At 45.6% G+C, this 71,712-nt stretch overlaps 3 protein-coding genes and 2 long non-coding RNA genes across 6 annotated transcripts; 4 read left to right on the forward strand and 1 right to left on the reverse strand.

Annotated features, from left to right (window-relative positions):
• Positions 1-15,663: 15,663 nt before the first annotated feature.
• On the forward strand, positions 15,664-33,289 carry LOC149337047 (uncharacterized). 2 transcript variants are annotated; one of them, XM_089553289.1, is made up of 7 exons: positions 15,664-15,904; positions 20,707-20,791; positions 22,026-22,180; positions 22,720-22,913; positions 23,244-23,277; positions 32,775-32,911; positions 33,105-33,289. In XM_089553289.1, exons 3-6 carry the CDS (start codon positions 22,038-22,040, stop codon positions 32,902-32,904), a joined length of 501 nt encoding a protein of 166 aa, XP_089409415.1. In that variant the 5' UTR covers positions 15,664-15,904; positions 20,707-20,791; positions 22,026-22,037; the 3' UTR covers positions 32,905-32,911; positions 33,105-33,289. The 2 variants fall into 2 exon arrangements, with proteins under 2 accessions (XP_089409415.1, XP_089409416.1); XM_089553290.1 differs by lacking the exon at positions 22,026-22,180 and having other exon boundaries at positions 15,677-15,904.
• Positions 33,290-48,648: 15,359 nt separating this feature from the next.
• On the forward strand, positions 48,649-50,037 carry LOC149337048 (uncharacterized). Its single transcript, XR_016284528.1, has 3 exons — positions 48,649-48,758; positions 49,454-49,616; positions 49,990-50,037. It is a non-coding gene; the product is annotated as an uncharacterized LOC149337048 (long non-coding RNA).
• A 1,262-nt stretch (positions 50,038-51,299) lies between these two features.
• On the forward strand, positions 51,300-52,525 carry LOC149337049 (uncharacterized). Its single transcript, XR_016284595.1, has 2 exons — positions 51,300-51,375; positions 52,278-52,525. It is a non-coding gene; the product is annotated as an uncharacterized LOC149337049 (long non-coding RNA).
• A 13,930-nt stretch (positions 52,526-66,455) lies between these two features.
• On the forward strand, positions 66,456-67,084 carry LOC149337050 (uncharacterized). Its single transcript, XM_089554810.1, has 2 exons — positions 66,456-66,567; positions 66,672-67,084. The coding sequence occupies exons 1-2, from the start codon at positions 66,456-66,458 to the stop codon at positions 67,082-67,084; spliced, it is 525 nt and encodes a 174-aa protein (XP_089410936.1).
• Positions 67,085-70,480: 3,396 nt separating this feature from the next.
• On the reverse strand, positions 70,481-71,197 carry LOC149337051 (uncharacterized). Its single transcript, XM_089554309.1, has one exon. It carries the CDS (start codon positions 71,195-71,197, stop codon positions 70,481-70,483), a length of 717 nt encoding a protein of 238 aa, XP_089410435.1.
• Between the last annotated feature and the right edge of the window lie 515 nt (positions 71,198-71,712).

The following is a 71,712-nucleotide window of genomic DNA, read 5'->3' on the forward strand; positions in this document are numbered from 1 at the left end:
AAGAAAAGAGGACAACAGGAATTAAACTAGATCCTGTACAAGCACAAAGATAAACTAACACGGGAAATTAGTGAAGCCTTTCATATCCAAAGAAACAGTGACTCGTGCGTGAGCATCCCCTCTGTAACAGCTCATGACTGTGAATTAAAGTATCTTGATCCAGGCGATTGATGTATCATTGTAGCTTTTGATGTTCCCATGCGCTCTGTGTTGTCGATGGAGTATACCAGGTGTCCCAGCTAAATGCAACCAAGCTTTTAAAAAACACGGGGTGTCCTAGCCGCCTGAAACCAATTGAGGGTTGTTTAAAGTCGCGTGACCTAGTCTGCAGTATGTTGTTCGTTCTTCAAGGTTGAATAATTAGTTAAGCTTAATTCACTAACTTTTTAATTATTGACTTGAGGAACAAAGTGTCAATGGAAAAGTTGTAGTGCGCTTTGAGAAACAGCTTACTGAGACATTTGCAGAAAAGTAATATTTACGTAAAGTACATTTTTTACCGGCCTTTAACCATAACCCGCACAATGAGATAAAGCTTCCACATGACAACTGTGCCACTTCAACGTCCCAAGACGCGCCTTAAAGAATAAAATCGATTTTTTTTGAAGTCCTCTCCTCGATGAGACTTTGGGTGCACATTGGGGCAGAGATGTGAGCGAGCAGCTGGTCACGTGACAACTTTCTTTTAAGGCCAATAAATGAAGGTACGAAAATCGTAACTTGACGCAATAGCACTGCTAGCGGTTTTTCGAGGCGATCTAAAACTTTTTCATTGACACTTTCTTCCTGAAGTCAATAATTAAAAAGTTAGATAATTCATCTTACCTAATAAATTAACTTTGAAGAGCGAAAAAAATACTCAAGACTAGGCCACGCGACTATGAGCAACCCTTAGTTTGTTTCAATGGACTAGGACACTTTGCCTTTTTTTTAAATTTTGGTTACCTTTAGCTGGGACACCCGGTATATTGAGTGTTGTTTCTAATAAAGCTTTCAGTTGATAGTCAGCGCCAGTCCTGTTGTCCTCTTTTCTTTCTCCTTCGTCTTAGCGCTGTTTTTTTCCAGCAAGATTCATTGGGACGCGAGACGATTTTTCGATTGGTTTCCAGATGCTTTCCGCAAAACTACCTGAGAATCTCTAAAGGAAGGACAAAGCGGCCATCGAGGAATACAATACCTCCCCATTATGCAGATCCGTAGCCCAAGCTATAATGCCTGCAAGTATTCCGGGGTAGCTGTAACTGTGAAACTACCACAAACCACAGCATGAACAGTGATTTTTCGTTTAGTGCGCCCGTGTCATAACAGAATGCTACAAGCTTAGCTGAAGCTCCGGAGCTGTTGCGCTTTTTTTTTTTAGTTATCGAGAGCAATTGCTGAGTGCGAAATCAATTAAGGAGGCGGTTATGCGAGAATCAGTCAACGCCACGATGGATAAAGAATGCAAGTCCAGTGTCGGCAACCAGGACGTAGGTTTCGCACTTGAAAAGTCTGTGGTGCTCTATTTGGTTCAGGAAAGTGGTGGCCGCCATCGGAGCAAGTGTCAATACTGCCGAGGTAAAATACCTGCTTTCGCTACCAGCCCGCCCACTGCTGATAACGCTTGTGGATAAACGGGCATTTTTTACGGTAATTCTGATCCTGTCGTTTACCAACTCCGCATTTTGACCAAATGATGCTCCAGCTGAGGGCGACTTAAGATAAAATTGGCTTTTTGACGTAATAGTTTCCGTTGTTGATGAGTCCTTTCTTAGCCGCTCATTGAACTTTGTTGATTGTGTTTAGTTGTGTACATGTTGCGTTGTTTGTTCTGTTTTCAGTTATGTTCTGCCCCCCAGTGTGGCTGCTGTGTATATAATCTCTGCATACAGATACTTCCTACACATTAACGCTTGGAATAAATATCATATAAAAAAATCTGTGTGCGAGGGTGGATGGCGCGCCTAATTTACAACCGACGAGAAGTTGCTTCGAAGCGTATCGCATGCCAGGAATTGTTTCTTGTTAGCCGTTACTCTCTTTGGATTGGTTTGGTTTGGCTTCTTGGGGTTTAACGTCCCAAAGCAACTCAGGCTATGAGTGACGCCGTAGTGAACGGTTCCGGAAATTTCTACCATCTGGGGTTTTTTAACGTGCACATCGCACAGCACATCGGCTTCTAGAATCTCGCCTCCATCGAAATTCATCCGCCGCGACCGGGATGGAACCTGCGTCTTTCGGGCCAGCAGCCGAGCGCCGTAACCACTGCGCCACCGTGGCCGGTTCCTCTTTGTATTGACGACTGCACGGTTACAGATGATTTGTCCCGGTCTAGTGTTAATCCCCTCCACATTTCGCCTCCAATTGGAATTACGGTAGTGGGGAATAAGTTCTTCAAGAAAGAACTAGCCCCACAGCAATTTTCATCAAAAAAGATGAAGAATCGCATTGAACATTGGACACAGTAGTTAGCTCGATTTGTAGCAAAACCTTCTCGGCAGGGCCGATTTGTATTTCTTGACCTGAGATTCGCAGTTATTTCACTTTTACTTAATTATTTAACCCCAAGTGGTGCGCAGCAATTTCTGAGAATAAAGTGCAAGAAAAACTGTGAATTAAATAAGAGACCTGTACGCTTGCTTGTGGTGTTTAAAGCCTGCGAGCGATACTTGAGCATAAGAGAACTTCTTGCTGGGCTAGTTGGTAATTCATTGTAAAGGTAAAGGCGCCAAACAACCACACACACACACAAGACAAGAGAACAGGACAGAGTGCCACTCACAACTAGTTGATGTTTCACACCACAGATACATATGTACACAACGCCAGCGCCTGCGCAAAGAACATTGATGCGTTATTTTGTTCCTTGCGCAAGCGCTGGCGTTGTGTATATATGTAAATGTGGTGTGAAAAATAAACTAGTTGTAAGTGGCGCTCTGTCGCGTTCTCTTGCCTTGTGTGTGTGTGTGTGGTTGTTTGGCGCCTTTACCTTTACAATGAATTACCAACTAGCCCAGCATACTTGAGCAATAAGGGACATCGTAGGGGCGGGTTCTGAAATAATTTTGGCCACCTGGACCTCTTTAACTTCAAATGACATCGCACAGAACACCGGCGCATTTTGGAATTCGCCCTATGAAAACACGGAAACCGCCGTCGGGATTTTATCCCGCGGCTGCGGCATCAGGTACCCAACGCCGTACAACACGAGCCAGCGGGCGCGTGTGACAAACAACGCGAAATGTATTAGGAAATTCAGCGAAGATATGATTAGCACATACTAAATTTAGTTGGGAAAATGGCTGCAATTTCAATATTAAGGGCATCGATACTAAAGGCATGTTTGGCCGTCTGTCCTCTGTTGTCACAGGTCGCCGTGTCCTTTGGTGGCTTCCCTCTATCATGTGCCCGACAGGGGACCTTGGCCGTTGGGCGTTGCGCCTCCAAGAGTATACATACACCGTTCAGCAAAAGTCAGGGCACCTTCAGCAAGACGGCCACTGCCTGACTCGGCCCCTGTGGAGCCGCCTGATCTTGGAAACACCGACCATGGTCCGTGCATCTTCGCTATCTTCGATGTGGTACATAACATCGCGGACGAGCAACGGCAAGACTTCCTTCGCCTCAACTGTGCCAGCCCAGAGCCTTCATTGCAAATATTCGTCCATCAGAATGGCATTGTATACCGCCGCAGCTTTCGTCCTGAGGGACCTCCGCTCCTTAGAGCCGTTTCCCAGCGCCTCTGCTCATCTGTCCTAGCGGAACTACACGACCTGCTGACCGCAGGCAATATCGGCGTCGTCTCATGCACGTACGCTGCTTCTTTTGCCCCGGTCTGTGCCCCCTATGTTCGACTATATATTGCTACCTGTCACCTCTGTCTGCGTTGCTCTCGCGTCTAAGAGTAGCTCTTGGAGTTATGAATCAAGAATAATTTCTGGCACGGCGACCATTATGATTCCATGTTTCGAGCCTAAATTTGGCATTCCCGGTCAAGAACTAAAACTTCTTCGAATATTTTCCGGTCCTCAGAGCTGTATCAGGAATAGTGGCTGGCACGGTCAGCCGCGCGAAAACATGCTACGAAGACAAATATAGTATTAAAGGAAAACCTGAACACTGCCGGATGTTTGCTCCCCTCAATGCTGCAGCAGAAGGCACTATTGGTACTGCCAGTTGCCCAAACACCGTTAATGAAGGCAGGTTGCAACATCCCGCATGAACAGGAGGATTAAAACGCAGGTTGAACACTTATATAGGGTGTGCCGTGCATGGCTGGATTGTTCATGATCCTCCATATGCATACACATGCACACTTTCTCTGCATACAGCCGATAGAGTAGTGCTATCCTCCGTACAGTGTGATTAAAGTATGACAATTATGTGAGCCACTTTTACAAAAGCAGAAACACGTAAATAACCGGACATCAGAAATCTTGTTCTGTGATCTTTTGAACGAAGTTCTAAATTCAATAACTGAAAGACACACTCATTTTACAACTTCATGAGCACATATTCAGCTATCCACTGAAAAATCCCTATGCTGTCAAAGTACAACGTGTTGCAGAGGGCCAATTAAATATAATACCCGTGCCCGCAAGATCGTCAGAGAAAGCTTCCAGGTTAACCACGTAAGACGACTGTTCTGGAAGTTGAATTTTAAAAGCAGCACTTCACGCTTTTTAGGCTAGATAGATTGTTCGCAAGCGTCATGCAATATACAGTGTGATCCAAAACACACGTGACAAAAACAAAAGGTGAAACATGTCGCAGCGAAAGGAGTCAAGTTCTATTTCAGTGGGATCATGTGTAACACTCTATATCAGAAAAGAAGACAGCACCCAGATAATGATGATTTCAAAGGATATGCTAGATTTTATTCTCTTCTTTCTCCTATATTTTGGTAGCAGCTGTGCATTTAAACGCAAAATCGCAGAAATAACATTTTTTGCGCCTCACCTCATCTGGTGAAAGTAGCCTTCTAGCCGTCGGATGAACGTGAGAGTACGAGGTTGTAAGTATACCGGTACATTTTGCAATGTGCAACCAGGCAATAACCCCACGAACGCAATGCTCGACCGTAAAAAAACAACGCTTGCAAAAGGGCGAAAGGTATAGCATAATTCAAAGCGAAGGTTCAGCTATCGCGCTTGCCGTTGGCACGAGCGGAAGGGGAGATAAATGTAAACAGGAAAGAGGGAGGAGTGCACCCAGTCACGATGGCACCGAGGTTGTTTCCGCCCACTTTCCATGTTACTCAGAATTGCTGACGCACTTTCAAGCCTATAGGCTCACAGAGACGCCGGCAGCATCGAGACGGTGAGCGCGCATGCTTTGTACCCTAAGAGCGCATTTGGCAGCGCGATGTCTCATGGATGAAATTCCGTGTTTTTATACGTATTTCGCGGGCTTTCTATAAATTGTGGGAAAAAAAAAACATACGAGATATGTTGCTACTGGAAACTGTGTTGGTTGTTTTGTAGCCCATGTCTAGAGCTTAACGAAATGTTCGTGACCCTAAAATAAATATAAAACTGTTGAATATTTACTTCGAGGCTAGTTACAGAGTAAGGCGAATTTTAAAATATCTGAGGAGCGCCACACGCAGGGAACAATATGTAATGGTCTCAACCCGCTCCGCAGCCCCCCTTTGTATATCTTTTAGTTGAAGTTACGTGCAACCACCTTGAGAATGCAATACTATTATTGTTTTTGCTGATACCGCGTATTCAGGGGTACCCAATCGCCATTCAGCTGTGGCAGTCTTTCATTGTGGATTAGGAGGGAGATTTATTTCAATATGCGAGAGCCCTATACGGCTCAATGGCAACGAAACCCGGCCCAGGCAAATGGTCCACAAAATTGCCAGTGGCGTCATTAGAAACAGAAATATTTTCCGAAGGTGCAGGGAGTTGAACCAACGACCTTTAGACGTACAGCGAGGTAAGCACGTAACGCATAGTTCACAAAACCGTGTTCTTTGGTGGTGAATAAAGGTGAACCTAGTGTATGCGTTGTCTTACGACTGCATACTAATGAGCAGGTGTGTAAGTATAAAGGAAGCAGGACAATCTATGCTAAGAAATTAATGATTTCGCCTTGAAAGAATGTCTATAGCCTGTAATGTAATTAGTCCTAAGTGCCCTCGGATGTCTTACAGTAGGGCGGACTCCGATGAATCTTGAGTAGTATTAAAATGCTCTTCTAGTGCTGAGTGCTTTATCGAAGTGTTTTTATTTTTGTCACAGAAAATCAATTTCTAAAGAGAAGCAATATGAGTAGAACAACAGAGCGAAACAGTTTTATTTCAAATGTGAGTCATCTTGCTCTATTTATTCTTGTTTCAACGTGCTGCTGTGATATGAAGAGAGATCTTAGATTTGGATAGCCTGAGCTTTAAACTAAATGCAGCCGTGAAGTGGACCGAGCAGATCGGTGCGCTCAGGTATCCCACTGGAAGCCCTGTTTTTCGCGTCCTGCCTAACGCAGCAGTCCACCGCGTCTTGCCGTAATAGCGCAGTGTAGTCATTCAGAAATATGCGGTGCCGAGACCACGCCACCAATATCATAAGGACTCTCGAGCAAAAACCATTGTCGTGGAAGCAAGGAACGTTTGCAGCATATTTTTACTTTTTCCTTCACACAATAGCCGCTGCCATATGAAGATCTCAGCGAGGAACTCGCGCTATCTGCGTTTCATTGTTTCGGCTGACGTTGCACGACAAAACAAAATCTTATGACGTCAGCGCACATCGCAAGTACAGGAGTAACTCCGAGAAGTACTCGACGCCGAATTCATCGAACTACAACAGTGCAGGCCATTACGTAAAGCACAGATATCTTCACAGTAGTAACTGCCATGTCAGTGTTTTAGGGGGTGTTGAGCGCCTTAGTCTGCAGATGCGACAAGTTGCAGCGCGTGATGCAGATTAAAGCTGGCTGCTTGATTCTATTATCCATAAAACGTGAAAGAGGTGAAGCGCTCCTCCTTGAGGCATACAAGTGCGATTGGGCCTTTTTAGTCCGTCCGTATCAAATATGTCACCGTGGAACCCACGACACCAAAGCCAGTTGTTTCTCTGCGTAGACAGGGAAGCAAATCGGAATTGAGTGCATAATTAAGTATTTTTGCTCTTCTGCTCCTTGCCAGTTTGCACGAAACTAACAAGTTGTAAATAAGATTCGTTGAAAAAAAAAGGAGCTGGCCTGCTAATTTTTTTCTTTTCAGCAATGGTTTGCAGATTTTATATTTCTAAAAAGCATATTAATGCGAACGTATTGAGGTACCATTCACGAGAACAGCCGGTGTCCATCTGTGCATGTCTTGAAAAAGAGGGCAAACTGGCCCCATGGCACGTCGTAATAAAATTATTGCAAATAAACTGAATGCAATTTTCACCAGTACACCGTCACACTGTGCATGAGTTGATTATATTATTTATAACCTTACAAGGAATCTACTTCGCAAAAATGAGCCTTACGGATTCCGAATAGTTCACTCTGGGTCGCACAAGCCCAACTGATGGCAGCAACTAGTGGCGCATCGCTTGACCGCTGCACCACAGCAATAGGAATAGTGCTGTGGTGTAGCGGTGCTCCTGGCGGTACTAGCCGCCATCTGTAGCCATTCCAAGCCAGATGAGGCTTGGAATGGAGAGCTTAACTTAAGTAATTTTTAGTGTTCGGTGATTTTCTGGCAGTTCATGAAACCTCCCTTGTGAGCACCACTGCGCCAAGAGTGCTGTGTGGGTTCGCGGCGACGTATGAACTTATGAAACAGAAAGTTCTGCGCGGTTCAGTGTCGTGAGTGTTTTGTTGTACTCGGCACGAGTGTTCACGTACGCTTTTCATCTTTTGTCCATTGCTATCATTCTATTTCCCATTTGCCATCCTGCGCTCTTTTAGTTTCTTATTATTTTTGTTCTAGGAATAAAATCAACGCTTGTTGATATATCTCGAAGCAACTCATTTAAATCACCCGCCTTGTCTAAAATGACGCAGGGATGGTTGCATGACCTGGCTCATTTCTACTCTACATTACTGCAACGTCTGCCATCCCCTCGTTGATTGTAACTTAGTCTGATGGGCATACAGTGTCAGTGGCCAAATGCTATTGAACGAGGCTTTGAGAGGAATTGATGACTGATGTAAAAAAATTGTATATAAAAGTTAGCTTTGCGAACAGTATCTGTTTCAATGTAACAAATAAAAATTGACATTGTACTATGTCTACGCCGTTCACAAAAAGAATTCAAGGGCTCCAGTAAATTAAAATATTACGGCGTCACAACTGCCGATAATGTTACTGGAAAAGTCCTATTTAAAATATCTGTGGCTCTCTAACCGCCATCTTGATTGTTCTATTTAAGAGAAAGCTAAGAAATTCTTCTGATTTAAAGTTGACAGCACAAAAAACAATCATTAGGTCAACGGCGAGGTATGCAAGCTGTGTCAAGGAGCCTCAAAGTAAAACGAAAAATAACTAGTTAGGTACCTTCCAGTGGCTAGAGGCGAGATTTTTTTTTACATTTTATGAAAGAACACAACCGTTGACAGTGCTCGAAAGGGCAAGTCTACAACCCTTATCCATACGAAGGTAAACATGAACCTTAAAGTATTTTATGAGGCTTATAATAAAAAATGGCAGTTGGGTCCAAAACTGCATTTGCGGTCATCACGAGCATAAGCCTGTAGAAATCATCTTCATGCAATTCAGCCTTTTACTGAAAGAACTGACACGTTTGTACAATTGTACTGTACTGTATTGTATTGTACAGTACTGTATTAAGGTATCGTACAATGGAAGTCTTAAAGCCCAGGCGTTAACGTGGGGCCTATCATCTGAAGCTTTTCAGCAGACGTTGGAAAGGGATCATGTAATATGCGTGAAGTGTTTATTTCCTGCTCTGTAACAGTCCGCAAGGGCTGAACAGCATTGTAAATGAAAAATAATAGTAGTAGCAATATTGATAAGTTTCAGCTGCCGCCCGACGTTTGGTGTTCTTCGATGCCCCCTTCTTTGCACTACGCCAATACTGTAGAAATTTTTCGCGCACATTTGTGGCCGTCTGAAAACAGGTGGTTGTTGTGTTGCGAAGAATTATGATCTGGCACCTGTGGAAACCTTTTTTCCGCAGTGTAACCGGTCGCCACTCGGAGTCACTGGGGATCAAACTCCGCACTTCCCATGTTCCAGGCGTATGCTCACGTTATGAGACAGCCGCTGAGTTGGACATTTGAGTATTTGTTCTTCGCGCTATGTTCATGGTCGTTTTTAGATGGCTGGCTTTCTGGGACTGCACCTTGTTTACTCTTGAAGCTGTGTTTTGAGTCAGTGCTATAGCACACTGAAACAATCGCTGCTAGACATAATATCAGAATGGAGGCTATCTGGAGGCTTTGGAGTTAAGAGCATGTAAAGAATTGAGGAAGTACTTTCTATGCAAGAACCATGACGCAAGCGGCCTGGCTGATTCGCTTTCACTGCGCATTTCAATAGAAGCATTCAAAGCCGGAACTCTACGTGCCGCTCGTTTTATCTGTGTGTTATCGTACTAAGTCCCATAGATAGACTCAACGCAGTCTGCGAACACTATTTGTTTCAATGTAACAAATAAAAATTGACATTACAATATTTCTACGCCATTCGCAAAAAGAATTCAAGGGCTCAAGGCCAGAGGCTGGCCAGCATACTTTCCAATTGTAGCGGGGTTTTTGAAAAGAATGCTCGACGTTCGATTCACGAAATCCTCCGCTGAAATAGTAAGGCTCTACTTGCACAGGGAGCACCTATCAACAGACAAAGGCATTGCAGCGTAACGGCATCTACAAACACGCTGCAAGTGACACCAGAATTCATTCCCGTATTTCAGCAAGCAAGGGTCATAGCCAGAGCAAATGCTAGAAATGAGAGAAAGATATAAGAACCCTTCTTGATTATAAAAACAGAAAACAACTGCGTAAGCAAGAGGCCAGTTTACTTAATGGGCAACAGGGTAGCCTTCTTGGCCAGACCATTCATTTGAGTCATACGAAACACCCATGCGGTCGCACGCTGTCAAGAAAATTCTTCCTTGAGTCTTTGTTCGGTTTTCAAGTACAACAGCGAGCAAGCATTGAGACGTAAATTATATCGCACTCACTTCCATGACCTAGGCCGCTGCACTACGCAGTCCTCCCCCCCCCAACGAGAACCCCGAAGCCCTCTTCGATGGGCATCAACTCTACAAGAACAACGGCCCCAAGCTCCCGCATGCCCACCTTACGAGCGATGCAACCGCTCTTGGGAAGGCGACGAGTGCAGGACTCCCGACAGTCGCCCACTATGTTTTCATTGTGGCCACGCCGGGCACATACTTCGCCACTGCCTGCAAGGCGAATCGGCCTGCGGGATTTCCTCTGGCCAGCGACCACAGCAAATCGACGACTACCTGCGCAGAGGGGAGTACATGTCGTCAAGCCGTCTCTGCCGCTTCCCGTCGCCATCCACCACACGTTTTGTATCACCGGACAGCAGCTATGCAGCAGCTGTCCGAGGGAAGTCCACTATCCATCATAGGGAAAACTGTACAAAGCAACCTGTGGAGGTCAGGTTGCTTGCCGAGGAAGCGACGAAGATCCTCCAGCGTCCACGCCGTGTGAAGACGCCGCACACACTACGCCGACACCGCATACAAAGACAACCTCGACCACGACGCGAAACGCATTCAAAGCGACGCCGCCTTTCTGAAAAGTTTAGACTTCACGCTCCACCCACGATTCGCACACCCGACAAAGCCGCGACCCGACGCCGAAGACGACGTGCCACACCAGAGCAAGGACATCCGACTTTGAAGTGGTTATAGACGGCCGAAAAGTAACCGCTCTTTTCGACACTAGAGCCGATTATTCGGTGATGAATAGAACATTCACTGCGCAGCTCAGGAAAGTAACAACCTTTTGGGACGGCCCCCGAGTTCGCTCCGCTGGGGGCCACCTCATTACACCAACAGGACAATGCAAAACGCGAGTTAGTGTGAAGGGACATACCAATCCCGCGACTTTCGTTGTGCTACGGCAAAGCTCCCGCGAAGTGATCTTGGGCATGGATTTCTTTATTGAGCATCAGGAGACCATCGACCTGCGATCCAAGCTGATCGCGCTATCGACGGACGAGGCCATCCCTGCGATGAGAACTCCGGAACTTCACGTTGGTTGGTTTGGTTGGTTTATTGGGTTTAACGTCGCAAAGCGACTAAGGCTATGAGAGACGCCGTAGGGGAGGGCTCCGGAAATTTCGACCACTTTCTTTAACGTGCACTGACATCGCAAAGTACACGGGCCTCGAATTTCTCCTCCGAAGAAATTCAACCTCCGCGGCCGGGATAAAACCTGCGTATTTCGGGACAGCAGCTGAGCACCACAGCCACTGAGCCGCCGCGGCGGCCCAGGAACTTCACGTTCCGCTTAGTATCCTGGAGGAACAAGTGAGTGTCCCATCCTGCTCAAGCGTCATCGTCATAGTAGGCGCCACTGAAGCGAAAAACACTGAACCCATCTTTGAGGAGAACATGCAATTGCTTCTCGACCAAGTAATCGGCATCGTAAGAGGCATCGTACATTTCCGTAAAGGCCAAACTGAAGTACTCATGACTAACTTCATCGAAGAATACCGGCACGATAACGAAGGAATAGCGATTGCTTTCTTCGACGAAATATCCGACATGCTAGACTCCTCCGCCCTCTTCAACCCATCCGCTGAAGATTCGCCTGACCAGGAGAACATCACCACTTTCGACATCAACCCAGCCCTGCCCCGGAGCACTCAAGACACATCCGCCAGTCTGCTTCGAAACTACAGCGAGTATTTCTTGTCATCGCCGAAAGTCCGACAAACGCCGTTTGACAAGCATCGCACATTAACCGACTACCACTTCCGACCTCTCAGCTAAAACCCCCTGCCGTGTGTCGTGTTGTCACTGCTATAACTACAAGCCATCCTTGGCCGAGTGGAATAAAAATGCCTCGCGACGACGTAATGCAGCCTTCAAAGAGCCCCTGGGCGGCACCGGTTGTTCTAGTTAGAAAGACGGCGCACTTCGATTGTGCGTTGATTAGGGCCGCATGAACAAGATAGCAAAGCAGGGTGTCTGCCTCTTTACCCGCATCGATGACACACTGGATCGGCTCAGCACCGCTAAGTATTTCTCAAAGACGGATCTCAAGAGCGGCTACTGGCAAATTGAGGTCAATGAAAAGAGATCGCGAGAAGGCCACAGCGATGTCTCAGCGAGTAATGAATACAGTGCTTGCAGGCCTGAAGTTTTCAAATTTCTGTGGTATATTTAAATGAGGTCATTGTCTTCGCCTCGAACTTCAAAGAGCACCTAAAAAGGCTTCGAACAGTATTACGACAAGAATATCACGTGCGTCTACTGGCCGTGATGCGAATGCCCGCCAGTGTGTGAGTGTGGACATCACCCATGAAACAATTTGTATTATGCCATCATCAACCTTCATTCGCAATTTCCGTTTCCTCCTCTTCCCTTTCCTGAGTGTGCAAAGAGCCCTTGGGAGCCCCTGGTGGCGTAGCAAGGTATAGCCATGCTGCCACCGGCCAACCTCTCCACTTTTTCCACTCATTAAAATTCCTTTCTCTCTCTCTCTCTCTCTCTAGGCGCAATCAAGTCTCCGGCTCAACCTTGAAATCAGAGAATTGCCACTTTGCCTATGAAGAGCTGCTGTTTCTAGGCCACATCGTTAGCAAGGAAGTAGTACGCCAAGACCCAGAAAAAAACAGCTGCCTGCGCACTATTCCCACTGCCAGCCGATAACAAAGCTTAGCGCATATCATTCGCACTCCGCGCGTATTACTGACAATTTGTTAAGAACTTTTCGCTCATCGCCGAGTCTCTGCCCTCCTTGACAAAGGTAGACTTTCCATTTAAATGGGAAGCGCCGCAAGCAGAAGCCTTCAAGGAACCTCAGCGTCGTTTACAGTCCCCGACGATCCTCGCGCTCTTTGGTGAAAACGCCAAGACTGAAATTAATATCGACGCAAGCATCGTGGGCCTAGGCGCTGTCCTTGTTCAAAAACTGACAGACTAGAGGAGGTAATTGCATGCGCTAGCCGTTACCTATCCAAGGCCGAGGCTAACTATCCGGCAACCGAGAAGGAGTGTCTTGCCATTATCTGGGCTACGCCGAAATTCCGCCCCTACCTGTACGGACAACCATTCAAGGTGGTCAGAGATAACCCCGGACAGTGCTCGCTTGTCAGGTTGAAGGACCCCTCCGGCCGCCTCGCTCGGTGGAGCCTGTGCCTCCAGAAGTTTAACGTCGCCATCGTTTACAAGTCCGGATGGAAGCAATCTGAGGCCCACTGCCAGTCACGAGCCCCTGTAAATACACTGCCACCGGGCGACGTTGAGGACGGCCTTCAAGTACTTATCATCGAGCACTTGAAGGCACGGCTTCTTCACCGCTCGCCTCGTTCAAGCGAGGACTGTCTTCGTTGTGTTTGCAGAATGATATCCTCGTGAAGGAGAACTTTACAGCGAACAAAACAGCCTACCTCCTTATTGTACCTGCAAGTGTGCGCGAAGTTCTTCAGGGTTCACAAGACGAGCCGACAGGTGGACATCTCGGGTGTTCTCGTACCCTCCGCCGCATTCAACCGAGGTATTACTAGCCCCGACTATTTGCTGATCTCGCACATTATGTGGATACCTGCCGAGATTGTCAATGACGAAACACTCCTCCTACCCCACCAGCAGGATTTCTGAACCCCAATGAACCCCCCTCAAGGCCCTTTCAGGAGACCGGCATGGACTTGCTAGGTCCTTTCCCGAAGTCAACGTCTGGAAATAAGTGGGTCATCGTAGCGATGGACTACCTGGCCCGCTACGCCGAGGCAAAACCCCTACCGAACGGAACAGCAGCAGAAGTCGGCAAATGTTTCGTGAAGTGCATTCTGTGACATGGCGCCCCGATGTGCTCATCACGGACAGAGGAACAGCATTCACGGCGGAATGGACGCAAGCCATCCTGCGTTACGGCCAAACCAGCCACTGGAAGGCAACTGAATCTGGAGGGAACTGGAGGTTGGGACGCCCTTTCGCCGTCGCAGATTGAGTGGAGAGCTCTTGCACCCCTATTTCGGCCTGTAGAAGCTTCCTCGAAGGCTAGGTGAACTTGACTATGAAGTTTTTCGTGATGGAATGACTGCATCCCAACGACGCCGCGTGCGACCAGCTATTGTCCATGTCGTCCGTCTAAAGCCCTATTATGCGTGCTAAAGGACGCCGTGCTTCCATACCCGGTATTTATTTTTGCACAATTCGTTTTATTTGTTTGTAATTGTGTTTAAGTATCAGGTCGATGTTTATTTGATACTGAAATAATGCCGTTAAATTTTGTAGTGTTTGTTTGTTCATTCTTCAAAGCTGCCGGCAAGCAGCTTTATCATTTTGTTTTTCATGCAAGACGCGACCAGATTTATCGCGATTGATAGCATCCAGGTAGAGCCGATTCTACGTTTTCCAGAATGTTCTAGTAGCTTTGCGCGCTTTACCTCGCACATTTGCTATAAGCTTTAAATTCATTACGGCCGAAAGCGGCGGACATTCGATTGGACAGCCACCGAGTGCGCTTGCTGCTATGCCGTTGTCGACTCGTTCATTTCTTCGCGGGCGCAGGTCAGCCCAAATAAAGAGTTTTGTTTAGAAGTCATTTCCTGCTCTCCGGATGGCCGTCACCACTACGTGACAATATAAAGGTCCTAACTCGAAACATGCTGCACCTTACACCAGCGCAAGGCGTCGCTTTGATGACGTGCGTGTTGGACGGCCACTTCTGGTAAAACGTATTGTCGGCATTCCATATGTTTTCCTATTTCTTATTTCTGGTCTGTTCGACTTTAGGGTTCCCGCGTTATTTTCATACGAAGGACGAATGTGGTGACACGAAGCCTAGGAGGCGCTCGTCGGTCTCCGCTCCAGCAAAAGCGATGGTTTTTGACGGCCAAGCTGAGTCTGCAGCGCCTCCTCTTTCGCTGTAACCGAGTTTCACAGGGATAGGTGTTCGTAGCCATTGCGCTAAAAAATATTTTGACAGTAACATTGCCCTCGGTCGTAACACGCGAGCGTTCGTTATTACTGCGACCGTTATAAATGTTCCCGACTGTATATTGAAGCCAAGCTGCGCTAAAATTTCACATTAGAGAGCACCGCATTCGTTTGTACTAGCTGTCCCCTATGTGCTGTTTTTAAGTATATTTTTTCTTATATGTGAAGGATTGGCGAATGCCGGAAAGACCGCTGCGGTGTGTGAATTGGAAAGTAGCCTCGGGCAACACAGTGGCTTAAAATAGTATAAATATGATCTCATACCGGAGGGTGGAAATTGAAGCTAAACAAAGCATGGCTATAGTCTACGCTTTGAGCACATATTTTTGTTCGTTGCTCTTTTTTATTTTTCGAAAAATACTTAGTTCTTGCACTTTAGTAGGCTTGGAACATTTCTAATGAACAAACCCGACATAGGTTATCTTGCCTGCACATTAGATCACATGGCCCAGCCCTAGCACTGACGCTCCCTACATTCCCTATCTGCAGCAGTAGAAGAAGGAACTGCCAAAGCACATGCCATGTTGATTGCCGCAGACGGCGGCAAGGAGTATCTAGGAACTGATAGTGACCACCTGGATGACGCCAGGATGACGCGTCATGTTATCGCTGAAAGTAAAAATGGCTACGGTCAAGAGCATCGTTACAGGTGCTTTTCGAGCAGCAAGCTGCAAGAGCCATTCGAACCTGCGCGGCTTTCGTTTTAGGAAAGCATTAAGAAGCTTTTTCGTTCACCTTAGCGAAGATCTTCGCTACGTGGTAGCGTTGGTGACTGACATCATAACTCTCCTGTTTCCTCAGCGGCGGCTTCGTCACACCAGGTGAGGCTCGGTATTTGACTATTTATTTATTTATTTGATATTGATATTTCTTGATATTTCTCTAGAGAAATACCTGATAGCCTCCATCAAGTTGCAGTTTTCTCTTCAGGGTAGTTGAAACGTCGTCTAAGGTCTGTGCCTAAATACGTCGCAAAACTATGCTGCGACTATATTACGCGTTTGAGAATACTGTAAGTGCCGGTAAATTTCTTTCGCATTCCTGTGCTTGATATTACCCATCTGCAGAACATCTGTCTGATTACGGATGTCGCAGTGAAGGAACCAATTAATATGTAAATTAGTCATTTCATTACTTCATCATCTACTGTTCATTTTGTCCTCCAATGCTATTCAAGCACCCTTATCGAGGACAAAACTGCAAGCGCACCTCTGCACTAATGTTAAATGCTGCTTTTTTTGTGTGAAATACGGAAGTTCTGTTCACAAGCATTCAAGAAACTCAGATCTTTATTGCACAGTTTGGGTGAAATATTCTTTAAACGTTTAGATTATGGGCATGTGAACATTCTACCCTAGAGAGCTGTGTAGATGCAATCACGACGATGACTAAGGAAGTGAAAGTGGATCTGCTTGGAAAATGCGGGACATAATGGTTATCTTTTCGTTTCTTCCTCTGTCATTTTCATTCAGCAGCTGTGGTTGATACTAATGCTTATTAATATTAATAATATTATTATTTCCCTAGAAGTACAGTCGCGAGCAAAAAATATTAGCACAGATCACTGGCGATCAGAATTCGTATATCTCACCACGCGGCGCTGCGGTACGCAGACCTGCTTATCGGGCCGTTTCCATGTGTTGCAGCCTAGGGGTGGACGGCAGGAAGTAAGCTTTATCAAGCGTGCACCGCCCGAGCGTTGAGGTGCTGACCCTACGTGACTGTGCATGCGGCATTTATTTTGGCTCGGTTATCAAGCAAAGATGGCTTCTTTCTATTACTGTTTTTTTTATGTCCGCGATGGTTTGTCAAAAGGAACTCGCGGGAACAATAGCTGATAGCGCTGCTTTTAGCCAGTAATTTTGCTGGTCCGTGGCAGTCCACTGAACCCCCCTAATACTGTAGAATGGGAACGGCCCGGCACTCTCGTTATCAGCCTCTTCGCCACCCGCAGCGCCACGCGTTGTTATTCCTGCGCTCTGGTGTTCCGTCTCGTGTGCTAATCTTTTTTACCCGCGACTGTACGAAATGACGGCCATTACGTCAAATTAGGTGCTAGCAAATGGAGAACTCCTAACGGTACCTGTCTCCAATATTTCTTGCTCAGGAATGTCTACTTTGGTATGAAATGTGTATTATCTACTTCGTAGGCACTTCAGTTGCCATCACATATTAACAATTGAAGCCATAGGCATGTTTTCTCGCCTTAAAACAAAGCTGTTGTCTTTTTAAGCTTTACTATACTGCGACAAAATACTCAGCATGTAGTGTATGCCCAGAGAAAAGAGTTGTGCCCTAATTAATCGAAACAAAACCTAGGTACAGGAGCGCTTTTTTCTTGTTACGGGTACCGGCTCTCACCGCATTAGCGGCTTTTAACAAGGCCTTAGTTTTATTCCCATCGCTACGAATGCCTGCTTCTCGTTTTCTAAATCAATAAGTTTCAATCATTTAGCAAATGTCGCGCTGAGGAACACATTACAAGTTCAAGCCTCGCGAAGCCTCATTGGACTGGAACGGCAGAGCCTGGCAGACAGCGAAAAGTTGCGTGGCTTGCTTAATTTGCACAAAAACGTAAACGGCTAAATATCAAAAGACAAACATAAAATTAGCAAAAAACAACAAAATTTAGCTCATGAATGTTCCGCGTTAATTATAAAAAAAAGCCGTATGCATCAAAGCACATCAACACCAAAAATATCTAAGCAGTTACAGACGACTAAAAGAAGTAATATGACCATGAAACGGCTGACGAGACGGGAAAGGCGTGGTGTTTCAGCATAGCATAAATTCCAGCATAAAATAAAATCTTAGACGAAAACAGATGAACGCAAGTTTTTTTGTTTCATAATTTTCATTTAGGATAGAATGTGTTTGACGACAATGCAATTTAGAATGACGGCACAATGAGTACACGAAATCTTTTAGCATAGCGAGTGGAAATAGGGTGGTATGCTATACTCATCTATCCACATGAGACATCTACTCAGAATGTACTCAACTTTGAGCACATTTCACTAAAAACTTTTGAGTACAACTATGTCAAATAGGACAGAACTAAATCCTTCGAAAACTAAAAACCTCACTTTCCTTTGGAAGTTGTGAATCGGGTGCACTGTTTTTATGTTTAAGTGCACGGTATGGATTTGTTTTTCACGGGAAAAAACTGAATTTGAATTTGAAACAGTGTTTTTTTTTTTGGCAACGAAGCGCACAGTACCCTGAAGACTGTTTTATCATATCCTAAAACGCTATAAACCAAAGTATACATTATTGTTTTCGAAACGTAAAATCATATCTAGCATTTAATAGTGAAGATTGGTTTAGTCTGAGTTATTGGGGCTTAACGTCCCAAAACCACTGAGGCTATGAGAGACGCCGTAGTGGAGGGCTCCGGAAATTTCCATCGCCTGGGGTTTATTTACGTGCACTGGCATCCTCAACCTCAGCCTCATCCGGACTGCCAAAGAACTTCAGATTCGTTCCCACACCAAAAGGGTCGTCAAGTTTCTTGGCAACAACCTTCGACTGATTCAGGCTGATAAGGAGGGAGCCTTTCTGGCTATGCCGTCGGGCACATTCAACAAAAAAGTGCTAGAGGCCGCGGCAAAACAATTTCCAGATGACAAAGGTGAAATTAGCCGAGATAAAATCTACATCTATTTCTTTCTGTGAAAAAATAGGGTTAGAGAGGGTGGCGAGGGTATTCGTGAATGCAGAGGTAAAAGTTAAATTATGTTTTTCATTGCAAAAACCATGAAGGAAGCGTTCCCAGTTAGATGCACTGTTATGGAAAGAGATACATGGCAAAGACAAGTTAGTACCTACTGACACAACAGGGAACTTTGAATACTGGTGACGCATTTAGCCTGAAAAATTCTCTTGAATTTGTGAATTTTTCCGACAAAAAAAGTCTGTACGCTATATGATCTAGTTGATTCTATTGACGTTGTTGATCTGTTTTATTCTAACCCGCAGACCGAGTTGTTGATTGCTGCTCAGTTCGGTATTGAATTAAAATAGGGTAATGTTTCATTCAAGAACACTGCCGGTGTTTCAGTAAGGAACTTCATGTGGCTTTTAGAGTTTTACCTATCTTCCACCATTGACTCCGTTTAAGATCAGCTTTCTGGGCAGAAAAACAAGGAAATTGTAATGGGTCTTGCGTGGCCACCGTATTAAGCAGTATTTTCCTAGCTGGTTTTCAGAGAACTCTATTAGCATGCAGTTTTTGATTAAGATAAAGGCCTAAAGTGTTTTAGATACGTTGACGCTTTTTAGTTGTTTTGAAGAAGTAGACAACCTTGAGCTACATGCAAACAATGCAGGAGTGGTTACCTAGCTTTAAAGTACGTGGGAATTGTTCACATTTCACCTAGTAGCTTTCCGAAGATCAGAAGTTGGTTTTTGGACAATAACATAACCCTCAATGACGAAAGCGTTTGCTGGAAGTATTGCCCACGGGCACAGAAGGAACTGTTGCCATTCGGTTCAGCCCACTCTAAGTCAGTTAAACGAGCCAACGCTCTAATGTGCTTTCAAGCTTCCCTGAAAAAACCCTCGAAACCACAAAGCGCAGGAAAGCTTCGAAGGGCAGGTAGTGAGGCTGCAACAAGCTGGCGATCTTAATGTGCTGATAAGCTCAGTTACTGAAGCGTTACTGAAAAAGGTGAAAGATAAAAGTGTAATAACATGGAAGCAAGCGATGTTACCAATCAGAAAAGTAAACCTGTGACAACTCCTCATATTCATAAGGTAGCACACTATCTGATACATGTTGCGCCAAAGTTTATAGCTCTCATAATGTTTTCTGCCCCCAAAAAGCTATCCTCCTTGTGTGGAAAAACGAGCCCCAGCAAACCAAAAAAAAAAGCAGATAGCGAGAAAAAGCATACGACGCCGTTTGTAAAGTGTGCAGCCGGTGCAGTATATAATATCCCCTGACTTATGGGAAATCTTACATTGGCCAAACTGGTCGATGTAATAATAGTTGCCTTGCTAACCATTATCGCGCGTTAAGGAACGGCACGGGTACTCTCCTAACACATCAGTGTAAAGTCTCCGGGGAAAAAGAAGAAAAAATGCCAGGTGAAGCTGAAGGAAACAAAAATCCTAAGCAGGGTTGAGGATACCATAGAACGTGAATTATAAAGGCGTTCCGCAACAAAGGCGGAAGTTATTGTGTTTGCTCACCCTCGCTTACATTTTCCAAAAAGAAAAGTGTCCTTTTAGATATGTGTTGTGACACGTTTTTTCTACAGCCCTTTGCTATCTTTCTTCGGTTCAACTTGTGTAGGTTCTCCTCTCTGTTCTTGCATTTTTACCTAATATTCACTCGATTTCAAGTGAATAAACAGTTGCCAGTTGAACTTCCTTCCTCTGTCTTCCTCCTGTGTGGTGTATTTCGTGCATGTTGTTTTTTTTAAAACGTTGGCTATGAATAGGCTCCTACACGCACTGTTAACCACTATTGAAATGGTGTTACCGTGCTTCTAGAGGCTGTTACTATCAAAAAGAAAGTTTATGAGTTCCACTTACTGCGTGTATGGACACTTCGTTGCTAGATAATTCTGTTTAGTAAAACTGTACGTGAGCACTAATAGCATTGAATTTTTTTTTTCAGCTTTCTAAAGTACAGCTGAGGTTCCAAAAGAATCTATAGGGAAAGACAAGAGGAAAATGCAAGGACAAAAGAAACAGCAGTTCACGTGAGTGAGCATACGCAAAGATGAGCGTTTACCTCTTTAAAGCTGTGTTAGTGTGTTATATTTATAAACTTTATTGTAAAGGAGTATTTTCATCAGTTTTATTTCGGAATATATTGAAACCATTATGAAGAGGCGTGAATGATGGTTACTAAGGCCCATAAGCGTTTTTGCATATAGTGGACATAAGAGAAATGTTTATTGCCGCAACAGATTTTTGAGTTGTACATACTATTGTGAAAGGGGACAGCCGAGCCTTGGACGTGAGACTAAAAGTGAAGTGAATAACGAACGCCTGGCCTTCAGGGTCTTCATTTCGAAGAAGTGCTTCCCGTGCGCTCCGTTCGTGAATCAATCAGCCCAACTTTGCCTGTATTTTAACTACATTGTGGTAATCTTTTCAGAGAATTTTAAGAGCTTTAGCTCTTACCACTCACGTTTCTCAACAACGCGTCTGAATGCACTGAAGGTCAAATTGCTATATTACATAGGAACAGTGGGCGCTAAACCCTCAGTGTATAAGTATACTTTCAGTCTGTTATATAGATATGGGCCAGTATAGCGGCCATCGAAGTGGAAACCGCCGCAACCAACCCTTGCATAAAATTTAGAGGCCACCCGTATGGCACAAAATGTTCGAGTCATGTATGATGATTCGGCGTGTTCCCGAGGATAAAATTACAAATTCAGATGAAGTCCAAAGTTTGTGTAGGATTCGCACCGACGACCTTTCCGGCGCCAAGCCGTGCATTCCGATGACCTTCTGATGGCCATTACGGCCAAGCCGACTGTTGCAGGGGGTTCGGGAGTGTGCCAAACAATCCGTCGGGTTTTGTCGCACATGTTTACTATATTTATTAGTATGTAACAAGAATATATACTGTAGATAGCAAAGCTGGCTGTAAATCGCAATAGTAGTGCACATATTCACGGGGGAGATGGGGCTGCTTGTGCCTCAGACGGAATGTTTCTGGAAAGGAAACAACCGAGGATTTTTTAATTTGGTCTTTTTCACGTTTTCTGAGCACGCCTATGTAATCACCTGAAGCTCCCGTAGCTAACTCTCTTAGTCGAACACTTCCTCTACAAACAGATGACGAGTGTCCATCGAGATATTTGAGACAGTTACTGCCTAATTTACTTTCGTCAAATATAATTTTCAGTTTCTTCATTACGGCCACTCTTTCTCGTTCTTCTTTCACTCCCACTTCCTCCCTTCCTCTACGGTGCGGTTCAGGTATCCACCCAAATGACAAAGAAGCACGGCGTCACTTCCTTCCCTCAAAAAGCGTCTTTCGAAGGGCAAGGCATCACGCCGAACGGGCGGTGGCGTTCCGTGTACTCCCTGGCAGCGCCACAACACGCTGTCGCATTCCACTCCAAAAGGCGAAGGTTAAGCGTCATTAATTAGCAGTTGATTAGTATTTGGTGATGACAGGTATGGTGTTGACAGGGCAGCAGGCGTTAATAGTCCAACAGGAATCCCTGACGATATGGTCGTGAATCAGTCTTGACGGCAAGTGGCTGGCTCGAGGTTGACCTCGAGGTTGAGGCTAGAGGTTGAGGTTGACAGTGCGCTCGAGGTCTACCAGAAGGTGGACCAGCGTCCAGGTTGGCGAGCATATGAAGTGCTTCAACCTGGATAGCCTTAGCGCCATAAATGTATTCTTGAAGACGTAAGAGGACATAGAGGTCGATGTGTGCTATTTGTAGTCAATTAGTTGATGTAGAAACCAATACTTTTTTCGAATGTTCCAAAAATTTTGATAATTATTGCTCTTCAACCCTGCCTACAAACGACGTGCTATATATTGACCTGAATAGCTTACCTTCATAGGTATAGGACATATGTTTTATTCCTAAGATACATATTAAGACGATAATATGTAGCGTGCTAAAATTTAGGTACGCTGCTGCTCTGTTTATTCCAGGAACCTGAAAAACGCCGTCACGGAAGCTCTGAACAAGTTTGGTTCGTATGACGACGAAGAGATTGAGGAGACCATGCGAATCCTCGACGATGTCGGCGTGAAGAGTCCAGAGGGTTTTGCATTCGTTGTGCGCAAAGACATGGAAAACAAGGGAATGAAGATAGCAGTTTACAACATTCTGAGAAAGGCATTTGGTGAGAGCTTGGGCATTCCTTTTGTAATGCTGGACCGAGATTTACACTGCAACAAATGAGAGTCTGAAATCGATATCGGTTCAGCTGCATCGAGATTTTCAGAGGTGTAACGGTTGAGGTAACATACTCCAACGAAAACTGCTGCATTAGCTGTCGTGCTGGAAAGAAATTATTTAGGCTCAATTCATAGTTCCATATCTTTTAGGCTGCATTTATGAAGTGAATAACACTAAAACTAAAGAAAAATGCTTCTCCACGTCACGTTCAAAGCGTCTCCTGCTAAGTATATCGGTGGCCGTAAGTAATTAACGTAATTTTTGTCGATTTCAGTCCGTGAACCTCCAGCGCCAATTGACTATCAGGGGTAAGATCATTTTTCATTTATTTACTGTCCTCTTGCCCTCAAGCACTGAAGTGGTTTCACTCGTAGTGGATGGAAATTTTGAGCCCACAACAAACATGGACAAGAAAGGGGACCTAGACAAGCGTAAACTTCAACTGCATTTTTATTGCAAGTGGAACACACACACACACACGCACGCACACGCACACGCACACGCACACACACACACACACACGCACACGCACACGCACACGCGCACACACACACACACACACACACACACACACATATATATGTATATATATATATCTCAAAAATTATTTCTTGGCAGCTGATTGATTGATATAAGATAAAGTCACCAGAACTTGAAAAACTTAACAAGATTTAATTCACGACGTTTCGGCTGAGGACCAGCCTTTTTCGAGTGTATTACAGTATTTGAAACAAGCAGCTTTTATAGCATCCGCGAGGCACAGAAAAAAGTGTCAAAACAAAAACACAAACAGTGGTGAGGGGAGAGGTTTAGAAAAAAAATAAAAATAAAAATCAAAAATAAAAAAAATGTTGGCTACAACTTGAAACTGCGGCAGGTGTTCGGAGGGAGGTAACGACCGAAAAGTTGATGGCAAGCGCGAACCTCTACAGCGTACAGCTGCCACAAGGTTGCGACAAAAAAAAACCTTTACTGCACAAGACTTTACAAAATGGCACTCAAGACGTATTGTGGCGAAACGCGCGAAGCGCCTGGCCGCCGCACAGCGAGAAGGTAACATTCCAGGAGAAAGTTCTAGGCATAGGGGTCTGCAGGAATGTCAAAAAAGAAAAAAGAAAAAAAAAGAAAGCTACTACACAAGAATATGAAAAATCCCACTCAGAAAAGGGTTGTGGCAGCACAACACTATACAAGATAGGTCATTAGGAAAAAACACAAGTTTCTAATGACTAATGAATCCTTACACAACCACTCAATACACAAAAAAAGGAGAATCCTTACACAACCACTCAATGCACAACAAAAGAAAAAGACGCAAGGTTAACAACAAACACACACACAAAACACCAGAAACGAACTGCAGTCAGTGGTAGGTACAATGTACTGTGTTGAGACAAATGTAATTCTTCGCTGTGCGTGAGCGTGCGCAAAAGAGAAATGCGTGACAATGCATTACAAGGCATGACAATGCATTATAAGGCATGACAATGCAGTACAAAAATACTTAAAAAAACAAAAAACAAAAACTCTAAATACGTGGGAATTTTCTGACGCCCGTTCTGTCAGTCTCTGCCATCAACTTGTCCTGGATAATTATTTGGTACTCTAGGGGTGTAAGCATGATAGCCGGCCTACTGTTTCGTTGATGCCGCTTGAGAATGTGTTAAATTTGTGAATCAGGTATGATTCACAGCTCTCGCGCTCATAATGCGTTTTGAACCCCGATTGAAGTACAATAGCTTTAAAGTTATCGAATGGATGCCCAAGGTTGTTTATGTGTTTTGAGAGTGGGAGATTTGGCTGCGTCCGCACATGTGATCTGTGATTGTTGATGCGAATTCTGAACGGTGCAACTGTTTGTCCCACGTACTGAGCTTTACAGGTGCCACATTCCAGGAGGTAGACAACATTAGCGCTGTCGCATGAGAAGTTGCCTTTTATCTGGAATGAGAAGGATGACGCTGTGCTTTTGGCGCTAGTAGTTGTTTCCATCATCGCACAGAGTTTACACCTAGGTTTATAGCATGGCGCAGATCCTCTGAAGCTACGGTTCCCGATTGTAGATGATGTTATGATATCACGGATGTTCCTTGCACGCCTATACACAACGCCTATACACAACTATTACTGCTACAACTATTAGTACTATTGCGACTGCTACTACTAGTGTCACTACTACAACTACTACTGCTACCACTGCTACTACTACCATTTAAACTACGATAAACCCTGAAAACGGGGCTTCAGCAGCTCTGGTTCGCGTAGTTTGCCTACTAAACGGTTTATGATGTCGAAACCTGCATATTTCATTTTTTTTCTCTGTTTTCAACGTTATTTCCGTCTTGTTTGTGAAGAGAGCAGCTTTTTTTTCTGCGCAAAACGATGGAATATATCGATGCAGATCTGCTTGAGTTCAATCTCAATGTCCTTTTAATACCGCCGCGCTGGCTCAGTGGTTAGAGCACTGGCGGCTGACCTGAAACATGCGGGTTCCATGTCGGCAGCGGCGGTCCCATATTGATGGAGGCGAAATGATAGAGGCCCGTGTCTTGTGCGATATCAAGGCACGTTAATTGACCTCAGGTGACTGCAGTGGTCCGCAACTCTCCATTACGGCGCCTGTATTAGCCTGAGCGGCTTTGGAGCATTAAATCCCATAAAGGAAACCAATTTATTTCCCTTTCTGCGTGAAAGCCCCTAAGTTGTCAAAGTCCTGCTAATGCAGGGGGATTTTTCTGTCTTCTTGCTGTCAGAAAACAAGACATGTACGTTGCTACCACTTTATACTCGCTGCCACTGAGTACCTGTTCATATCACTCTGAAGCAACAAATTTAACCACTAAAGCTCAGTGATGTTCAAATGGCACTCATCAGTTAGTGCTGCAAAATTAGCCTATGCTGGTCAGAACCTGTTACGACACGGACATTCAGCAATTAACAAAGGAAAAGGTGTGTGGTCTTTCTTTCAGCTTCTACCTATATATGCGATTCATTAACCACACAAGGCACCTGAAACAACCGTCACCTAAAGAAATTAAAAATAATGCAGTGCATACCTGTGGCATACAAACCACAGCGGTAAGGTGTAATGCGCCTCGACACTATTCATAATCTTATGATGGCGGATAAGAACTGTTTTGTGCCTAAACATTTGAGTCTAGGAGCTTGTTTTTTATGTACTGCCCAGTTGTCTTTCTGAAAAAGAAGACAAAATTGGAGTGGATCCTTAACCTCCGACTTCAGCGTATGACGCGATAGTGTAGTGAAGAAATTCCTATTTACAAAGGAAGCCACTTTGTACTTTGCATTCATAGATTCCCGGGAGTCCTCGTACCGCTCCTGGCTCAGTGGTGCAGGAGTCATCTGATCTGCCACTGTCCTTTGAATGCAGGTGCTCCCAGCGGCGGGCCTAATGCGCCTCGACACTCCTCGTAATGTTATAACCACGGAGAAGGACAGGTTTGTGCCTAAAAATTTGAGGCTAGGAGCTTGTCTGTTCTGTACTGCCAAGCTGTCCTTCTGAAAAAAAAAAAATGGAGCGGACACTTAACCTCCGCCTTAAGCGTTCGAAGCAATAGTGTACTGAATTAATTCCTATTCACAATGGAGGTCACTCTATACCTTACATTCATAGATCCCAGTAAATCCTCCCGCCAATCCTCGCGCAGTAGTACAGCAGTTAACTGATGCGCCACTGCCCTTCCAATGCAGGTGCTCCCACCGGTATCCCTTGTGCGGCTGAGGTTGCTCTTCACAAGCGACCAATCAGTAATTTAACTACCACCTGCCATGATGTGCAGTTTGTTTACTATCCGATGGGCAGATTGGAATGACGCCGCCAGGTCACGCGACCTAGGGGACCCACCTGCGTTGTACATTGCTTTCCAGTTACCATGTCCGTGATTTTTTGCTCACAACGCCGACGCCGACGACTTAAATGACAAAGAAATCTAGGCCGATCCGCTCACTGTCAGTTACTTTAAGGCTATTTTCCAGGTTAATCGCTCATAGAATCAGAACAACTTTAAACTTCAGTCAACCAAATTACCACGCCGGGTAATTTGGCTATCAACCACGTTATAGAGATATGCGCAGAATACTACCAACCCCTACGAGTATATAGAACTTTTAAAGATTTCCAGAAAGCTTTTGCCTCTGTCAAAACCTCGGCGGTCACGCAGGCATTATAAAATCGCGGTGTAGAAAAGCCTTGCGTATATATACTGGAAGATATCTATAACGGCCACACAACCACGATTGTGCCGCCGCGGTGGCTCAGTGGTTATGGCGCTCGGCTGCTGACCCGAAAGACGCGGGTTCGATCCCGGCCGTGGCGGCTGGATTTCGATGAAGGCGAAATTCTAGAGGCCCGTGTACTGTGCGATGTCAGTGCACGTGAAAGAACCCCAGGTGGTCGAAATTTCCGGAGCCCTTCACTGCGGCGTCCCTCATAGCCAGAGTTGCTTTGGGACGTTAAGCCCCAATAAACCAAACCAAACCAAACAACCACGATTATCCTGCGAAAAGCAATAAAATTGTAATAAATAAGTGTGGCAGGCAGGCAGGCATGACCTCTGGAATGCTGTTCACCGTCTGTTCTCAGGAAGCATTTAGAGACCTGGAGTAGAAACATCTTTGGATAAGTGTTAAATTAGGAGTCCTTAGTAATCTGATGATCTCGCATTGCTTAGCAATCAGAGGATGAATTCGAAGTATGGTCAGTGAATTAAAAAGGCAGAACAGAACGGTGGGTGCAAAAAGTAATATGCAGACAGAAAACTAAAGTAATGTTCAACAGTCTCGGAAAGGAACAGCAGATTAGGATTCTTTGCAAGGCGTTGGAAGTGGTAAGGGAATACGTCAGCTGAGGACGGGTTGTCACCGCAGATTCGGATCGCGAGAATTAAACAATTAGAAAGATAAGAACCGCGTGGGGAGAACTTTGCGGGTAATGCCTGATCATTGCATGTCAGATCACTAATATTCCTTAAGTGAGAAATCCATGACAGCTGTATTTGCCGGTGCTTACCTAAGGGCAGGAACTTTGAGGATAAACATAATGGCTTAAATTAGACTGAGGACAACGCCACGAGCGATGGAAAGCAAAATGATCAATGTAACGCTATAACAGTAAGGGAGCAAGGTGGGTCACGGAAAAAACGCGGGGTAATGACGTCCTAGTCAAGATAAAGAAGAAATGCACTTGAGCAGGGATTCTAATGTGAAGGCAAAATAACCGATAGTAGTTAGGACTAACCTACTGGATTCCAAGAACAAGCAATCGTAGCGGCGGCGCAGAAAATTGGGTGGGTGCATGAGATTAAGAAGTGCACAGGGATAAGATGGGTCTTGGCTAGCACAGGAGGATATTATTCGGAAAGATATGGCGGTGTGGATTGACATGCAGTGGGCGAAGTAACGCTGCTGCTTTGGTGACACGGTGAAGTGCCCAATTCTCGTTCATTATGAACGCTAAATTACTTACCTTCGATTTTCTGATAAGCAAACCTATAATCGCGTCGAAACTACTGCAAAGATGATGGAAAAGCTGAAGCAGAAAAAAATATATTTTGCGCCTGGGCGACATCAAAGAGAACAACTTCCCTAATGTAGCCGCCGAGCGGGTGTCCAGCCAACGCTGGAGGATATAAAGAAACTTGAGAAACTTTGTTTCTCGAAGCCAGACACCTACCAGCTATAACGACAGCTTTTGGGGCTTCGTGTTCTACTAATTGGCATATACCACTGGCAAGCGGTTGTATCACCATCGTGGTCTCATTTCGCAAGCTCGACGTGCGCTTCCAAATACTCTAGGGTTGAGCGCGGCTGCCCTTGCCGTGCACTACAGCGGATGAGTCACTCAATAGGGAGGCTTTGCAATGTAGCGAATTATAGTTTTATGTAACCGCGCACTAAGGTAAGAAGGCCGCCGAACACGTCGCTAAGGCGAAAGAAGGGCGCGCGAGGCTTTTACGCGTTAAGTAACGACTGCAGCGGAAGAAGTTCAGCGCACTACCTAGCACAAAAAATTTAAACGGCTCAGCACTTAGGAACACAAAGCACCAGCCAAAATTGGCAGTGGCTTAGCTCTGCTACGTCAGCATATACGTAGCGTGAGGTAATGGCGGGGTGTCCAGACCTCGGCCAACACCTGAACCAGAGGGAAGGCTCATAACTGCCCTCTTGGAACAGTGGACACCTCAGCCATGCTTTAACCTAAGTGGCGGTAGTGACAGGTGTGCGCTGCATGCGTCGGCATTGACAACGATGTGCCAGAAACGCGGCTCTTAAGCAATAGGCCGAAGGCATACGTTGTGTTCATTGGCGTTGGAGTTGACGACGTTTTAAACTCCGATCATTTTAAGGAAAGGAAGTGCGCATAATGGCTCACTGGGTTAGTGGACGCCTGACTCGTGCTTATAGGTACGTGGGGTGATGAGAGAGAGATGTGGGCTGTAGGCATTGGCAAGGTTGCGCCAGAAACGCGGCGCTGAAGCCGTAGGCCATCGGCGTTCAGTGTGCTCATTGGCGTTGGCGTTGTCAACGCCGATCATTCCACTCAGATCATTTTAAGGAAAGGAAGGCGAGCGAGCGCAGCGAGGCACACCAGCTGTGCGACGTGTGACGTCACTGCTCCTCGCGCATGCGCAACGCGAAACTGCTTGACCTCGGACAGTGTAGCTCACGCTAGAAAAGCGGCGAGAGAAGTCGATTGTGCTGTCCACCGGGCAGCGAGAACGGCCCAGGCGGCGGTTCCAGAAGCCGTAAAAGCAGCCGGCGGGTAAAAGCAGACAAAGAGAGAGCAATGGAACAAAGCGCACTGCCCACCTCGGCAAACAGATGCGGAGAAGGCGGAAGCATATCCATCAAAGTGCCAGGAGAAAATATAAGAAAAATTGGTTCGCCAGAAGAAAATAATCGCATCGGATAACTGAATAACTGCATCGGAGGCTTTAATATTATTTTCTTTTCGAAGTGCTTGTTTATTTTTCACTAATCATATATTCCTTTCTGCGATTATGAGATAGCTCATGATGCAAACAAAAAGCCCTCAGCTTGTTAGATGTGATCCCCGGTTTCGCCTCCCTTCCTAGGGTCTCCCTAGGAAGGGAGTCCCTATGGTCTCCCTTCTGTGTGGTAACGAGGGGGGCAGACTAATTGTTTGTTTTGCTCATTTACTGCTTCAGTACGGGAGAGATACTAACAGTAGTCAATGAATAGTCCGCTAAAGCACTCCAACAGGCTGCTTGGATGGAGTCCGAAGTCCCCAAATTCAGAGCCGGGAAATCTATGGACTTGACTTGATCAATGTGCAACCAAAGAGTAACACAAGTTGCCTTAGGGAGCTGCACAGCTTCGGAGGTGATCTCGGTGCCCCCTTGAAGGTGTTTTGGTGGCGACTGCCTGCACCTCCAATGGCATCGTCGATACTGTACGGTCTCTCAGGTCTGATGGCGGCAAAGAGAGAAAGTACCCCAAAAAACAAGCGTTCATTGCATTAGTCCTTGACCGGACTCAGCAAGAAGCGCTCCTGCTCCAGAAGTCTTTGTCTTCTGTCGAAAACACGGCTCAGACAGAGCGGCTTCGTCCGATTGCCCGCCGCCGCCGATCCCAGTAAACAGATGTAGGAATCATTTTTTCACAATGCTGTCGTGCGATCGGCGCAGCCGGGACGCTTTCTTGAGCGACCCATCAAAATTCCTTGCCAGCGTGGTGGAGACGTACTCCTTTTCTTTCCGCAAGAAAGAGGATAGACTTCCACGGCGCCGCCACTCTCAACTCTATTTGTCGGTCTGACACGGGCGCTTGTTTGACGAGAATTCCATCCAAGCTAGCAATATACTTTCTTAACGAGCATCGAACCAACTCTAGTACTGCTGCGTACTTGAAAATGTGTCCTGCATTCTTCGGAAACGACGTCCAGCCGCCAGGGAACTCGGACGGTGTCTCAAGTATGGTCGCCACATTCTGTGAGTTCTTACAGAATCGCTACACTCTCATGCAGCGCGACTCTTGCTTACATCAGCGCTAGACAAAGAGGTATACGGTGGAGATGTTTATTTCCGATGCGCGTGTCTTTCATTGGTATCAGCTGCGACTTACGGCTGGGTTCCTTTTCTCGGCGTGTTGTTTTCGTGGCCTCTACGTCCTTAAAAACTCCTGCTCATAACGTTAAGGCCGTCCACTCACAGCTATCTTCAAGTGTAATAGGCAGACATGATATCTATGAAGTGAGAGACATCTGTGGCCATCGAACCGGCGTTGAGAATTAGGATAAAGTTGCTTTATCCTCGGCTCTAGGTGGAATAGAAAAATTTGTCGCGGACGTTGTACCTCACACCAAACACTGAACAGGTGCTATGGCTATCAGACTTATTACGCGTTTAAGCACTTCCTTATAGAAGGTAAACATTCCAAAGTACCCTTGTGCTAGCTAAAAAATCTTCTAAGTGCAGTGCAAATGTATCGCAATATGTTATCTACCAATTATCCTGGACGAAGTAAAAGGTAGGGACAAGGAAAGTAATGCGACGACGAATTAAGCAATGGTCACTTAGCATAACGAGTGGACTCGATAACAATACCACCATAGCAGTGTTCGCATTGTATCACTATACATTTATACATTGGCTTGTCAAAGATGCAGGCCTCCAAGAAAATCCCAAACCCGCTACCTCAACAGTGGGGGGACCAAACAGTTAGAGGACTAAAGACTGCTGGTTCAGCTGGCGCAGCTGACACAGAAAACTGCTAAGTACGCGGAAGCCCTCTTTATTGAATAAAGAGCTTAGATTCGCCACCAACACAGTCATTTTGGGCAGATGGCGTTAGGTTGTTCACGTTGCTGAGCGGTCGTTGCTGGCGCGGGCGGAGTGCGTCAGGGTTTTGGGCGGGAATTCGTCCTGCATTTGACATAACTATTCTGCTGCTGCTCACGATACTGGGATATTTCTAAGGCGCCAGTTCTGCACTATACCGCCGTTGCTCGCGATGAAAAACCTGTCCCCCACTTAGCACAGTGCGGCGAGGCAAATGAAAGCTGTGCGGTGAAGCAGAGAGGTGATGAAATCTGACGATGTTATCGGGCTCCTTTTTCCAAAAGCGGCAATAAGATTTCGCTGCACACGAATCTGTGAAAAAAAAAAGTCTGGCTCAGCAGAAAGGAATCTACACCCTCGGATTCCTTTGGGCTGAGCTGCCCTTTTTCTTTTCATAATTTTGTAGCTATGCCGGTTAATCACCTCGCTGGACAAGATTCACACTCCCCAACTTAGCGCCATTCCCACTGCAAAACCTCCTCCCCTTCATCAGGCCCCCTCCTTAGAAGGAGAACAATATTTATACCCCGCCAATGATGAATGGTTTGCTCAGATGAAGACAAGTCATCACGTCGAAACGCCGGCAAACACCCTGGTGTTTTGCTTCCCTCGTTCACTTTGCGATTATCAAGAGCCATCTGATTACCATGGACTCGTGTCATACTTAAACTATTCAAGGCTTTACTTGCCGTTTTGTTTGGCAGTACTTACGACAACACGAAACCAGGAAATCAACATGTGCTCTCTGACAAAGCTTTGCGTTATGCATGTCAACAGAACACGGCGCAGCGGTCTTCAATTTTTGCTCTGGGGTATTCCGGGTGCAGAACAAGTTACACCACAACTTTTCTGACGAACTCTGTTGGGCTTGTATATACCTCAATCTTTATGAGGACATGCTTAAAATAGCCAAAAAGCCGTCACGACTGCGTCTGTTATCGGAAAACAAGTCATGTTTGATTAAGCATTTTTATCGGGGATTTCAGATGGGCTGAGACGGTGTTCAAAGGACTGCAGGCTGTGACCTCAACAGTGATGATAGGAATAGAAATAGGGAAAATGGCAGAATCCCGTCGATCTCGTACCAGAGACAGTGGTGCTAAAGCCAAGAAGTAGACAAGAGGTAAGCTTGAAGTAGAGAAGCAAGAAAGCTATTGAGGTGGCGAACTGTTGCTGTGTGTTGGCCGCCTCAGAGAACATAGCTTTCCTGGTGTTCACTCCTGTATGCAGAGACCTGTTTAAAGCACGAAATGAATCAGGCAAGGATGTTGATATACGTTAGTAATGAATTGAGTTTTGAAACATTTCTCTTCCAGGGACATCCTTCTACCCTCGGAATCTTTTACTGCAACCTTTGACGGGCATATCGAAAGGAACAAAAAGTAGCGGTCACCATCAACTGCAGAGTTTGCAACCTAAGCCATGTATAACTGAAACCGAGTAGTTTTTTTTTTCTGATCAGTTGTCTCTAAGCGAATAAATAATCCCACACTATGAGCAACTTGTCGAGTTTTTTTTCACTGTCCCGCCCACACTGCCTCCATCGCCTTTTTCTTCGGTCGACAGATGTGGTGTGAATGAAATAGCGGGCATCAGACCACACACGAAGCACCCCTTAGGAGAGAGCACGAGCGGAGCCAGCTAATGCAGTTCTTTTATTAAGTCAAGGAAACAGATGAAACTCCCACCACTGCCACAGCCTACATCGCGAAAAACAAAACGCGCTAGAACTACTAATAAAGAAATACAAAAAACGGTTGTATATAATAACAACTTAGAGTGAAAAATCAATGCGAACAATAACGCCCGAGATTATGCTGCAAAGGTTATAAAATAGCTCACCTGTTCAATTCAATTCAATTCAATTTTATTCAACATCTTGAGGATGTTGGGTGCGCCGACATAAAGCCAGAGAGAAGGCTTGACAGAGGTCGACGCACCCTACAATAACTTGACAGCAGCAGCAGAATGTTGTACAGTCCACGGCAAGTGAGCACACAGGGAGAAAAAAAAGTACAAATCATGAGTAAAAATCTCCGTGACACGAAGTGCCGACGGTACCTAGGGTTACAGCAGTTTAGATGCCTTATTTAATGAGCACGGAAGGGTATAACAAAGCATTTGGCGACCGTAATTCGTTCGAGTTTTTGGCACGAACCATGTGAAACCAGTACGTGTGGTGTACTTCTGTTCTTTATATTTTAACTTCGACAGGTTCATCATAAATGGATTGTTTTGTCTAATACTTGTTTTATACCGCCTTAACAGTATACTTTCAAAAACTTGTGGGAGGGGGTTAATGCTAAGAGATGCAAAAATCGGTTCGGTGTGTTCAAATCACATTAACAATATTCCAAACAATTTTCTTCTGAAGTAGATGTACCCGTTTAATATTAATAAATGATGTTGTGCCCTATACCAAAATACAATAATTAACAACAGAAGAAAACAGTGCATTGTACAGCATCTGCTTAATATGTTTTGGTAAAAGGTGTCGCAGTCGGGACACGATACCAGCAACCTTGGACAACTTGTCCCTTACCTTTAAAACGTGTTCATCCCAAGATAAATGTTCATTAAAAAGCACTCCTAGACTTTTGACCGTAGGAACTATTTGAATGAATGAGGAACCCATTTTCAGAGAAATTTGTGAGACAGCAGGATCCATATTGCGAGGTCTAAAAAGTACAGCTTTGCTCTTTTCGGTGTTTATGACAAGCGAATTCGACTCAGACCATTCGTGAAGCTGGTGCAAACAATCTGCGGCTTGATGTTCAAGATCACGCACATGTGCCGCTCGGAAAAATAGAGTGGTGTCATCGGCGTAGATCACAAAATTTGGCAGTTTACTGATGCAGACTATGTCATTAACATAAAGGAGGAAAAGCAGCGGCCCTAAAATACTGCCTTGCGGCACGCCAGAAAACCGATGTTTAAAATTTGATGACTGGTTGTTTACCGTTACTTGTTGGACACGGCAACTAAGGTAAGATCTGATTATTTGATGAAATTTTCCGCGAAAACCATAAAGCTCGAGTTTCGCCAACATTGTGTTGTGATTGATGCGAACAAACGCTTTCGAAAAGTCGATAAAAATGCCGAGAGTGAAAAGTTTTTGTTCAAATGACTCTAAAATTAGTTCTTTCTGGGTTAGAAGCGCAGTTTCTGTAGAAAAGTTTTTTTCTGAAGCCGTGCTGGCTAGGTGTTATTATTTTACATTTCTCGCAGAAACTGGACATTCGCTTGTATAGTATTTTTTCAAAACACTTCGAGAAAATGGGGAGGATAGAAATTGGGCGATAATTCGACATACCGTTTTTGTCTCCACCCTTATGAAAAACAGTTACTTTGGCAATCTGCAATTGTCTAGGAAACACTGCATGTTCGAGAAAACAATTAAAAATGTGCTCTAGAACTGGGCTAATTACATCGGCTACATATTTTATTGGTTGGAGTTTAAGGTCGTAACGTCTCGTGGCCTACTATTGCGCAGAATCAAGAGGCAGGTTTTAATTTCATTTGCGTCCGTTGGCATCAAGAAAGCCGTGGAAGACACCCGCGGGTCAAGGCATTTCGTAGTATTGGGGCCGTGGCTGCCATTTACCAGTGACACGAAGAAATCATTAAATGTTTCTGCCAAAAGTTTCCCGCTCATTGGTGTGTTATCTACCAAGACCTCAAGTATGCCGTTGGCATGTCCACCTCGGTTCAAAACTTCATTTAGTGTTTTCCATACAAGGTCACTCCTTTTAATTACGTCTGGATTAAATAGTTTTTCCATATACTCTTGCTTTGCTTGGCGAAGAAAGGAAGTGACTTGGTTTCGGTACACCTTAAAGCGCGCTAGGTCGTCAAGGGAACGGCTTTTGATAAAGCAGTTGTAAAGATTCGTTTTTTGTTTTATCATTTGAAGGCATTCTTTTGTTATCCAGGGCTTGCGGGCCTTGCGGGGTTTTTTACAAGTCTCAAGTGGAAAACTTTGCTCATAGATACACTTAAATGTAGCAATAAAGGCACCATATGCGTCCTCTGGATAATTTTTGCCGATCACATGATGCCAGTCCACGCCTGCAAGTACTGCCCGAAAGGAATTTAATGTGGTCTGGTTTATACGCCGATATTGTACCTTAGGAAACTTGCGTTGTTTTGGTGGAGTTAAGGAATCTACAAACATGAATACGGGTAGATGCATGTGGGCATTAATGACTCCGGAATGAAGACAGTCAACTGAACAGTTACTAATGAAGACGTCAATGGCGGTCGCTGCCTTCGGCCGTGTAGGTTTATTTATAACATTTACAAATCCGTTGCTGTGCAATACGTAGTCAACCTCACGTTTATTTGCAGATTGGGATAGAAAGTCTATGTTAATATCACCGCCTAAAACTAGATTAAGCCTGTTTTCTGTAATCCATTGCAGATATTCATCAAGAAAGCAGATGAAATTAGAAACGCTGCCTTTAGGAGGCCGGTATACAACGGAGAAGACGCTACTGCCGCTTTGCAACGACAGTATTTAGTAGTCCTCATGGGTTATAGAAAAGTCTGTAAGAATGGTGCATTTGTAAGTTTGTTCGGTTGCCATCAGGGCACCACCGCCTCGTTTACCAGTACGGTTCTGCACATGCGTGTTGTAACCGGGCAAGCGCAATGTTTCGTTACTGCTTTCATACTACGTTTCTGTAATCATTCTTACATTGAAACAGAAGTTTAGTGTACAAAAGAATGCTTCTAACTCGTCACCCTTGCTTCGCAAAGATTGCGCGTTAAGATGAAAGAAGGATACAGCCTTCTTTTTCTGAGCAGACACAGCACAAAGGTCATAAGGCAAAACTATTGTGCACATCTTGGGGCATCATTTTACTGTTTGGTACTAGAAAAAACGCCAGATCTATGCTATCTTATCCAGGTCTCGCTCGCAGGCGATACGCACAATCGTCGATGACTCTGTCTTCCTAGCAAGAATGTGCCCATTTTTCGTCCAAACAAATTTCCATTTCTGCTGCTTCTTTCGAGCTACTGCCATGCCCAGCAAGTTCTTGAGCAGGGGACACAAGTGCTCATTCACATAGACAGTATCCGAACCATCGTAACCGAGGTCTTCAGCTACAAGTTTTGTCTTTTTCGCCTTTGCCAGCACAGTGTCACGCTTGGTTCGTGTTTTGAACTGGACAACCACATTAGAGCTAGTCTTGTTCTTCGTTTGAACTCGGTGGCAAACATCAACATCGCTTTCCAGTATTGGATCTTCGATCATTTCGCCGATTTTTTGCAACATGTTTGGCAGGCTTTCATTTTCCTGGGATGGAAGTCCCTTTATCTCAATGTTTTTATTTCGGGAGTACTGTTCCAAGCCTATTAGTCGTTGCTCAAGGTCACAACATCGCTTCTTCAGTTCCTCACATCCGGATGAAATTGCAGCATTTTCGGATTTCAATGCCTTGTTTTCCTCTTGCAATGATGAAACCCTAGCGAGCATATCATCAAATCCATTGCTGCAGTGTTCAACACTTTTAGTTAATTCTCTTTAGTCGTTGCGCAAGTCGCGTTGTAGCGAGTTCCGCATAGCTGCAATCTCTTTTCTAAACTCTTTTCTCAGCTCTTCTCGAAGTTTTTCCATTTCAGAAGGTATAGCAAAAAACACTATAGGCAACTGGCCCTATAGGCAATTGGCACAAGCGACAAAGAAAACCAGTGCGGCGTCAAAGTGGCAGCAGTGACGGCAACAAAGCGTAACAAGAATGTGTAACAAGACTACGATAAAACTAACTTGTAAGTAGACAGGGAGCGACGTAAGCAGAGGGCGATGTGCTCACGGTGCCGTCACTGCTGCCAAGAAGAGGGGCCGAGCGCGGAGGGCCTTTATATACGGTCAAGAAGCCGGTCGAAGCGCTGGTGATGGAGACCAGGGCGCAGGCGCAGATTGTAGGCGTCACCGGCACCTGGCGCAGGCTGCTTTGTCAGCTCGAAGCGACTGGGCTTCGAGTCAGTTACACGGACGTCGGTAGTGATCCTCGGTGCAGATACAGATGTGCTGTAAGTAGACAGGGAGCGACGTAAGCAAAGGGCGATGTGCTCACGGTGCCGTCACTGCTGCCAAGATCTTTCATAACCGTTCCTCTCTTGTACAACATCCGAATCAACTTCTTTTTAATACGCCACCATGCGTGGAAGAATGGGTACTGCAAAACTGTTTTTAGGGCGGAAATGACAACATGAAAAACCAGTATTTCAAAAGCATGAAAGCAAGACACACGCTTAGTCCTTTTGAGAGACGAAGAAGATAGGTATATAGCTTGAAATCTTCAAAACTTGTATAGGTTTATGCCTGCGTTTTGCGCAATACCTCCGCTTTCATCTTAGTGTCCTTCAGCTGTATACTTTTGACGGGTGCTGTACATACGTTGCCGTTAAAAATAGTGCGAGCACAGTGCGCGAATTTGTCCTTTTCACCTCTTTATATTGTACTTCATTCTTCTCAATTGTTTATACTCACCGTCATTGCTTGAGCTGCTCGTTCGGGGCAGGTCCCTGGCTGCGGGTTGGGAAAATACCTGGTCAATGAAGTTGCGCAATGCACGTCATGGATGGGTGCCTTGATTCCTACTTTACCTATTTTCCTGCTTATCCCTGGAGTTGCGTTCCGATCGCTGCCTGTGTGCTACATAAAGCCGCAGACGCCCCAGCCGCCATCTTCAGCGGACGTTTCTCTCTGTCCTGTCCAGCACTATTAATCCGGTATTCCCTGCCGTGAGCTGCTGGAATTTTTTCGGAAGCACTAAGGCTCCTTTGATGCGACGTCTGCCACCTTTCGAAGGACTTATTTTGCCGAGAACCGCATCGCCACTGAAGGTACTCCTGTTTTTAGCCACCGCTCCGCCGAGACATTATTCGCCCTTCAGCCAGTCGGTATTTCCTGGTGGTCATGGTAAAGAAAGATAGGCAGTGCGATTTTGTGTTGATTACCGCGCCCTCAACAAAATCACTCGCAAAGACTTTTACCCTATGACCACGACAGATGACTCGCTCGACTCCTTCCAGGGAGCTGAATACTCAGGACATACCCGAGACCTCACTGATTAATACATCCCTAAACACAATAACCTATAGTAGTCAATAATAAACTCTCACTATCTTGAGTCTAATTCCAGCTTATTTTAAAGTTCCTCCATGATACGACTTTGGAGACCAAATGGTGACATCAGGAGTTGGCTGTTGACTATTATAGGCGATTGAGGTTTGAGATATATAGGTCAGTCAAACCTCAGATTGGTCCTGATCTGTGAGCCTTATTTAGCAATTAAGCATCGCTAAGGTAGAGCAATTGCCGGTGGAATCTGCAAGGCTAAATCCATCAGTATCTTGCAACAACAACCCTCCTCCACCTAGATCTTCGTCCCGGTTACTGGCAGATTCTCATCGATGAAGCAGAAGAAGAAAAAAAACCATGTTTGCTTCTATAGGCTGGCTTTATGTCCCGTTTGGCCTTTAATAATGGTCCGGCTACTTTTCAAAGCGCGATTAAAACAGTCCTGGTAATCGTGAAATGAAAAATATGCTTATACTACGTTGAAGGCATTGTTATTTGCATTTCAACTTTTTGTCATTACTTACGCTGCCTCGATGAATAGCTGATGTGCCTTGCTTCTGCTGGCCTTCAACTCAATACATAAAACTGCCATTACGTCGGGAAAGAAATAATGGTCCTGGCCCAGCTGCTCAGCCAAGACGGCCTTCGACCCAATCGTGACAAGCTTTCCGTGGTCCTGAACACTGCCTCAATAGACTAGCAAATTGCGCAGTTGTTTTTGCCTGTTCTGCATTTTAATCGGTTTACCAGAGATGGCCAGGACACTGCGGCAGCTTCTCGCCGCTTGCAGTGCTCTCCTTTGGTCTGTGCAATGCGATAGTGCTTTTCAAACCTTCAAGCGAGCTCGCATCTCAGACCCTGTCCTTGACTACTTCGATTGTGCCGCTTCCACCATTCTACACACTGACGCTAGCGCCACAGCCTTGGCACTGTCCATCTTGCAGCGTGATTGCAGTTTTCGCGAGAAAGTAATTGCGTTCGCATGCCGCACGTTTTACACCTGCCGAACATAACTACACCCTCACTGAGCAAGAATGTCTTGCCGTCGTTTGGGCAGCTCATAAATCCCGTCCCTACCTTTACGGCCAATACTTCATGTTCGTCACAGACCACCACGCTTCATGCTGGTCGTCCAGCCTTAAAACCTTGGACGCCTTGGACGCTGGGTCCTTCGTCTGCAAGAATACAATTTCGACGTCGTTTACAAGTCACATCGCACGCAAAAAGACGCCGATGGCCTTTCGCGTTGCACGGTGCCGCTGTCTTCGTGACATTCTTCATAGCCAATTACTTCGTGCGAACATAACGCCGCATCATCGTCAGCTGATCTTCAGCTCGGCCGCCGCGGTGGCTCAGCGGTTATGGTGCTCGGCTGCTGACCCAAAAGACGCAGGTTCGATCCCGGCCGCGGCGGCTAGAATTTCTTTGGAGGAGAAATTCTAGAGGCCCGTGTACTGTGCGTTGTCAGTGGACGTTAAAGAACCCCAGGTGGTCGAAATTTCCGGAGCCCTCAACTACGGCGTCTCTCATAGCCTTAGTCGCTTTCGGACGTTAAACCCCATAAACCAAACCAAACCGATCTGCAGCTCGCTCCGTTCTCCTATGTCCCTTCTGATGATTTCAACGCCGTTCTATCCCATCAACACGCCGTTACGTATTGTTGCTCCCTGATCGACCGCCTCCGAGGGGCTGTTGACCATCCTAACGCTAGGCTGCGTGGGCAGCATCACCAGTTCAATGTTGGAATCAGGTGCAAACGTCGTTATGTTCACTGCCCTGAGAGCACCCACTGGTTTCATGTTCGGTGGCCTGACAGTACGCGCTGGTTTCCATTGGTGCCACGTACGCTACGCTCCCATCTTTTGGAGGCCCGTTGAGGCCGAGGCCAGTCACTTAATTTTCACAAAACCCATGACCGCGTGAAAAGCCGTTACTTCTGGCATAGCCTTTTCTAAAGCGTGGTTACATACTTCGCATGTTGCCCGTTTTAACCACGTCGGTAAACGCCGACTTGACCTCCCGCCGGACATCTGCAGCCTCTAACAGGCCCTGCCATGCCGTTTGCCGCCATCAGCACCGACTTGTATCGCCTGCTTTCTCTCTCTGCGCTCTATTATCGTTGGACAGTCACTGGCATCAACCATCTGGCACGCTACTCAGAGACAAAAGCCTTGCTTGATTGCTCGGCGCCCGAAGTTGCCACCTTCCTATTGGAGTCAATCTTACTGCACCAGGGCACCTTTCATGTGCTTCTGAGTGACTGCAGTGGACGTTCCTGTCGAAAGCTATTGCCCAGTTTTTGCAAGCATGCTCTACAATTCACAAGATCACCTCCAGCTTCCAACACCCCCCCCCCCCCCCTCTGCTAAGAAAAACGCCCTGATTTAGCACTTTCATCACACCGTATCAAATATGATTTCCATGTACGTCGAACCGCACCACCAAAATTGGGTCACCGTCGTTCCTTCCGTCACTTTTCCCTGAAATTCAGCGCTGCAACAAACCACTGGTTACTTCCCGTTTTTCCTTTGTAATGGCTGTTCTAACACTACCCATCTGGACGCTTCTTTCTTCTCGATGACTGCGAGCTCCTTCCCCTTTGTTCCCGACCTGCTCTTCGTTCGAATGGCCCGATGCCACCATCTTGTTCGTCTCAACACTAAAGCCTTTTACTGTAGAACTCTCTAGCCTGCCAGGAAGATCGCAAGGGTCGTCGCGACGCGACGTGTCGCCTCGTTCCGCCCTGGAGATGAGGTCTCACTTTGGACCCCTTCGCGCACGCCTGGTATTTGCGTCAAGTTTCAGCGTGGTTTCTTTGGTCTCAACTTGGGGCTCAATAAAAGTTTCAGTTAACTACCACTTCACTATAGTTGGTGAGCCTACGGATCACCGTTACCGCGGCACTAAAATTGCCCACGTTTCTAGCCTTAAGCATTCGTTGGCGCACTGCGCCGGAAAAATCTAGGCCAGGCTGGCTGCTTCTGACCACGCGAGTAGTTGATGATTATGATGTCCTCAGGTTGCTGTCAGCTCTGTATGCGGCTTCATTGTTTTCACTCATCTGTAAGCGACATCATCCTTCTCACCTGTGTATATCCTTCTTCATTGCTTGGACTGTTCGCTCAGGGCGGGTCTCTGACTACGTTCTGGAATAAAGCTGGTCGTTTAAGTTCTGCTTTACCATACTTAATTGCGAACGCTTCGCATATCATACCGGATCCGAATGTGCTGGACCACCCCACCATGTAACCCACCGCCAGCCACGCCTCTGGGCGAAAAAGTGACGGTGAAAAATACCCTCCCGCGATAACCTCAACAACACCAAACCTAGCTCTCACGTAGAAGCTGCCACAAGGCGGAACACTGTCATTTTTGTTGACTACGCTGCTACTACGAACGCCATGGTTGTAATTGGCATTGTTGGATCCGTGGGCACACAGAGGACCGCTTCCTCCAATGGTTTATTTAGTTTTCTTGTGCGCCTAATATGGCACACCTGCGTCAAGCAAAAAAAAACCTGAATAAAGAATCTATCATACAGAAAATCTTAGTTTTGCATTTGGCTTCAGGAATACCTACCTCTGCTCCGTTTCAAGTAGCGCTTATCTAGTCTCCACGTATCTGTCCGACGCCCTCACGCCATTGGCTGCTTCAACAACAAGGGCTTATCAGTCCCTGATAGCGCAGCGAGAAATAAGCGCCGGGTGTAATTCCGTGCGCCGCTCCGTTCCGAAACGGCACAAAGGAGCTCTGTAAGCGTTGTTTCGCCTATCCTTTACAGGTAAGTGTTCTTGTTTTCAAATTGCATAGGACACTAGCTCTCTTTTTATTGGATGCCTTTCCATTCTTTGTCCTTCAGTTTAGGTTACAGAGCGTAGCAGCAGAACGCGTACTACTGATATCTTTTAATGCTGATAAGATAAGGGTGCTCGCAAAAGCAAACACACTACAATTCCTTCTACAGCAGCATTTCTCTACAACGGAGTGCTTGAGGGGACGCTTTGCACCCTCCGAAATAAAAACACCCTTGCGCACAGCCATACCAGTGCGAGCTGTATCAACTGATCAAATACCGTTTTTATTTATAAATGCTGATTATTTGCCTAGCTGAAAATTTTTCCACTCATATTTCTTCGCCTGCTTCTTCTTACTGATTCGAGATGGGCGCAAGTGCCACAAGCACTACCTTTTATTTGTTCTCTTCATAGATCGCTGCCAGAAACACCCTAGAGTTACAGAAAATGACAGATGATGTTTACAATAATCGGAGCGGTGCGAAAGCACGGTTGTGTGCTACGTAGACGACGACGATGAGCGGGAAGTGTCGCGGTACGGAGCGCTCGCGCTTCTCGGGCATGCAATAGGCAAGAGGCGGTTTGTTAGACGCTGAACCTGCAGATTAGTACTCTCGCAATAAAAACAAACCCTGGAAAATATAAAGTTGGCTTCTGAGCGTACGCCGCATCATTGTTGAACTCGAAAAGATTTTTCGCAAGTTGAGACTCCGGTGATCCTGCTCGAAGCTATTAGTGCACATGAGCCTCTTGAATCGCGTCAGTAAAAAAATAGCATATACCGCTAGTAGTTGCAGCCAATAATAAGGAAAACATACGTTTCGAACGTTGACAACTTTATTGTATCAGAATCATAAACGCGTTGTGACAAAATATTACCTTTATTTGGAACTGAACGATGCGCAATCTCTCCTCAAGAGCTTCTCTTTGTTCCTCTTAATATCAAGTTCAAGCTCACAAGCCATTGCTACGTATCTGGATGCATTAGTCAGCTTCTTTTTTTTTCTCTTCTGAAGAAACTGAAACGAGATGTTTATTTCTGCACAATGTCAAGCTGTCATGTTATCTCTAGTGTCTCACCCTTGTCTTAAAAAGGCGACAGTTGTTCAGCTGTCCTCCTTCAGTGTGTGTTTTGAATAACAAGAATTGTCAGCAAACGTCTGGCTTTTTGGTATTAAAAAATTTCGAAGTTTCTTGTCTTACAAGCGATGGCAAAAAGAGATGAAAGCTGTTTGATTGTGTCCGAGAAACAGATTTTTTTCTGTGTCCTTATGAGTATCACTGCAATAATCTGATAGCGTGGGTCGAAATCAGTATGGCTCGGTGCTGGCAACACACTTCGTCAGTAACATTAATGCTTTCTGGAAAGAGTGAGAGAGAGGCATTAATGAATAAATTAGGTGTCTCCTTTATTCACTAATGATATATAAAAGCTGTAGAAACTAAGCGCATGTATCCTGATTCTTTTACTGGAGGCCTTTGTTATTTTGTGTGTAAAAGTACTACGAAAGCATAGAGACTTCAGGTTGAAATTGCCTCTGAACTGTGAGCTGCATAAAACGTAAAAGTTAAAGCAATAAAAATGAAAACAGTAAAAGCTATGGAAAGGCAACCCAATTTATAAACCAGTCGCCAAGAAGATAAAGCCATGAGTCTGCGAGTAATCAGCAAATTTATTTTATTGAGCACGATCTGAAATACCCTTTGTAAATGACCACATAATCTAAATCAAAGCAGTTTCTCTGCCCACGATACGAGGTACTGTTTCGTTCACAATATTTATAAACACCCACCTGTTTTTATTAAGCTTATCGAGGGAATGAATTCGGCGAAATTTTGCTGTATACACTAGAAGCAATGTGCTGATTAAGCTTCCGCACCTCATTTGATTCCTGTCTGTGTTATGAGACGTGATATACGGTAAAAGCACTTTGGAAGGTTAGAAAATTTGCACAAATAAATAGTATTTAATGAGTGCTATGCCGCACATAGAGACGCAGAGAAAGACGTGTAATAAAATGAGCAAAAAAACGCTCATTTTTCGGTCTCTATTGTCACAAGCTTAGAAAGTTGAGGTTATTCAAGAATGACAAACGGCTAACGTAGAATCGGCGGGTTAACTTTGCTGTCTTTAAGAACGTCTTTGTTTTGACACAACACCGCCAAAGGTCATATTTCATCTTTAAGCTGGTAGCAAACAGATAGCAATGTGTTTATAGCCACTTTCAAGATCGGGTCTGCATCTGACCAGGAGAAGGCACGGTGGTCAGCGTATGGGCATGCAGTGATCGTACACTGCGTACATGACTCACAAATTGCCAAAGCCTCGTTTAGGCTCTTAGTCACAAATTACTAAAGCTAGCAATAAATAACGAGTGAAAAGGAGGAAATCCACCTTTTTACTACCATCCCTTTCTGTAGTAGTATTTTAGTATTTCTTAAAACAGAGGTACGTCGCGTGATTACTTCTCTAGACTCTAAAAGATTTTGAAATCTCATGAGTGGGATGGGATGGGACGGGACGGGACGGGACGGGATGGGACGCGATGGGATGGGATGGAATGGGCGGATGGACGGATGGACGGATGGATGGACGGACGGATGGACGGACGGATGGATGGATGGATGGATGGATGGATGGATGGATGGATGGATGGATGGATGGATGGATGGATGGATGGATGGATGGATGGATGGATGGATGGATGGACGGACGGACGGACGGACGGACGGACGGACGGACGGACGGACACGGACGGACGGATGGATGGATGGATGGATGGATGGATGGATGGATGGATGGATGGATGGATGGATGGATGGATGGATGGATGGACGGACGGACGGACGGACGGACGGATGGATGGATGGATGGATGGATGGATGGATGGATGGATGGATGGATGGATGGATGGATGGATGGATGGATGGATGGACGGATGGATGGATGGATGGACGGACGGACGGACGGACGGACGGATGGATGGATGGATTTATGGATGGATGGATGGATGGATGGATGGATGGATGGATGTATGGATGGATGGATGGATGGATGGATGGATGGATGGATGGATGGATGGATGGACGGACGGACGGACGGACGGACGGACGGACGGACGGATGGATGGATGGATTTATGGATGGATGGATGGATGGATGGATGGATGGATGGATGGATGGATGGATGGATGGATGGATGGATGGATGGATGGATGGATGGATGGATGGATGGATGGATGGATGGATGGATGGATGGATGGATGACAGTCTTATTACCCTTCCTGGGGCACTGCTACAGCGGTTAACGATGCGCCACTCACCGGCGATGGCAGGTGCTCCAGCACCTGCCATCGCCGAGCCATCCCGAGCCATCCATCCCGAGCCAACCCGAGCCATCAATAATTAATTGAACTGCCACCAGTGACGGTGGGCAGTTTGATCGCTATACCGTGGGCAGGTTGGGATCTCGCCGCAAGGTCACGTGAACTAGGTCCCCCCCCTCCCTCCATGCCACATAGGTTGCTCTCTGGGAATAACCTGCCCGTATGATGCTCGTGATTTGTTCGCTCACAACAGCCGCACCGACAAAGCTGACACCGGATTTTCTGCGTAGCAAGGCCTTTGAAGCTATGTCGTTAAAAGTCCCTTGACGCACCTTGGCAAAGAGAGTAAAAGCAAAAGCAGAGCAGACGACTGTCCGAACAACCAGTCATTATGCACGAAGGGCTTCCTCCTCGCATTCATTAGATCGGTCAAGCCCTTTCATTTATTTGAAAACCAGCCTTTTTTCTTTTGTTTTTTCTATTTTGTATGGGAAAAGAGAAGGGGTACTGAGTTGGGTGCTGGTGGCCGGTGATGGTTTGTAATAGTGACAGGGCCGAAGAGATTGGAAAGAAGGCTCGAGCTCTCCCTACTGTGCTGAGCGACCAATGCCTTGCCTAAGACCTGTACGCATAATGACGACGTCGTCCAAACGCACGGCGGCGAGTTACCTCTGCCAGGAAAATGAATGCAAGCTTCCAGTGCGTGTGTGCAAGTCACGATCTATCGTTTAGCCGTCGTCGTTTATTGAAAGAAAAATACACGAAGAAGGGAACGATGTTGCCGGTCACGGCTATTGCTATTCGTTGTCTTATACATATACCAGAGTTGCGGCAGGCGCGGAAAGGATGGTAAGGATAGAGGGGCGAGATACCGAAAAGGACAAAAAAGATTTCGTACACCTTACAAAATACAAAAGCTTAACAAGTGCGCAATTTCCATTGTACATTCCAGTGCCCAATATCAATGAGTTTTTCTGGACGGACGACTAGAAAGCGTGAGTAACCTTTTAAACGGTGGAAAAAATAAAGTCGCAGTGCTCCTTTTAATGGACAAAAACAGCCAAAGCCAGTGCGAATGCACAAGCTCCTTGGTAACATCCCTTTTGTTTGGCAGTTTTATGCTCTATGGGAGAAAGGGTGCAGATCAACGCTGCTTTCCATTTGCCGTATTGCATGAATGGATACACAACAACGTCTCTTCAGCTTCTACTAACCTAGAATCCACGTTGAGCTGCTGTTAGCCAAATGGGCACAGATATGTTTGAGATAGTAGGTAATCTAGTAGCAGAGATATGTACTCCTACGTGCTACTAAATAATCGCTTACCGGGACCAACGTCTTAACTTGATGCCTATTTTGTTGAACACGAGTTCTGGATTATATCGTGAACTTGACAGTTGAAGCCCCGAGTACTTTAAGCTTAAAGGTGTAATCGTTTTCTTTTAATATTTTCTAATCCTTGTTGCGGAGAGGAGCCTGCGCTGAAGTCGTGCCTTGTAGCCATCGATAGCAGTAGATGTCTGTATGTCGACAGGCAATGTGCTTCAATGTGGCTTCCGTCCTCGGAAGGTTTGCATAGCTATTTAAATTCTTCATTGCATTTCAAATTGCTTATTCAAAGAGAACGCGTTAGAAGGCGCTTCTCTTATTTACTGCAGGGTCCAAAGAGTTGCTTTGTGAGCATATAAGGTAAGCTGCCAGACACTTGGCTCGTGCCTTTCGTACCCCTAGAAAAAATATTTTTCTTCAAATCATTGCCCGCAATTTCATCGAACCATTAACTCCTGAACACAGTTCTAAAGTCATGATTCCATGATAGCATTGCAATATAATATTGCTTCCTCACCAAGCCAGATATACTCCAAGAGGCATCATAAATTTCAGCCAGCATAACAAAAAATTAATCCAGAAATTTCTTGCAGAACATATTTAAAGATAACATACACATGGCGAAATGCACTATACAGTCTACTGCAAAGGAGCATACAATACTTGTAGTAGTTTTTATCCTAACTATTTCAATATTTACTCCAACATAGACTCCTGTTTAGTGGGTGGTAAAGCGTGACTCCTTCCGAAACACCTTAAACACTTCTTCATGCATGTTGGAACAGGTAACTCTTTTCTGAGGAGTATGTGAACCGCCCTTTCGGAACTTCGCTAAGCAAGCAGCCATTTATTCCTATCTGGGTGCATTTCCATTTACGGTGGATAGAACGGCCACTTCGATGAGCAGCGTCACTGCAGCGCCTTCGCAACCTCTTCGAGCGGCAGACGGGCTGTTGTAACCGGGCCTGAAGGATACGTGAGACGCCATTCACTGGCAGTGCTGTCCGCCACATACGCAGCGAACCCACGGTGGCATCTCTATATTGAAGGACCAGAGCTAATGCACTGCTGGGTGCAAACAAAAGACCATTCACATGAAGACTCGAGAAGTATACGTTATCCATCAAAAGATAAGAAGAATGGGGGTTAAGAAATCCACCGCTCTTTGTTTTGAACGTAACGTGATGAAGAAACACGGTGCTAATCAGTGGGCGTCTTTCCTGGGTCGTTTTCCTAAACGCTACTGTTACAAATTCTATGCGAAACACGTAGTGTTTTTGTCAGGTATTTTTCGGTACAAGCTTATTCTCTTTTTGGCTCAACAGGTCAAGGGACGCAACAGTTCTAGAGGAGGGGACGAGAGTGCATGGTGAAAGAACAACCGGTGCTGAGAAGTATGCGTAACAGGGAGGATTCCGAAGCCCAGCAAAAGTAACGTCATTTTTTTATATATTTCTTTATCTACACCTAACCTCTACAGGCGAAGATGGGAAACTTATTGCTTTCTTATCCAAATACATTTCGTCGCGGCTAGACGGAAAGAACGATATATTTCGTAGAAGAACTGCAGATTGGACTAGTCGGTGTTGATTCATAATGGTGCTGTAACAGCACGTACACACAGACAGACAAAGAAAGAGCTCTTTTGAAACAGAGAAAGAGCGAAACAGCGCTGAAACAGAGCTATTGCAGCGCTGTTTTGAGCGTGTTGTCTATTTCTTGGCCTTGTCTGTTTGCGCTGTTGAGCCACCATTATAAATGTTTCCCGCGTGTTGCTTGCAAAACAGAGCTTAGAAGACTTGGCTCACATGGGAACAGTGAGGATGGAACACGCGCTGAGAACTGAAAGATGCTACGGTTTCCTCCCTAAAGCACAGGGCTGCAGTTCTAAGCTCTTTGGTCTAGCCTTCACTCGACAACCAAATATCATTTTTTACACGCAAGCTTAGGAATTTTTCCTCGCTGTTCGCTTTATACTTAACTATATTCTACGCCTGATGGCAGGCGGGTGTACAACGACTTACCAGCTCCCCACCACCTTACATCGACCCTGTTAAGGAAAATAGTTTTTTCTGGGAATTTGATCTCCTTTCATTCCTTTTTGCTTTCGTGCGCATCTCTTGCAGAGAGCTGAGGGAAGCGGTAAACACAGCATTGATGGAGTATGGCAGCTACACGAAGGAGGAGATTGATGCCATGATGGCTTCCCTGGATGACGCTGGCATCAAGTGCACCAGCGAATTAGGCAGACTAGATCACGCCTGCCTGCACGCTCGGGCAGTGAAACCCGCAATGACTTCAATTCTACTGACAAAATTCAGTGGTAAGAATGCGAATTCGAACGCATTTTTTTTTACCAATGAACACATTGTAAACACAAAAAAACTGGGAATCGCGGAACCAGCCAAGGCGTAAAAGTAGAGCACGCGCCTCGCGTGAAAAGGAACCGAGGGTCAAATTCCGGTTGCTCGAAATTCTCTGCAGAACAGAGAAAAAGTACACGAGTTAATGGAACAGCACTACTAACCCGTGTGTGGGGGAATCTTGGTTACCACGGCCGACAACGCATTCCCTCCCTGAACAGGATTGTACCACCCTGGTGAAGTAATTGGCCACCACCTTCTATATGAATGCACCTGTTAAAGCCGGCCCTCAATCCCAGGTGACGGCAAAGGAACAGACCAAGGCGGTGATCAGACCGGTGCAGTAGCCGAGCGCGCTAAGAGTTCGTGGCTAGGAACGTGCCGCTTTCGGAAAAACAACCTGATAACGATTAGCTTTAAAACAAAATCAAGTTAAGCTTGCCTAGTAGTGCCGTTCGAGTAACTAACTAGCAGGTAACTAAGATGTCAAAGGGCGTAATGAGGTTAGGACGCAAGATGAATTACAGAGAGTGCTAAAGCTAGGGCGAGGACGTATTTTCCTATCGTGGTTCAAACGGATAGGCGATGACTAGGTGCGAAATTTCCTGTCAACGAACATATAACTGGCAACACAGTGGAATTGTATAACGTTAACTAGAAGGCGCAATTTACCGTAATTAAGGTTAATAAGGTTCAACTCCATAACTTAATTATAAGGGAGTTAAGTTTAAATTGAGGTCAATGCCGCGAGGCAAGGACAAGATAATGGAAGATGTAAATGTTAGAAGACAAGAAGAAGGCAGAGTGGGTCCGGGAACAAAGGAGAGTAAATGGCATCTTAGTCGAAATCAAGGAGAAAGGGATGTGGGCAGGGTATGTAATGTGAATGTAAGATACCTGATGGTCATTAAAGATAATGGACTGGATTCCAAGAGAAGGCAAGCGGTACAAGAGGCCGAACAAAGTTTGGTTGGCGGGTAAGATTAAGAATTTTACAGGAGTAAGATGAACTCAATAATTCTGAACTGTGCTTCGAGAAGCATCCAGTACGCGCCAGTGCAGCAGTTAACTTGTCAAATGCTGAGTTTTGAGTACACATCATTAAGAGGATAGAAAGTTTGACAGATTGGGCGTTAAGAAAACTTCTTCAAAAAATAGAGCTGAGCGAATAATTGATTCTTAGCCCTACAGCAAGCAAAGGTTTGCTTCGGTAGCGCTGTAAGCATATGTTAAGTGAGGGAAACTGTTGAAACAACCGTACTATATCTATGGGGTTACAGGAACACCACTAGAGTGGCACAAACTGACATGAACTTTTCTTTGAACTAATACATCATATTCCTTCTTTTGCTGAGTATCAGAAAGAATACCTTATACCTTAGTTCGACAAAATATCCTGTGTCATTGAAATAGGTTCTAACTGAAATTCCCTCACGCGAGTGCAATTATTCTTCTGAGGCCGCGAGTCTTTTCACGGAACTGGTTCGGAACCCTAGCTTTGCAATGAAGCTGCGTTGTCTTTCAAATACGTTTTATTGAGGAGCATCTTCAGTTCATAAGGCATACATATCTTGGTAATGAGGAACAATGCACGTCATAAGTGATGCGGAATACGCAGGTCATTTATGCCCTGCAGAGGAAACGGCTCCAGGCAGTGCTGGAAAAAAAGAATCCAGAAGAAGCAGGTAAGAACAATTCTCGGCAATAGGCGGCATCTTTAGGAATTCTCAACTAAGCAATTTTCATTGTGGCTCGTCAAGGGTACAAAAGTAACCATCTTAGGGTGCATATTGTTCTTAATCTTATATAAGCAAGTGCAATCTGTAACTGATTCCCTACCTCTAATGAAGGATAACGTAGTTTTCAACTTGTCGAAGCTGGGCTAGCTGTGCCGGCAATGAAATCAGATGTGCCACTTTCCTTTTCCGGTTATGGCTAGTAGGCTGGTGCTGACATATCGAGAGTTAGGCCGTATTTCCTGAGACTGTGGTTGGTCTTCGTTGCATAGTGGGCTCTTAGCGTAATGACGTCTACACCTTCTAACAAGTCGCTGAGCTTTTGTATAGGGGGTGGCCGGTAGATATAGGGCTTGTCAGACTGGTATAGCACGCTTAGCCTTGCTGTCGTTGGTGCAAGCGCTTAGTCCAGGCCTGTTTGAGCGGTGTGCATTTCGATTGCACGCTGGATTAAACCGCAGTAATGAGTACACCTGCCAAATTAAGGCGCCGTAAGTAGGACAATGTCGCCGTGGTATTCGACCGTGGTTACGCGTGGTTAAAATGCTACGGCTGAAGGCTCTCCATTGCTTTTGGGCTCCAGCTGTATACCACTCTTCTACAAGGCAAGGGGATGCAAATTCAGAATTGCAGGCAGTGGCAGCCATGCCAGATGCTAACCAGTGGAAATGAATAAATTTTATTTAGTGCCTATATTTCCTTTTGAAATACTGACCCGTAGCATATGCTTGTATTAGAGATTGTGAGCTGCAGTACAAACGCCTGGAGCATTTACAGTTGTACGTTTGCTCTACAGGATTCTCGTGCAGTTGGCCGATTTTCGATCTGCAAGGAAATTTCTTTTTTTTCAGGTTCTTTGGCCCCTGGCAGATAACAGCATACTTGGCGGTGGCACTGGCAATGACGACAGTTGTAGTAGCAGTCCGCAGCGAGAAAAGCGTGGCGGAAATAGGACGGGAGTTCTTTTCATTGAAAATTGCATACTTAGTGATGAACATCGCGGATGCTATTGGGTGCCGTTAGCTTCATAAGCGCCCTCCGCCGCAGCCCCAATAAAAAATCTCCGGCCTACGCAGACTCCCGATTCATACTGAGCGAATTACTATCGCTCTTTGAGAAATGTTTGCTTATTTGACAGTCTAAAACCTAATGACCTCACCTCACAACATTCTCTTTACTATCTTAGCCCTATATTTCACAAAACAATGCAATTAATTCATACACGGTTCAAAGCACAAGTAATTCAAAGCACAAAGGAACAAATTTGAACAACAGCTAATAACCTGGATTACTGAAGGAAACGAGGCACTGCTAATTGTTTTCAAAGCTACTCATCATCAACATCATTAGCCTAACTACACCCACTGCTGGGAAAAGGCCTCTTCATGTCTCTCGAATTAACCCTGTTCTTCGCCAGTTGCGGCCACCGTATTCCCGCAAATATCTACAACTCAGCGCTAAAGGGGGCCACGCTATCGAAATATTGGAGTCCGCGAGCTCTGGTCTCACGTGCCGAGGAACAGGCGACAAACTGTACCAAGAACAAAGACATATACATTATTCACAATAGCGCACGAAACAGGATCAAAAGGGGGAGAATCGACAACACAGGCGCTTGTGTTGTCGATTCTCCCCCTTTTGAGTCTGTTTCGTGCGCTGTTTTGAATGATGAATAAGTACCAACTCGCCCGACTTTTTTCACTCATCAAAGACATATAGGTGGACCAACTAAATGTATCACAACGATGGCGCAATCTTCACAGTAGGAGGTAAACCAGGCCTTATTTCGAAAACAGAATATTGCTCTTCTCATCGCGTAGAGCAGTGTTTACGATGCACCAAGAGCAAGTAATCATGCAGCGAAATGAAAAACAGATTGAAAAAAAAATTGGAGGCGACGCTTAAGCTCCGCCTTAAGGGTATGACGCGATATCGTAATGGGTTAATCCTCACATATGGATAAGGTCGTTCTGTATTTTGCATTCAAAAGATCCATGACACTCCTCCTACCCCTCCCGGCGCAGTGGTGCAGCTGTTGCGCCACTAACACTGCGATGGCAGTTGCTCCCAATGGCGTGCATTGTGTTGTTTGTTAGTGGCAATTTTGCATTAATAAATAATAAATATTGAAGGAACAGATGCTGCTAGCCGCGGCATCTGCCATCGAAGCCTGAAGCACCTGAGCTGCGGCGAGCGGGAATAAAATGACAGGGACAAGGAAGGAAAGAGGGGAGCGATGGGAGAAAGGGTACGGGTAGGGAGGCAGCATACACTATGTACTATCGGGCCGGAATGACACGTGAACACAGGAGCGCGTGGCCCGTGGTTAATTTTGGTACAGCGCGCGCCGTCTATCAGCATCCGCGATAAGCTCGTGACGTGTGCACTGGGTTGGTGGCATTTTCCCCAGCCGCCCTGTCTAGCTATACTGCCTAGAAGTGCAGCCTTCGCTCGGTTTGCTGCGGTTTGCCAATACTCGTCTAGCGCTAGCATGCCGCTAGCCGCATTAACTCGGTAGCGACGCTTGCCATGTCCAAGGTCTGGGCGTGTGGGTGAGCTGGATGACGTTGCGGTTTTCTCTTTTTTTTCACGACCGCGCTATCTCTCGGCGCCATCTCTCGGTCATTCGACTACCGAATGAGATCTGTCATGAATGTGTCAGCGACGTCCGCTTCGGCATGATCTCTGGCTAATTTTTTCCATCGTAGACAATTGCCTGAGATTTCATTTGCGCACTGTTAGTGCAATTCATTTGCTTGCGAAATTTAATTTGTGCAGTAATTATGACCCTTACGAGTCAATAAAAGCAAGTAAATGAAATTGGGAAAGCTCTTTTTTTTTTCGGCACCTCACTGGTTTTGGCAGCTGGCTGCTAATTCCAAAGTCGCAGGGTCGATCCGGGTGGCGGCGGTCATATCTAAATGAGGGCGAAATACAAAACCGCCCGTGTGCTGTGCGCTGTAAGCGCACGTTAAAGAAATCAAAGTGGTCTAAATTAAAAAAAAAAAGCCCTCCACTACGGCATCCACCATAGCCTCTGGGTCATTGCCGAATGTTTAACTAAAAAATTGGCATTTTCTTCGGCCTTCACACATACGCAGAAGAAAGATCGAACTTGAGCCTTCGATATCCCTCCGAAGCAGACATCACTGGCACGTTCATAACCGAGATTAGGCTGTCGAACCTTTATCATCGCACTGAGACGGTCGTTAGGAGTAAAAACAACACCGTCATCCCGCTCGCTGGGACCGGATTCATGGCGTTGGATTCAAAGCGATGCGGCTGGGGCCATGGCGGTGCTAGACGGGGATTGCCAAACGGCGACAAGCCGAGCAAAGGCCGCGTAGCGACATAGCCACAAACCCAGTGCAAAAGTCCGCAGCTTATTGCGGACGCTGCTAGACGGCGCGGGCTGTACCAAAATTAACGAAAAGCCATGCGTTCCCGTGTTGCGTTTCATTCCGGCTCGATAGTACAAACACAAGATGTTAAAATAAATATAAATGTGGGTTGCTGCGCCGCGCTAGGTTTTTGAGAGTACGCGGTGCGCGGGCGTGCAAATTGCGTGGAGGAGGGGTAGCGGCCGATCGCGGCCCCCACGTTGACTTTCAGGCCGGCAAGAATGCGTTGCCCTGCGCCAGTGAGAGCATCGCGCAGGGCCATTGTTCGTGGGAAGCATCAGAGCAAGCGCACACTCACTTGGTCGTCGCAGGCCAGCCGCTCAAGGTAAATATTTAAATTAGGAAGGAAAAGCAGGACAAAAACACGCTCGCGATTCACTGTACAGAAAAGCTGCTGTGGGGGCGCCCAGCTGGCAGTGTAAAGCGTGCGAAAGTGGCACACGCGGAGCGTTTTGTCACTGCGGGTAACTACCTGGCGCGGTACAGACGGGGCATCAAGCCGGTCTGTTGGAAGAATACACCAGAGTTCGCTCACTGAAGCGCGCACTGCCATGCGGCCACACGAGTGCCGATACATTTTCCGGGATGAGTCACTGCGCCCTGCCGCAAGCATGTCACGACGCGGTTGGGCGAACGCGGTACAGTGGAGGGCAAAGTGCTCCAGTGTTTCAACTGCACCACAATCGCCACACACGTCGCATGTAGCTAGTCCGTGCCGCAGTCCTCTGTCCCCGGGCCACACGCATAATACACGAGCACGGAGGATCATCGTGCGCTGCTGCCGAGTCAGGGAGGGGCCATCGATGCTCTTGACGCGCTCCCCTCGTGTGATGCGCTGGTAGGGGTGTTGCTGTCGGAGGTGGTCGTAGATGACCGCTCGCACGTCCTCCTGTGTCAGAGCAGGTAACTTGTAGGTAACTGTTGAGCAGCGGTCCGCAGTTCCGCAGTGGCCGGGCACCCACTGTGCACGAATGGCGCAGCCGTGCCGAGCCAGTCTGCGTTGTGACACCCAGGTTGCTTTTTCCGAGTGATCAACCATTAATTTATACGCCACTTGTCGCGGTATTTTTAATTTTTGATTGATTAACAGCCCAAATAAAGAAACGAATAAAAGACAGCAGCATGTTTTTTTTCTTGTTCCGCTTTTTTCGCTGTTGGGTTTCTTCATTTGCACGCACACAAAACACACACACACGCACGGACACACGCACGCACACACAGAAACAGGGTGTTTACACCCAAGACTTTACTCAGTTTTGAAGATAGTCTGAGTTATGAGTTAGAAGAGCGCTTTTTTCGCCATAGTTTTACCAGCGGTGTAGTAGAGCCGTTTAACAAATATTGGACAGTTATTATCACTGCCAGGCTGTTTAATTCTTGAGAGGCGTGTAGGCTTCCGTAAGTAATATCCAAAACAGTTTTTAAATTTCGAAACCTGGTTTTCCTCTGAGCGATGGCTCAAGAAATTATGGCTAAATCATGCCAAAATACCTGAGCTTTCGAGAAGCTTTACGGAGGGCTACACGCCTCTCAATAATTAAACAGCCTAGCAGTAATAATTACAAAGTTAACTGTTCAATATTACCTAAACGACGTACTACACCGCTGTCAAAACTATGCCGAAAATTGCTAGAAGGCACTGCGGAAACCGCATTGGAATAATGCAAAAGCATTGATGCCTCCTAGTAGTCTCTAAGTGCTCGTCTTTGCCTCTATGTCGACTGGGACGTTGCAACTTACAATCAAATCACATAATTCACTTTAAACCACAGTTAATGCACCTTTCTTTATAATTCAAATCAATTTATTTCACACTTAACTTACTTCATTCACAATTTTGACGGAATTAATCAACAATTCAATCATTTAATTCACACCAAGAAACCATTCAATTCGGAATTTATTTATTTATTGAACACTTCATTTACTATTAATTTCCCAGTCGTTTCCTCTAACTGACGTTTAATTAATTGCGATGTATCATTAAGCCACATAATACCAACATTAGTCCACCTTAACTTAAAATTAATTCACCCTAATACAACTTAATTCACCTTCGTTGACTACTGGCGTTCCTAAAATTTGTTATTATTGGTTAGATTTCGATTAACTCCAAAGCCCTGCATTGTTTATCATCGGTATTCATTTCGGGAGCCGCCGCAGTGGCTCAGTGGTTACGGTGTTCGGCTGCCGACCCTAAACACGCGGGTACGATTCAGGCCGCGGCGGCTGAATTTCGATGCAGGCGAAATTCTAAAGCCTCGTGTACTGTGCGATGTCAGTGCACGTTAAGGATTCCCAGGTGGTCGAAATTTCCGGAGCCCTTCACTACGGCGTCTCTCATAGCCTGAGTCACTTTGGGACGTTCAACCCCAAAAACCAACAGGATGCGTTGCTGGGCAAGTTCGTTCATATTGTATTAGAAAGATGGGATGCGCACATGAAACAATCACAAGAAAGAAGACGGGACGGGCGCCCGTCCCGTCTTCTTTCTTGCAATTGCTCCATGTGCGCATCCCATCTTTCTATTCCCATAAACCAAACCATTCATTTCGGATATTCAAACTTCGCGCCGCGCGCTAGCTCCGCCCGCCTTACCGTTCGCGGCGGAAAATCATGTCGTTCATCACATGGAATGTGACGTTAAACCACACTTGCGGCGGTTCAAATTTTGCGCCACTACAGCCCCAACCACACTTACTTTTGGTCACTTTTAAGTCTCTAATTAATTAACTGACAATAAGATCGGCGCCAAAATTTTAGCATCGCATCCTCGCATCATCCTCCTTCCATTATAATCACTTTTGGGGCAGAATCTTTCCCACAGATTCCCACAGATAGTTTCCACAGATAGTTCCCAGAGATAGTTTCCCACAATCGCTGTAGACACGGTTTTCATTTCAGAAAGCCACCTACATAGTCTCTTCAAAAAAGCGCTCTTCTAATTCAGAATATTTCCAAAAACTGCGTAAAATCTTAGGTGAAACCCCCCTGTGTGCGTCCCATGCCCACTAAACGCCAAGAACAATCTACACTTAAAAAAAATTGAAAAGAATGAGAAAAAACAGCATGTTCCCAACCTGCCCGATGAGGGCTTCGCATTTTTGAGCATCAGTTTCTGGCTTCGCATTTCCGCTTTTGAAGCTACAGTGGTGCCTCAGACGATTTTCCGATTGTTTTCCAGACGCTTCCCACAGAGTACCAAAGAATCCTTATAAGTAATGCTTGCGGCTGTCAAGAACTACAAACATTCCTCACCATTACGCAGCTCCCTTACCTGGCTATAATGCCTACAAGTATTCGAGGGTAGCCGTGACTGTGAAACTAGCAGAAACGACAGCATGAACACTGCTTCTTAAAATTTCCGAGCGCACGAGAATGAAACCAGGACTGACAGAAAGGACACACACCACAAAGCGCCGGGTGTCCTTTCTGTCAGTGCTCGTTTCATTCTCGTGCGCTCGGAAATTTTACGATGTCTAACCAACTAGCCCGCCAGTTCGTCCTGAGCAAAGGCTGCTTCTTAGTTTAACGCCCTTGTCATAATCGGATGCTACAAGCTTAGCTGAAGCTCCGGAGCCGTTCCACACATTTCGCAAAGTTCTCCAGAGAAATTTCTCAGCGTGGAATCAATTAAGCGGGCCATTTTCGAATCAGTTAACGTCGCAATGAATAAAGAATAAAATCCCAGTGTCGTCTACTTGGACGTAGCTCACGCCCTTGGAAAGTGTGTGGTGTTCTGTTTGCGAAATATTGGGACTAACATAAACACGTGTCTGTACACTGCATTTGAAGTTCACAAAGGCTGTCCGCGCTACTTATCTGCCGCACAAAAGCAGTACAGCCTAAATCCGGCCGTCTGCCAACTTTCGCACGCACATCATAGGTAACCACGTCTGCATAACTATTAACCTTTTAAGCACTCTTCAGAATGTACTAATCCATTCCTCTCATTAGCGCTCCCAATTGCTATGTCATTTGTGAATGGCGGTAATTTGAACAGTATTCACGACTGCGTCTCTTTAAAAAAATAAACAACGATGTATATGCTTAATGTTCGAAGTGTAGTGCTTCTCTTTACTTGTTTCAATTGTATAACAATTATTATGAATACCAGTTAATATATCCTCTCTTAAAATGACTGGTGGTTCATTAATTCACGCTGCGGTGGGAAGGTTTCGCTGATACAAAATTACTGATTTTATTCTTCGCCTACGATTGCACTACCCCTGGCCCCTCCGCTCGTCCTGCACAATTCCAACTGAAAGGAGACTGTGATGTGCTTGTATGAGGAAACAAACTCGAAATGTGGCTGAGGTACCTAAGAGCGTCACCTTTATATTGTTGAAAATAAAGTTTTCTCTCTCTCTGCCGTCCCTCAACCAGTGCGAAACATTCGCTGCTAAGGAAACGGCATAGTTGAGAGGCTACGTTGGTCACCGACTCCACGACGTACAGAAGATGTGTAAAAAGATGAAACGAACAGTTGGCATTGTTCCTTAAATTAAGGCCGTGCAATCGGTGAGGGTGCTGGAAGCTTGCTACGCGAAAATGTCTTGTAGCGGTGCTCTCGACGGTCGCCAGATTAGTTTCCGATAACGTTGCACGTCAACCTGATGTTGTCTAGTTGGTCACAATCAGTTCCAGGACTCCTCTTGCAGTCGCCTGCGGCAATCGACATGGTGTGGGGTGCAGGCAGTTCCTTCTTCAACTGCGGCAGATAGTCAAGGGTTGGCGGTTCAGCGCAAGATCTAGGCCACGTGCAGGCAAGATAACCGCTGGTGGCCTTCTCTATAAGACATTTTTCATGCCTCTTTAGCGACAAGAACAAACTACTCTACAAAAAATAGAAAAGAACAACAAATAACATGATGTGCACAACGTCCCGATTAGGGAATTACCTTTCAGAGGTTCGATTTCGAAGGCTGAATTTCAGATAAGGTTTCTTGATTTCGAAGCTTCAGTGCTTCGTGAGGTGATTTTTCACATTTTCAGGGCACTTTGCGCCGTTCGCCAGATGCTGTTCACACAGGTACCAAAGAGTAATTAAACTGAACAAAGCAGCCAGCGAGAACAACATTCCTCACCCTTATGCAACACCGGAGAACTTGCTTCAAAGGCTTTGCCGGGAAATTGTGCGTGCACATCAGAATGAGAATCAGTCTTTATTTGTTGATACATTTTGGGAGTACAGCATATCATGCGGAAGGAGGTCCCAAAGTCAGAGACCGTAATGGAAGCTCCTATTTAAATACATCTAGTAAAATATCTAACAGCATACGACACCTCAGATGAATATATTGAAGTGAATATATGCATATGGGATACAAATAAACCAGACACATGGGAGAGAAAAAAAGCCATTAAAAAGGACCACCGAAATATATACAGATATTCCAGGGTAGTTGCAATTGAGGGACTGGGGCGATCAGAGCACGAACACTGCTTCTTTCTTACACTCTGGTGTCATCAATAGGTTATTGCAGCGATGGCGTAGAGGTAGAGCATCCGCCTCGTGTGCAAGAGGACCGGGGTTTGAATCCCCGTGCCACGCAATTCTCCACCGGATTAAAACAAAACTCCGCGTGTCGATGGAATTGCATAACCAGGCTTGGAGTGCGGCCTGATTTCGGTGGCCAGAACCGACAACGCACTTCCTCACCAGAACAGGATTTGGCCACTATGGTGTAGTACTTGGCCACAACCTTCTACGAACAAACCAATTAACCCTCGGCCCTCAGTCCCCAGCGGCTGCGGAGCAACTGACCAAGGCGGCGGTCAGATCTGTGACGCAGCGGAGGGTGCTAAGAATGTCTGGCTTCGGACAGGCCGCCATTGGAAACTGAACCTGGCAACGTTTAACGCAAGAACCTTATCAAGTGAGGCTAGCTTAGCAGTTCTATTGGACGGATTAGCCGGTAGCCGGATGTCATAGGGCTTAGTGAGGTTAGGAGGACAGATGAGCATATACAGTACTAAACAGCGGGCATGTACTGTGCTATCGTGGATTAGCAGACAGGCGAGAACTAGGTGCGGTATTCCTCATTAATCAGAATATAGCTGGCAACATCGAGGAGTTTTACAGTATTAACGAGAGAGTGGCAGCTATCGTAATTAGGCTTAATAAGAGGTACAAGCTGAAGGTGGTGCAGGCCTACGCGCCTACATCAAGCCATGATGACCAGATAGTTGAAAGCTTCTATGAGGATGTGGAATCGGCAATGACCAAAGTAAAATCACAGTACACTGTACTGATGGGCGACTTTAATGCAAAGTTAGGTAAAAAGCAGGCTGGAGACAAGGCGGTAGGTGACTATGGCATCGGTTCTAGGAACAGTAGGGGAGAGTTATTAGTAGAGTTCGCAGATGGAAATAATTTACGTATTATGAATACTTTCTTCCGCAAACGAGGAAACAGGAAGTGGACGTGGAAGAGCCCCAATGGTGAGACTAAAAATGAAATAGACTTCATACTATGTGCGCACCCTGGCATCATAGAGGATGTGGAGGTCCTCGGTATGGTCCGTTGTAGCTACCACAGAATGGTAAGGTCTCGTGTTAGCTTACATTTGAAGAGGAAACGGAGGAAACTGGTGAAGCGAAAGGCTATTAACGAGTTAGCATTAAGAGGGAAGGTAGAGGAATTCAGAATGCCGCTGCAAAACAGATTTTCCGCTTTAACTAAAGAAGACGACCGTAGTGTTGAAACAATGAATGATAATCTTTCAGCCATCGTTACAATAGTGCGCCGCAGAAGTGGATGGTAGGATGGCTCGACAGAATACCAGCAAGCTATCTCAGGAGACTAAAGATCTGATTAAGAAACGCCAAAGCATGAGGACGTTTAACTCCTCAGACAGGATAGAACTAGCAGAGCTATCGAAGTTAATAAATAAGCGCAAGGTAGCCGACATAAGAAACTTTAACATGGAGAAAATCGAACAAGCTCTAAGGAACGGAGACAGCCTAAAATCATTGAGGAGAAAACTGGGCATAGGTAAAAACCAGATGTATGCGCTAAAACACAAACAGGACAATGTCATCAGCAATATGGACAAGATAGTTGAATTAGCCGAAGAGTTCTACACAAATCTTTACAGTAGCGAATGTAATCATCAAGTTACTGAGGGAGGCAGTCGAACACAACAATGGGACATCCTGCGAGTAACGAAGGAGGAAGTAAAGAAAGCCTTAGGAGCAATGCAAAGAGGGAAAGCAGCTGGTGAGGATCAGATAGCAGCAGATTTGTTGAAGGACGGAGGAGAGATTGTGCTACAGAAACTAGCCACCCTCTATAAGCAATGCCTTGTCACCTCGAGAGTACTAGAAGCTTGGAAGAACGCTAACATTATCTTAATTCATAAGAAAGGAGACGTCAAGGACTTGAAGAATTAGACTAATCAGCTTACTGTCCGTTGCCTACAAGGTATATACTAAGGTAATCGCTAATAGAGTCAGGACAACCTTGGACTTTAGTCAACCAAATGATCAGGCAGGCTTTCATAAAGGATACTCGACAATAGACCACATTCACACTATCAATAAGGTGATAGAGAAATGCGCAGAATATAACCAACCCCTATATATAGCCTTCATTGATTATGAGAAAGCATTTGACACAGTAGAAACCTCAGCTGTCATGCAGGCATTGCGGAATCAGGGTGTGGAAGATTGTTATGTGAAAATATTGGAAGATATTTATAGCGATTGCACACCTACTATAGTTCTCCATAAAGTCAGCAATAAAATTCCAGTACGGAAAGGTGTCAGGCAGGGAGACAAGATCTCGCCAATGCTCTTCACTGCCTGCTTACAGGAGTTATTCCGGGAAATGGAATGGGAACAGTTCGGGATAAGAGTTAATGGAGAATACCTGAGTATTTTGCGATTCGCTGTTGACATTGCCTTGCTAAGCCACTCAGGACAAGAACTGCAAAGCATGGCCAATCAATTACACAGGCAGAGCAGAACGGTGGGGCTAAGAATTGACATGCTGAAAAATCAAAGTAATGTTCAACAGCCTAGCAAGGGAACAGCACTTCGCAATTAGTAGCGAGGTGCTGGAAGTAGCAAGAGAATATGTCTACTTAGGGCAGGTAGTGACCACAGATCCGGATCATGAGAGGGAAGTGACTAGAAGAATAAGAATGTGGTGGAGCGCATATGGCAGGTTCTCTCAGATCATGAATGGTAGCTTACCAATATCCCTGAAGAGAAAAGTATACAACAGCTGTATCCTACCGGTACTCACCTATGGGGCAAAAACGTGGAGGCTAACAAAGAGGGTTCAGCTTAAGTTAAGAGCAACGCAGCGAGCTATGAAAAGAAAATGATAGGTGTAACGTTAAGAGATCGGAAGAGGGCGGAGTGGGTGAGGGAACAAACGCGGGTTAATGACATCTTAGTTGAAATGAAGAGGAAGAAATGGGCTTGGGCAGGACATGTAATGCGAAGGCAAGATAACCGCTGGTCCTCAAGGGTAACGGAGTGGATTCCAAGAGAAAGCAAACATAGCAGGGGACGGCTAGAAAGTTGGGTGGGCGGATGAGATTAAGAATTTTGGGGGATACAGGGGCGGCAACTGGCGAAGAACAGGGTTAACTGGAGAGACATGGGAGAGGCCTTTGCCCTGCAGAGGATGTAGTCAGGCTGATGATGATGATGATGATGATGATGCCATTGCCGCAATAAATGTTTTGTTGGTTGCCCGTCCTAGTTTCTATCCTCGGAGCGTTCTTTTTGTAGCGGCTGTTACATACGTGCTACTCTGTATAAATGGGCTACTCTCTTATAAATGTAATACATAGTAGATAGGTAAGCCGACTACACACGACAGCGGAGTCGTTAGTGGAAGCTAAGGATAAAGATATTGAGTGAACCGCACACGAATTGATGTCAATAATTTGAGCGACGGGTGTTCTCTGCTCGCGCGTCTTTCTGTCGTTTAGGATGCTAATTTTTACCAAAAAAGTTGGACCGATGGAATGCATGAATGAAATTACTTCATTAGGAAGTAAAGTAGAACGCTACTATTGTGGAGAGGGGACAGAAAAGACGCTTTAGTTTATCCTGTGAAAGAAAGACGACCGCTGTTGCGGCGACGCAAGGAATTGAGGCCGGCCAAGATGCAATTCCCAACATTTTTTGCGCTCTAAATCACTGGCAGAGGTCTATGACGGCAGAGTGTGAGCATCTATTCATCAGAATTTCTACCGTGAAGGTCAACTTTTAGTGTCAGAAACCGACCACGTCACTGAACTTTTTGATTAACCTGAATCTTTTCACACAACGTGTGGCTAGGTAAAAGCAATTCTTTCGCACTCCAACGATGTTTTCAGGTTAAAGAGATCTATTCTTGTGTCAGGGCTCCGAGAGCAAACAATGAAACACAGTTGTCTGCCGAGAGCATGGTAATACTGCTTTGTTGTTATCACATCGCCGTCGGAGTATGTTCAGTCCACATCGAGCACGTCAATCGCTTTGATCCGCTCGAACCTGGGAATTGTTCACATTCTTTAAAGGGCAAAGTAATAACCTTGGAAAATGACTCCTAATTCAAAGCTGTGCAAAATACCATGAGGCTTGCAGTGCCAGATCAAAGCGTTCTATGTATGCTGCTAAATTTCTCGAAGATCACAAATTCCCTTATAAGGTATGACTGGATAACAAGGTTCACTTTACAATGCACCATCTCCAATTGTAAACTAATCCTCTTCCTTATATCAAAAGCTAAACCAGCCGCCGGTACTGTAAAGCCCTCTGCATATTCACGTTCTTCCAAAACTTCTTCCAATTCTTCCTATCTGTAATCTGTGTTGGGAACATCTTTAACCACTAAACAGAACATTGCTCGTTCTAGAAAACAGCGACTGCGCCATGTTAGTCGTAATTAAAATACCTTTTTCGGCAGTTGGTCGTGACGATATATTAATGAAGTGAAAGAACTTAATTATATATCGAAACGTTAGAAGTCGTGAAAGCAGGTTTCCTCCTGATGAGCGCAGAAAACACATGCCGCACTTTTCTAACGATATACTACCTCAATGTCCTCATAGTTCCCAGTCACGGTTTTCCAAGTCACTCCTCGGTGTCTGCTACAGGCAGCCTCATGAATGCTGTATTCTGCTACCTCACTTTCACCATGACAGTAGTCTTACGTAGCGAGTTCCACCTAGCTCATCTCTTCTTAAAGGGTGGTCTTGCCTGGCTTCATATAGATTGGCGTAATTTATTCTCTCGATCACGTCTTAATGATTTTCGTTGGCGTAGCTTTTGAAGCTTGAATTGGTGTGTTCAGCGTATCGAAGCCATATGTTTGTTACAAGGAAAGCTAGTATCTAGACCTTCAAAACAATTTAGACCACCTGGGGTTAATTAATATGCGCTCACATTACGTAGCATCTCAACTCTATCAAAACGAGACCACCGAGGCCACAATTCAATCCCTCCACCTTGAGACCAGCAGGAGAACACTAAAGCCGCTTAGCCGCCAAGCAAGGTTTTGCCTATTTTGTAATTTTTCCTTGAGCAACCCGCGCCGTCAACGCACCACGTAGTTGCTATGCCAGTGCCGAGCATATCATTTTCACATTCTGCGCAGCCGACATCAGTGACCTCACGTGTCTTCATCCATAAGTTACTTTCGCGGCATGTTTACGTTACTTGTTATCCAGGAATAATTTCCAGTTAAAAAGACAGTTTATTACGATTAAGTTCGGTGTAGAATTATTTGTCGCCGTAATTCTTCCAATTTTATCATTGATCTCATACTAAAAAGAAGATGATACATAAAAATGGGTCGCTCAACATGCCACATGTACAACTTATTTCAGTGCGCTCTACTTCTTAAAAATCATAGCAAAATCGAGAGATCCGCGTCATCGAAATTCAACCCAAACCCTTCTTCTAGTCTGCAAAAAGGCCTCGGAACACTTGCATACATAAATTATAGATGCATGATGGAAGTAAATTATAAGAAGCTCGAAATAAATTAGAGATGGATGATTGAAGTAAATTATAAGGAGCTCGAATTTTATCTCTATCAGAATATTCGTGTCTCGTCATTAATTTAAAGGGATCGGTTAAAAGCCCCATCTAGCGCTGAGCTTACGGCTCCGAAATACTTCAGGCACACTGCCACGAAATTATGTGTCCCTAAAAAAGACTTTTTTTCTCGCACTACGTCAAGAGAGACTATTGAAACATAAAGTGACATTCCTAATACAAGTTGGGATGTCCAGAACGGTTCACAAATATTATGTGACATGCAAAGTAATTTACGTGGCACAGTGTGTTCGCGTGCAGTTTGCTGGTTGTGGGTTCACTGGGCTTCTTCGATTATCAGTCCCGGACTCACCACGGACTCACCACTACGCCGGCCCGAAGCTCGTTTTTCACCGGCAGGGCGCGAAGCTCCGCCCACCAGTCCGCAACCTGCCGGAAGTGCACTCGATTTTCTCCGTCTGGCTCACCGCGGACTACCGGAGCTGCTGGGACCCACACGAGCCGGCAGCTAGCAGACGACGCTGCCTGAGAGGCTAGCAGACGAAGCGCATGCGCATTTGGCACCTCTGCGCCAATTTACGCGCGCCTTCGCTCCCTTTGTTTTGACGCGGACGGCTGCGCGACATGGCCTCCGAAATAATATTGCTCGACGGAGTCGAGACGCGCGCGCACCCGGAGCTTGGCCCGGACGGCTTGCCTGTCATAGAAGAAGGATTGCCGGTGTATGTCACCGACGGTACGTACTACTTTGCATGCGCCTGCCATATTGTACAATACCGCATTACCAAGTGCCATATACTCCTTGTCGCATTTACTAGCTAAGCATATCACATTTTGCAGGTGGCGTTCGACTGCGGATTGCCCGTCTCGACTCTGCAGGTATAGGCGCAGAAAGCGCCGACTTTCGCGGGCATGAAACAGCCGCCGTAGGCTCGGACAGCGCCGACTTAAGCGGGCATAAAACAGCCGCCGTAGGCTCGGACAGCGCCTCGGATGAACTTTGGTCGAGACAGAAGACTTTGGTCCTGATCCAGCTCTATAAAGAATTTAAAGAAAACCCGGCAAGGCATCTAAAGACGATAAAACAGATGTGGGAGATGCTTGCGGCCAGGTTGAACGACGTTTTCGGAGGCAACCTAGCACCTAGCCAAATTGAAAACAAGTGGCGTACGCTTGAGAGAGCGTACAAGCGAGTGCGAGAGCACAACTCTCGCTCTGGCAATGACCGTCGGTCATGCGAGTTTGAAGAGTGAGTGTATACTGTTATATGATTCTCATCCGAGTTGACATATAAAAACCTGACAAACTGACACGCATTCTAATATATGTCGGTGGTTTCATTATTTGTTATGCCCAGGGAGTTGAGTGAGCTACTGGACAAGAGCCACGCCGTGAACCCGCCGTGTTTGCTGGGGCCCGGGGTTGCGCGGACCCAAGACACTGAGTAAGTTTATGGCCTCTTAATTTACTCCCGCGCCACTGGTTTTATTTAAAGTTATATATTTGTGGAAGTGGAAGCAGCAGAAAGAAACTGCGGAGAAACCATGCTGGGATTGTTTTTTTTTTCGGTCGAATGTTCCGTAAGCCGACAAATTTTTCTTTTCGCAGTGATAATTTCTGGCACTGTTTTTTTGGCAGATTTTGCTTGCGTGTTTTCTTTGTAATGCGCACGAATTTGAATTAATTGGGCACGTCGGGACTCAACGCGTGCTGTGGTACAGGGGTTCTTAAGCCACCTTCGTGAAGCTAAGCGGCACTCGTTTGCGACTTGAATATTTTCTCGTGCTCGTTTGGTTTCATCTGGCTTTGACATAAACCTTAAGTATAGCCTACGTCAGGCATAGAAAAACTGTGATGTGATCTGTTTTAATTCAGTATAATGGTAACGCCAGCCTAGCCTCGAGATCCAGAGTGATAACCTAGGCAGAAGCAACGATTATCGCCTGGTGCCGCTTCAGGGCATGAAATTAAAGAATGGAACTGAATTGGGAAGGAATCGTTGTATTATACCAACCCAGAATGTTTACATCACAGCCTGGTAAAACGTACCGAAACAACATGGGAAAAAAATTGATTTGGATCTCGTAAGCGAACATCATGTGGAAACGAAGAAAGCACGAACCAAATTTAAGTTTTCAGTGCTGTGTTAAGGAAGTACTAAGGGTTTTAAATGAAGCTATAAAACATTTATACAGGTAGATCATGAGAAATGTCAGTTTTGTTCAAGATCTTTCAGTTAACGCCAGCTTTACTCAAGTGATCCTTTTTCATTGCCACTGTGTATTTACAGCCCATCATGTCTGCAACCCACTACTGTCAGCGTTCAGCAGAGTCCAACCGTACGAGACCAAAGCACCGGTGGCAGGGTTGTACCCATTGACAATTCATTCCAAGAGCCACTGCGCACTGAAACAACCACTGCAAAGAGGGCACGTCTGGACTCAACACGTGCTGTGGTAAAGGGATTCTTAAGCCACCTTCGTGAAGCTAAGCTGAACCGTCAAAAAAGGCATGAGGACCTCATGGCTGCTCGCAGGCAGGCCCATGTTGAGCGACTTGCTGCTCTCGAAAAATTTGCTGCAAGATTCGAGTGTCGGCACTCCACAGAAAATGTTGAGCCTGTTGAGTAGTTTATAATTACTTACAGCATCATGAGGCGAACAGCGCAATCTGAGACACACACAGAGGACAAAGAATGCGAATGAACACAGCGCTGTGTTCGTTCTCATTCTTCGTCCTCTGTACAAGTGTCTAAGATTGCTCTGCTCACCTCATGCTGCTTCGTCAGCAGCTAGCCCGCAAAGATGTCTATTGCTTACAGTAATCTCATTCACGACATCTTCGCATCCTTTCTGTGCATTTGTTTGGTGTTTATTTTTCATAATGAAGCAACTTTGTAAGCAATTTCGTATCTTTTGAATTGCTGTCCGTGCTTTTTTCTAATTTCCTTTTTACTGAAACATCCTTGGATTGTTGTTTCCAGCATTTGCTGTCATTTATATTGTATGCCCACCGTGCTAAGATCTCGCAGAAGATCGTAGAAACAATAAATTAAATTATTTTTTCCATATGTTAAGAATTGCAATATTTAACTTTTAGTTCCGTACTTTTCATATTTTTCCAGGGGCATAAGTACATGTTACTTTGCTAGCTTTTATTGAATACCTAATTTTATTCACTGTACTCTAACGTTACTTCTCCCATGTTGATCTTTTAAACGGTTCTCTGTTCAGTTAAAAGCATTCTATAACTTGTTCCTGAATAATATATGTTGTGTATTTGTATTTATTGTTCCGGTTAACAGATCTTAGTGCAAACTTTTTTAATTACATTGATTTGTTTGCAATCAAGTTACATTGCAATGTGACTTCAAACAGTATTACTTACATTTTCAATAAAAATGTCACACAATAGTTTTGGCTCAGTCTTGAGTACATATCTTAAAATGTCACCTGGCACAGTTCATGCAGATTTTGCACAACAAATTGGCAAGCCCTGGTTCTTGGTTTCACCACTTCATAGATTTTGTGCTATGCTGTCCGGTAAAGCAACAGCAAAAGCAGGTGCTTCATGTGTTTCAAGGGTGGTTTCATCGTCGGCCTCTATGTCAGTGGTATCTGGCAAATCCTCCAGTGTGTCAGCACGGCGCCTTGCCATATTGTGGAGCACACATGCTGCCATGACGACATATGCAGCCTTGGATACATCCCACACGTCAATGTAATTCAAGCGCTGAAATCTTGCTTTGACGAGGCCAAAGGTGCCTTCAATGACGACTCGTTGCCTAGTATGGGCACTGTTGAAAGCAGCCATCCATGGTTTCCAAGCTCCTGTCTGGCGATATGGAGGCAGGAGCCATGGCAAGAGCGGGTAAGCTGCGTCTCCTAGCAGGTAGCCGCCTGGAAATGCAGCAAATGGTTACCATGACTATAAAGTACTCTCCACTCTGTATATGTCATACATCACAACTGCATATGTTCACTCATAGAGAATCAATAGAAAGGTATGTGTTTTTTTTTTCTTTGTAGATTCGTGTTGATAAAGGAAACTATATTTCTACAGGTTTTCGTCTCAGTCCTGATGATCCACAAAGTTTCTCAGCCATGTAGCATACATGTTCCTGTGCAGATCGATTTTTTATGTTTTCCATTTCTGTGCCCTTAGTTCAGAAGCCTTCAACTGTGATGCCACAAACTAACGCTGACACCTGCTCTTCACCTGCTCCCCGCCACCTCAAAAAAAAAAAATTTGAGCCTTGTGGAAGGTCTCTGTAGGCACTCTGGCCAAAGAGTGAGATTTGGTTTGCAGGTATTGATGTTTTAATATTACTTGAATCTGTACTTTGACACACAGCTTGTGACGGAGAGAGGGGTCACGAAACAATATCAACTCAGCATTAGAAAGAACACCCCAGAGACTCAGTTTGAAGAGCAGGAACTGAGATACACGAAAGTGACAAACAGCATAAAGCCCTTTTTCGCACTGGGCTCAGTTATGCGCGGCAACCCCCGCTTTTTTTTCTTTTTTCTACTTATTTTCATAATGCCTCTACAGAGCGCCCTTAAGTTTTCAGGTTACAAAGTGCGAACTTACCTTCGCATTTTAAAGCTGCCTCTCCGAACTGGAAGCTGTGCCGTAGGAATCGGGCGTCATGAACGCTCCCAGGGAATCCAATGAACGTCTGTGAACATCATGTCCGCATCGCACACGCCTTGCAGTAATATTGAGGGAAATTTCTTGCGATTATAATAGCTCTCCTCCGATTCCGACGGCCTCGAAATACGGACATGGCACCCATCAATGGCACCAATGACGTCTGGCAGGCCAACAGGCTCTCCGTGGCGAGTGTACAGAGCACGAAATGCCCGCTTGTTGAGAGCCTGCTCTTCACGATCCGGCCAGCGGATCTCCCTTCCACTTAAAGACCATAGCAAGTCCAGGACTCTGTTTATGGCGACGTGGGCGTTTGATTCGCTGACATCAAATTTTTCGGCGATCTGATAGAGCGCCCATTGGGTGCCGATGTAAGTGAGAGCGATCAGGACAGTTTTCTCGGCTGCGATTTTTGGCCTACCTCTTAGGCCTTCGGGGTAGAAAGAGGAGTGCTGGAACTCGTCCACTAGAGTCGCCGCGGTTGATAGTGATAGTCGAAAAAGCTTCCTGAACTCGAAGTCCAAGTAGCGCTGCACAACCTCCTCCACATACAACTTCACCCTGTGTCGGTCCTTGCGTTCCAACTGTGAAAGCAGAAGGCACATTACAAATGTGTCTCCAAAATCGTCGTCGTCGGATTCCTCAGAGTCGGAGCTATCAGACTCCAACATGTGGTCTGCTGCAAAAAGCGCGCCAAATTTCTCGAGCGGCATTGCTCCCCTCTTCCCTCTGCGCTGACTGCCCGCGGGCTGCCAGCCAGCACCGCTCGCACGTGATCATGACGTAGCTTCCTGCTTGACAGGAAACCGCGAACTGCCCGACGACTATCAGAGCTCGGTAAATCGAAGAAGCCCACTATTGGACGATGCGATCGGACGTATCCACCCTAAATTGCGTCCAAGGTCCGTATTCTGTAACGATCTATTTCATTTGTCCTTGACATCGATGTGACGAAACAACAGCAGGTAGAAGACCGAGTGGCTAAACCCCTCTACACAGCCGGTCTGTCGCTTCTTGTGTCAAGCTTCGAGCCGCCGTTTATAGTGAACCTGGACCACACACACCGTACTGCTCCAATCCATCCCAGAACCGCCGCCCAGTTCCTTTAGCGAGATCGAATAGAGGTTGTGCGAAACGCGCAACGTCATCCCTTAGCTCTCTGAGAACTAGGCCCTTCACGTTGGTTTGGTCGATGAAACAAAATGGCTGCAGAGTCTTGGGTAGACAC

Source organism: Amblyomma mixtum, chromosome 7 (assembly GCF_055824585.1).
Source record: "Amblyomma mixtum isolate Tamu chromosome 7, ASM5582458v1, whole genome shotgun sequence".
NCBI lineage: Eukaryota > Metazoa > Arthropoda > Arachnida > Ixodida > Ixodidae > Amblyomma > Amblyomma mixtum.

Coding starts and splice junctions, on each gene's coding strand:
- LOC149337047 (XM_089553289.1), top strand. CDS start 22,038: ATGACAAAGAAGCACGGCGTCACTTCCTTCCCTCAAAAAGCGTCTTTC. Junction 22,181..22,719: donor TTCCACTCCAAAAGGCGAAG/GTTAAGCGTCAT, acceptor TGTTTATTCCAG/GAACCTGAAAAACGCCGTCA. Junction 23,278..32,774: donor GCGCCAATTGACTATCAGGG/GTAAGATCATTT, acceptor CGGGGATTTCAG/ATGGGCTGAGACGGTGTTCA.
- LOC149337050 (XM_089554810.1), top strand. CDS start 66,456: ATGGCCTCCGAAATAATATTGCTCGACGGAGTCGAGACGCGCGCGCAC. Junction 66,568..66,671: donor GCCGGTGTATGTCACCGACG/GTACGTACTACT, acceptor CACATTTTGCAG/GTGGCGTTCGACTGCGGATT.
- LOC149337051 (XM_089554309.1), bottom strand. CDS start 71,197: ATGCCGCTCGAGAAATTTGGCGCGCTTTTTGCAGCAGACCACATGTTG.